This window comes from Leptosomus discolor, chromosome 21 (assembly GCF_034619465.1).
Source record: "Leptosomus discolor isolate bLepDis1 chromosome 21, bLepDis1.hap2, whole genome shotgun sequence".
In the NCBI taxonomy this organism is placed as follows: Eukaryota; Metazoa; Chordata; class Aves; order Leptosomiformes; family Leptosomidae; genus Leptosomus; species Leptosomus discolor.
Window position 1 is genome coordinate 2,648,341 of NC_141411.1, and position 67,347 is coordinate 2,715,687.

A 67,347-nucleotide genomic window follows, 5' to 3' on the forward strand; every position below is an offset into this window, starting at 1 on the left:
TGGCAGAGAGCACAAAAGAGGCTGAACCAGAGCAAAAGCCCACAGGAGCCTTCATACACGAATTCCGCAGAGCGACAGTGCCACTGGAGGAAGGGACAAAGCCCTGGTAGCAAGAAGAGCTTTTCTGGATTATATCATCTGTAAAAGCCAGTCCCTCTTGTATCTGCTCTCTGCTTCCTCATCCACTTAAGCTTCTGTGTTATTCAGTGGTCTTTACTTCGTCTGTTTTTCTCTCTGCCTTGTGTGCCCCATCACAGCAGTCGTGCTGCTGGAAGAAGACCCGGAGAAAGATGCGCTAAAGTGTCATACATCAAAGAAGAAAAGCTTGGATCCTGTCCTGGTGGCTGCTGTACCGCACCGTGCTGGAGAGGAGGAGAACTAGAGTGAATTTGCTGTAGTTCCCAGTTCCTGCAGTGTTCCCTGATAGCTCAGTGGTTGGTGTCCTCCATTCCTGGACTTTGCTTGATGGGGATCTTTGCTGCAGGAGCAGGCTCTGCACTCAAAGGCAGGAGAGCAGGGGTAGGAGAGATTGCCTCTAGATGCCGGGAAGGCCATTTGTGTAAGTTCCTGGCAGAAGATCTCTTCTGGAACAGCTGCTGGCTGTAGGCCCACCAAGCCAAGGGTCAGGATAGCCTTTCTCCATCATGTCTTCCAAGCCAGAGCAGAAGGAGACCCACCAGGCCAATGGGGCTGTGCTGCCCATTGTGCCCGTGGACTGTCTCACCAGTCCGGACCGGGGGCAGCTGGTGGAGCCCTCAGATTTCCTGGGACCTGACGGCGATGGGGTAGAAGTGGTGGTGTTGGAGTCCCGTGCCAATGCTAAAGGGGTGCGAGAAGAAGATGCCCTGCTGGAAAACGGCAGCCAGAGCAACGAAAGCGATGACACTAGCACCGATCGAGGTCCTGAGCCAGCCTCGCCCCTCAAGGAGACCTCCTTTTCCATCGGGCTGCAAGTCCTCTTTCCGTTCCTCCTGGCAGGCTTTGGGACAGTTGCTGCTGGAATGGTGCTGGACATTGTGCAGGTAGGACTGATACTTCCCTGGCATGGTGCTGGGCTCTGAATCCCGTTTCTGTAGACTGTGGCTTGATTCCAAGCCAGAAGGGACTCGGATGCCAAGGCTAGTTCAGCAGATAGCAACGCTGTGGGGAGGAGACCTGTTACCTGGCATGCTGGTTGGGGTAGGGGGAGACAGGGGGAGGCCTCGGTGATGTCTGGAGTAGGGGGAGGAGAGTCTGTGGGCACCCCTGCACTGCAGCTCCCAGCTCTGGCTCAGAGGAGGAGGTTGTAGCTGGCACATGTGCAGCCAAAGCACCTGCCTGGGAGCTGAGACCCTGCTGCACCTCACGGCTTGAAATGAAGCGCTTGACGGTGGCTGTAGACATCCCAGTCACTAATTCCACAGGTCCTGCGTCCCTTTTCCATCTTCAGCATTTGCTGGGCTGTTCCAGCACGCCAGGCTCGTGCCAGCCAGGTTAATGATCTACCTGCCGTGGTGTGTGCGGGGCACTTGCGTGGTGGCTTGCTCCGAAGGTCGAAGGCTGGCTGAGCGGCCCCTGCGCTGCCTTCTTGTGCTCTTGAAGTGGCCAGGGGCGACGGGGCTGACAGGGTGGTTCCTCCTGAGACGTATGGAGGAGATCCTTAGGAAAGGCCAGCTAGAGAGCTTGGATGAAAAGCCAGCCATGAGTTTGGATTGCCTCTGGATGAAAACTGAGGTGTCACCAGACACAATCTCTCCTTAGGGCTCTCGTGGCAGGTGACACTGTGGGCACCTGGCAGCCATGAAGCTTGTTTAGGTTTTTATGTGGGAAATGTGACTTTGCAAACAGTGGCTCCTGCACCAGTCTGTCTCTAGTGTGTGTTTTCCAAGCATGTGTGTCTCTGGCAATGGATTAGCTGCTTCACCTCTTCTCCTTTGCTCTGAAAGGCGGGCTGTGTAGCGTTGATGCCCAGCCCAAAATGGTGACTGAGGCACAAAACTCGATCATCCGAACCCTGTAGGTTTATGAAACTATTTGGGTGGAGGAGGCAGCCATTTCGGAGCTGTGGTCAACCAAAAATGCTCTGCTTGAAGCTCCTCTGTTCACTTAAGTGGGGTAAACAAACCCTCACAGTGTTGGCATAGAAGGAACTCAGATGGCAGTCCCTTGTCTGTATTGCTGGCAGTACGATCTTCTCCACCCGAGCGGCTTTTTTTTGTATTTGTGGGTGGTCAAGCAGACACTTCTCTTGCTTTCTTGCCCCTAATGGCTATTTCCCTGCATGCCTTTGCACGCTGGTCATCCTTACGGTTTCTCGTGATGCAACCTGTTGAGAGAGCTGTGAAGTGACTCAAAACAGGAAAGGCTGGCTGCGCTAAATTAATCCGGGAGAGATTTCCCAGAAAAAATTTCTTAAAAAGACAGACATTTCAGTCATGTTTCCTTTTGCGAAGTCCCTGGTCAACTCGTGCGTGGCTTTTCTGGCAATTTCCCAGCGCCAGTAATTTGAACCCAACCTACAGCCTTTCCTGGAGAAGGAACAGCCCTTTTGGCCGGGGAGGAGCAGGGCAGCGGTGGGGTACCGCGGCACAGCGCTGTGTTCTCTCGCCGTATTTCTTTATGGCCATCAGAAATAAAGCTTCATAATTCCTCTGTCCCACCACAGCCCAGCCTGTGGCTGTGCAGCTTGTCCTGCCAACTTCTCGAATTCCCTTTAGCCTTGGGATTAAATGAGGCATCCATAGGGTGGAAAAGGGGGGATGGGAAGCGTGTGGTCTCGGCGTGCTTGCCTGCAGAGTCTGGGGAGCTGAGCTTGATAATTGGCTTCCCAGAGACTCAAAAGCCTTGGATGAAAGGAGGGAAGCGTGTGGAGTGGGTAGCTGGCGCACTGGGGTGGACTGGAGTCCCGTTGCTTTGGATGCAGCCCCGGTCCGGGATGGATGGAGGGCTCCATACGCTCAATTTCCTCCATTTTGGATAAACGGACTAATCAGCCAGCTGTAATTGGCCTCTCCACTGTGAAAACAAGCAACCCTGGCCTCTGGCTGTGCTGTCCCATTCATGTGTCCCTATGAATTTGCCTCTCAGAAGGAGAATTTGCCTCTGCTCCCTTTGGGACTGGAGAGACCTTTGGGCCAGGTGACATGGGAGCATACCAGCTGCTTTGCTGTGTACAGTCGAGGACTATTGGCACAGTCCCCTCTCCCAGCAGAGTCCTGATGGTTGTTTTCCAGACTTGTCTGCTCCCTGGAGATGGACAGTATTTGGTGGGGAGGAGGGAGTTTGCTCGCTTCCCCTGCTGGACCACCTCTGGTGTTAGCATCCCCCTGGGGTGGGTCTTAGCTGGGGCCAGTGGGGGGCACCAGCCCTGGAGCTGTAGCTCTCCTGTTAAGGCCACTTGTTCCTTGGCATTTGGGGGGGAGAGCGCTGGGAGAAGGGCGGTGTGCGAAGCAGCCGCACCGAGGCAGCCCTAGCTCCAACCTGCAGCACGTCCCTCCCCTCTGAGCTGTCAACGAATCCCCCTCCCGCTATAATCTGAGCGAAACCACGCTGTTACTCGTGACTCCTGCGAACCTTAACTTCACGTGCAGTGACTGAAGATGACAGCACCAGGGAGGCAGCTGTTACCCTGGAAATGTCTGTTGTCTGCAGGTGCAAAGCTTCTGAAAGGCAGCGAGCCTGGAGGAAACTGCGAAACACCACCTGGGGGTTGATGTTTCTTCTGGAGCCTCTGGCAGGCCAGGGTCCGATCTCACCCCTCCAGTGCTGTACGGGAGAGACCAGGCTCTGGTATCTGGATAGATTTGTCTTCAAAGGGACCACAGGCTTAGTAGAAAAGAAAGCTGAAATCAGTTAAACCTAGATTGTTTATAGTCTCTCTGCTCCTCCTCCCCAGAGGGCAGGGAGGAGGTGCTGAGGATGAAGTGCCTCTCCCTGTAGTGCTCTTCCACAGCTCTGCTGAAAGCCAGCCGGGACCCCCCTCCATCCCCACTGCAGTGTGTTCGCCTTTGCGTGGAGCAGACTGGACAATCTGGGAGGACCTTGTGTGGTGTGTGAGCTTCCCCCCCTCGCCTCTGAAATAGCTTATTTCTGTGCTGCTTGGAGGGGCTGTTACACAGGGCAAGGGATTTTGACAGCTCGATGTCCTGAACTTAAATTCATATTTCCTCTTCTTTTTCCCTTTTTCTGTCTTCTCCAAACAGCCTGGCTCTGGTTCTCCCCTTGGAGCCACATCGTGGGCACGTGTCTCCTCAGGGAGCTTTCTCCTCTGCAGAAGCTAGGGAGACCTTTGAGACGTACCAGACGCCCATAGACCAGTGTTCTATAATGTCTTATATTAAGAGAGTTGGCAGGAACCCACGGGTCCTGCTCTTTGCAGTGAGCAAGCTGCTGATGTCTGCAGAAATCTCCTTGTTTTCCCTTCCCCAAGATGGCTTTTATTCCTTTCTCCAGGAACATCCCTGTCTTGCTCAGGGAGCTGCTTTAGCAGGCTCCAGTTACAGCAGCTTCTGGCATCAGCTTGCAGCGCAGCCTCCTTTAAAGGTGAATTTACAAAGCCAGGGTTGGGACAAGGTGAGGGAGGGCTGCGAGCTCGTGCTAAGCTGTTGCCTGATCCTGCCTCTTATGATCTCTGGAGGCAGAAAGAGCCAGGAAACTTTTGCACAGCACTTCCAGCCTGCGGTCTGACTAATGACAATGTTCCTTTCATTAAGTGATTCTGGTGACACCCAGCTCGTCCTGCTGGGAAGTGGCAGCGTGTTGCTTGCTGATTGCATTCTAGATACTGCTGAGGGAAGTCCTAGCAAAGGATTCACCGGTAGAAGCAGCAAAATAATCACCGTGCCTGCCTAAAAATAGACTGGGGAGAGCCAAGCTCGCCTGTTCCTAGATGTGACCTTAAAGGAAGCACAGCCTGATGTGCTGCTGTGTCAGATGAGGTATTTCGGCCTGATTCTCCCTCCCGCCCCTCCTGCCCTGCTCAGCAGGGAGCACTGAACTCCAATGTCCCCCTGCTCAGAGGGTCGTGTGGGGCCGTACCCTTTCGGAGTGCCTCTGGCTGGTGGAAAGGTCTCCCCTAGCAGCTCGGGTTAGCTGGGCGCGGGGCAGTCGGAGCAGGGGCTGCAGGGACCACGGTGGTTTCCTTAGGTGCTGCCCACCACGGCGGCTGGGAGAGGACAGCTGGTTGCATCAGGAGAGCCTGGAGACTGGGGTGTCCTCAGGAGCCTTGTCCTCGAGCAGAGGGAGGGTTGTGGCTGTGCCTGAAATAGCTGAGCAGCTTTCCTCTGTGCACCTGGGAGCTGCGAGCGTGGTTAGCTTGTCTTACCAGGCTGTCAGAAACATGAAGGGGATTTTTGTTGACTGGAAAGCAGTTCTTCCCCTTTGAGGCAAAATGGTCCCAGTTCATCCATCTCGAGCACTTAACCCGCCTCCTGTGATCACCGTTTTCTCTCAAATGGTTTTTCAAGGGAGCGCAGCTTGAACGTGGTGTGGCAAAGGACCCGGCAGTAACCTGGGATTTGCTGCCTCGGTGGTGAAGGCGAGCGGCACAAAGGATGGAAAAACAAACAAAAATCGCTGAGGTCCTTCCCCGCAGGAAGGTGTTAGTCATGCAGGTAGAGCGACTGGTATTTGCGGTAAGGTGTGGGCCGACAGAGTTCCTTGTCCTCGAAAGAAATCTGTGTCCTGTTGGCCCATTAGCCTGACGCTGCCCAGGTGAGCGCTGCCAGAGGTGGAGCCCGTTGCAGGTGACGTTGGCAGCGGGAGCTGGGCCCGTGACCGCGTCCAGCGCCGCAGCCGGCTGGTGAGCGCGGTTCCAGCCGTGCTCAGCGTCCTTCGAGCGTGGCAGGCAGGCAGTGGGGGAAGCGGGAGTTATTTTGGACGCAGGGCCTTCTTGCAAAACATTCTTGAAAATTAAGAATTGGGCAATGAGGTTTGTGTAGCTCGCAGGGTTTTTTTAAATGTGGTTGTGAGGGGTTTTTTTCAGGGTGGTTTTGTGTTTTTTTGGAAGCTAGCTGCTCGCCTGTGAGACTGCTTACCCTGCAATTACTCTTCTTTTTCTCTTAAATAACCGTGGCTGCCTCTTCTGCCTCATGCCCAAGGGGGCTGTCTTGACCGTAGAGCCGCAGTAGTTGGTAAATACCTGGGTAATAGGTGCCAGGTGAGGGAGGGCATGCTTCTCCTCGGTGAGGTGGGGGAAACAGAGGCCATGGTGGGCTGCTTTCTGAAGCTGGCAGGATTAGGGAGCAGCAGTGCCTTGCTCCAAAATGTGTTTGTAAGGCTTACATGTAGGGAATGGCTCTCAGCTGAGACTGACCAACCTTCGGTACTCGGTTCTGCCAAGAACTGGAAGGACTGGGCAAAGTCTCTTCATCTTTCCCTATTTTGGCCTCTGTATACGTAAACATTTTGTCAGTGGTTAATCTTGGGGGAAACTGAAAGTTGCCAGCTAAGATCCGGTTTTTAAGCTCAGCAGGAACATGTGGTCGCTACTACACGAATGTCAAAAACAGTAAAATCAGTGCAAAATTCAAAGTGTGGCACTAGAAGGGGAACTGGGTTGTCTGCTCAGAGCCACACATGGCAGTGCCAGGTTGCAAAGGCATCCGAACTGAGTGACGCTCTGAAGCAACAGCCATGGTTATTTTTTAACAATCTTGCTTTATTTTAATCTTGCAGCACTGGGATGTCTTCAAATACGTGACTGAGGTATTTATCTTAGTCCCTGCGTTACTGGGCCTGAAGGGGAACCTGGAGATGACTCTGGCATCTCGCCTGTCCACAGCTGTGAGTATCCAGGGAGTTGAGGGAGGGAGCGGGATAGCTGGTTTGGGGAGCGCTGGGAAGGCATATGTGCGTGTGGTGGCTGGGCCGGCGAAAGTCCCTCAAGTCAGTGACCACAGAAACCAGAGCCTGCAGTTTGGCACGCTGGGAAGGTGTCTTCATCTCACTGGACTGATCAGATTTGAAGGCTTAATAGTCCTTAAGCTTTGCTGACAGCTCGCTTCCTTGCCGTGGCTGCTCGTGAGCCTGGAGGCGCGGTGTGTGAGCTGGCTTTGGCAGTTTGATGTCTGGAGTGTTTGGATCTGGTTTGCTTCGTGGGGAAGCTGGGTGCAGGAGGGCTAGGAGATGAGAGAGAGAATGGTATGGCAACAGCTAAAACGGAGGGGACCTTGCAGTGAGAGCTAGCAGGTGGATTGACAGCCTCTTGAAGTTGATGGAGAGGCATGGCTGGGCATTTCTCTTGCTAGAATTCAGTCGATTCCCGTGAAACAGTGGGCTCCCTGTGAGAGACGGAGGCAGGCTCTGTTAGCTCCTCAGAATACTGTGGTAGTCCAGCTCTAAATGAATTGCTTTGTGTCTAAACGTTTCTATAACACAGCAGTCTGTGGCTGAGCAGCGCTGGAGAGAGACTGACATCCTCTCCTGCCAGGGACAATAATACTCCTCCCTTCTGCAGAGCATCTTCTGCTTGAGCGTGACAGCAAGTGACTGCCTGACGTTTCTGTGCTTCCCGTGACGGGAGCACGTATAACCTTGACTCTTACATCTGCAAGGTGTGAGCTGCCTGCTGCCAAGGTTTTAGCTCTGCTGTCTCTGCTGTGGATTGCTGGAAGAGGGAGCCCTCGCAGCAAGCAGCCTGGTCTTGGCCTGGAGAGTGCGAAGGAGCTGATGTACCTCGGCCCGAGAGAGCTACCGGGGAGGCGCTCGCTGAGGTGGGGGCATGGAGAACTGTCTGCCTGGGTGGCAGCAGCAAGCAGAGCTAGCAGAGAGCTGCTTCTTAGCGTGCTCCCTTCCTCCCAGCCTTCTTACTGGTTGCTGCAGGAGAAAGCACAGGAGAACGTTGAAAAGGTCTCTACATCTGCTGTCTCGGGTCCTCTCTTGTTCTTCCATCTTGAGCAATGGGGTGATGCCGGCTGTGACTCTTTGCTCCTCGGTAGTTTCTTGTTGGCCCGAGGTTCCTGGTTGGTTCCTGGATGGCAGCAGAGCCAACGTTTTCAGCTCCTCATCCAGCCTTTGTCCCCAGCAGCCCCTCTTGTCCCTCATGCAGGAGCTCCCCGTACGTACCCTAAGGGGTGCTGCTCTCATCTGCTGAAGCAGCGGCACAGGAGCCATCGTATTCTGCAGAGTCTGAGGTTGTCCCTGCAGCCCCTGGGGAGCAGGAAGGCAAACGGCATTTCCCTGGACTAGCCCTTGGCTTGGCCTCTGCACCCCAGCCCCCGCCTCCCAATTCCTGCCGACTGTGGGGACCTCCTCCTTGGATTCAGCTCCTTGGGGCGCTGCGGTGCCCGGGGGGTGGCAGTGCCACCGTTACCTGGCAGAAGCTGGGCTGTGGCTGCTTCCCCCTGGTTGCTGCTCTCCCTCTCCCCAGGCACTGCTGGGGAGGACAAAGCTGCTGGGAGGCTTCGTGCTGCCCCTGGCCCAGCTGCGCTCTGGTGCCAGGGCTTGCAGGGACAGAGGCTGTGGCGCAAGCTGAGCTTTGTTTGCCCCTTCGTTCTGGGAAACAAATCCCTTTGTTTTATTTTTGCTTCCTATTGTTCAGATCCTGTCAGGATCCTTGCTGTCCCAGACACAGGCCATTCTCCCCCTTGGCCTTGGCCAGCTTGCACTTTCTGAGCCTGGGCTTGTCGGGGTGAGTGCTTGGCTCTCCTGGGACAAAGGCAGCACGGCACTTCTCCGTCCTCTTCCCTCATGGGCCTGGCACGGAGCGACGTTGGGGCAGGCCTGGCAGAGAAACAAGACCGCAGAAAGTTACAGGAACGTAGAACTTTCCCCTGGCTGCTCCGGTGGCTGCAGCAGGGTCACGAGGAAACTGGCACAGAGAGCGCCCTTCCAGCCCCCCTGCTCGTCTGTGCCAACTGCCCTTGCACCACCTTGCTCTCCTGGTGCCTCCTCCTGCCCCTGAGCTGACAACTGTGGGCTGACATTAGCCTCGTGGGCCAACACCCAGGCTTTGTCCCTCTGCTTTTCTTTGCCCTGGCAGGAGAGAAGGCTGTGCTGCCTCTACGCGGATCCCCTAGCCTTGCGCTCTTACCTCCTTGTATCTCTGCATGGTGGGATAGGACAATCTCTTGGGCTTTCCTTTTTTTTCCCTTGCCCTGTTCTTCCCTCAGTGTGGGGGACCCACGTGCAGGCATGCAGAGGGGGCTCCCCTCCAACCGGGGCTTCACGGTGTGGGTCTCGTGCTTTCTCCGCAGGAAAGCAGTCCGGAGTGGTTTCTCAGGCTGAGGGTTTCTAATTAGTGCTGCATTAAGGCACCTCACAAATTCCTTGCACAATTAAGAAGCAAAACTCTCCCATTAGTTAAAGGATTAAAATCCTGTTGCCAGTGACTACAGCTAGGTTACGTTAATCCCAACCTAATTGCCATGTGGCTGGCATTTTAAGGTCAGGCTTCATGTGGGGCTCAAATTCCTGCGCTGGATGTGCTCAGTGCCACTCCAGTCAACTTTTTGTTGGCTTTCCCCCATTCCTTCCCCCTGACCACTCAACTGGCCAAAGTAACTCACTCCAGAGATGAGCACATTTCAGTGGTGGTTGAGAAGAGCTGGCAGTTCTCCCAAGCACGTGCAGGAAGGAGAGCAGAAGGATTAGTTGATCACTGACTCTTGGTCTTTTGCGGAGACCAGTAAGGAAACCAGAGAGGAAGAAATTGCTGCTGTATTGTGCAGAAGTTTGAGTTTGACGCCGTCAGGCAGTAACTCCAACGTGCATTTAGCGTGTCAGATTGTTTGAGCCTCTCCCTTCTTCGTCATGTTCATCAGCTTCTAATAATACAAGAGTGGATATAAGCTTATGCCCTCTGCTTATCCGTTCTTCCAACTTTTCATAAAGTCCTGGAAGGTGCCAGGGAAGAGCAGAACCCCTATGCTCCGCAATAACCAGCGACCTGCAGTGATTCTGCTGGATTATTTTGGGTCGTATGCCAGGGAATTAAAGCAACTTTCCGTCTCTTCTCGTTAGTCTGATTAGCATCTCCCGCAGTTGTAGCGGTGCCAGGTGACCCGTGTGCCATGGCTGCTTCCCGCTACTCAGTAGGTCTCCACGTGGCATTAGCCTTGTTTACTCAGCTTTTAACTGAAACGGTAGTTCTTGCTGCCAGCTTCCTCTGCCCGCGTGATGCTGCTCTGGCCTTGGTCCGTGTCGGGGCTGGGGCGCAGAGCGGACCTGGGAGTCAGTGCACCCCGCTTTCCCTCCTGGCTGGCTGACCTGAGGGGCAGCATGACCCAACTGGGCCTGAGCCAGGCTTGGCTTGATCACCAGTGCCATGAATTCCATCAGTAAATAAGCAGCGGTGCGTGATCCTGCACGGGGACAAAGTATATCTTGTTGCTTTCGCAAGCCTTCCATCAGGCGTCCCGTTGACGTCGATTCCCCTTTACGCTCCCTTCAAAACCCCCTCTGTGGCGGCTCTGGCTCCGCTCCTGCCACGTCGGAGAGCGTCAGCCCGTCCCTGCAGCTGGGAAGGAGAAGGTGCTGAAGCTGGAACTGGAAAGAGCTTTGGTGTTTGGAGCACAAGAGCAGAGTAACTGTTGGAAGAGGCGCTGTGGTGACCCAGGGTGTACAGCCCAAGGGACGTTCACAGACCGGGGTGTTCCTGCAGAGCTGTGCCCCAGCTGCGCCCGCACACGTGCACACGCAGACACACGCGCCTTTTCGACTGACTCGCTCTCCCGTGAGAGCTCAGGATTTGAGGTCGTTATTCCCCCCTGCTCCTGGCACAGACCTGCACAGCTGGAAGGCAGCAAGTGCAGATGCTGTCAGCCTTTAATGTTGTTACGATGTCCTCTTGCAGGCTAATATTGGCCAAATGGATACACCCAAAGAGCTCTGGAGGATGATAACGGGGAACATGGCTCTGATACAGGTAAGGAGAAGAAAGTGGAAATGTCAGTAGTTGGTGCAAGCCCAGCTGTGACACGTGTCAGAAGGTTTAAATGCCCGGGTTTTGGTATTGACTGGCGATACTGCGTGTCTGATGGGGAGGCAAAGGGCACCTTTTTTTCCGCCAGTCACCTTACCATGACAGTTTGCCCTGTAGGTTAGGCTTGGTGTTTCCCTGCTGGATTCTAAGCCACCTGAAATGGTACCCTGGGTGGTGGCTCCCTCTTCCCTCACCCCAGCACCGTTTTGCTCTCCGGCCCTCTTGGTGACTGTCTAGTTTTTATCTTCAGGTTCAGGCTACTGTGGTTGGTTTCCTGGCCTCGATCGCAGCGGTGGTATTCGGATGGATCCCAGATGGGCACTTCAGCCTTGACCATGCTGTCCTGCTTTGTGCCAGCAGTGTGGCTACTGCTTTCATTGCTTCCCTCGTTCTGGGTGAGAGTCAGACCCTGCGCACCCTCCCTGCACCTCTTCCCAAAACCCTGGGCTCCCCTTGGCCTCATCCTGTCTTCTTCCTCTTTGTGGCTGTAGGCATGATAATGATTGGGGTCATCATCGGATCCAGGAAGATGGGGATCAACCCTGATAACGTCGCTACACCCATTGCTGCCAGCCTGGGGGATCTCATCACCCTGGCTCTGCTTTCAGGAATCAGCTGGGGCTTGTACAAAGAGCTGGGTGAGGAGCAACAAAAGGCCTTTGTCTCTCCCTGGTCCTTCCTTCGTCTCCCTCTCGCTTCATCCTCTTCCTTTACCCTTTCTGTTCGTGGGGTGTGTAGGATGCCTGGCCTGGAAGCTACCTCAGTCACTGAGACCTAGTCAGGACTGACAAGGGGAGGAAACAGACGCTGCCTCGTAGCTGCAGGCAGTCTTGGCAGCGATCTGCGTACTTCCTTCTCACGAGGTGAAGCGGTAAGGGAGAGGTTGTCCCCTTCCAAGTGCCAGGGGCTGGACTGTGGCTGCAGCGGTGGGAGAAGGCAGCTTTGGATTTCATCTTCTGTACTGTCAGCACCAGCTGGGGATCCTCAGGGCCGAGCTGCAGCTGTAGACTCTAGACTTCCTCCTCCCTCCCCTCCACCTTCCTTCCCTGGCGGCCGGGATGCAGGGGATGTGACTCAGCCAGGTTCAGCCAAAGGTGAAGCAGCACTGGGAGGTCTTGCCCAGGAGTGGGAATGAGCAGTTGCAATTGGTAAGAGATCTCTTGGATCTATTGATAAAGCCTGTGTGAGTACACCAGGAGAAGGAAATGCCATGTTGTCCTGGTTTCAGCTAGAATAAAGTTGATATTCTTCCCAGTGGCTGGTACAGTGCTGTGTTTTGGATTTTGGATGAGAATAATGTTGAGAACACGATGATGTTTTGGTTGTTGCTAAGCCAAGAACTTCTCAGCTTCTCATACTGCCCTGCCGGTGGAGGCTGGGAGTGCCCAAGGAGCTGGGAGGGGATACAGCCGGGAGGGCCAACGCAAACTGGCCAAGGGGTATTCCATAGCATATGACATCATGCCCAGTATATAAACTGGGGGGAGTTGGCTGGGGAACACTGTGGCTCGAGGTTTGCCTGGGCATCAGTCAGTGGGTGGTGAGCAGCTGTATTGTGCATCCCTTGTTTTGTGTCTTCTCTTATTATTATTATTTTCCCTTCCTTTTCTGTCCTGTTAAACTGTCTTTATCTCAACCCATGAGTTTTCCTTTTTCTTTTTTTTTTTTTTTTTTTTCTTCCAATTCTCTCCCCCATCCCAGTGGGAGGGGAAGGCGTGAGTGAGCGGCCTTGTGGCGCCTAGTTGCCAGCTGGGGTTAAACACGACACTGTGTCCTGCAGAGTTGAGGCTGGCCTGGTCTAGTTTGCCTGCCCTCCCTGGAATTCCTGCCACCGGGGGTGACAGCAGTCTGTAGGCAGCCTGGAGGAGCTCAGCTGAGGTAGCCCCCCCGCCCCGCCTCACGGCCGCAGGGTGCGCCCTTGATCTGTTGCCTCTGCTTATTTCCCCCTCAGAGAGCAAAGCCTACGTGAATCCTTTGGTGTGCGCCTTCTTCATAGCGCTGCTGCCCATCTGGATCATCGTGGCCAAGAGGAACGCAGCCACTCGGGAGGTGCTGTACTCTGGCTGGGAGCCGGTCATTATCGCCATGGCTATTAGCAGGTAGGAAGGCGTGGAAGGGTCCCTCTGCCCCAAACACAGGCAGTGCACCCTTTCCCCCGGCCCTTTCAACCCCTTGGTGGGCTCTGGAACAAGAGGGAACCAAACCTCTTCCGCTGCCACCCTCCAGACTGCCGGGAAACTGGGGGTGGTTTTGTGTTTTCTAGACAAAGCCACGGGGTTCCAGGTCCTGAGGCACAGGAGTGATTAAGTACCCGGCTGCTGGAATCAGGCCCTCAGCCACATCCCAGCTGCTGCAGAGGAAACGCAGTCCCCTTTAGCAGCCCCCCTGCACCAGAGCCCCCTCTGAAGGGCAGGATGGCTTTTGGTGGTTGCGTTGCAGTAAACTGTCCATTAGGGGATTCGGTCTTTGATGGCAGCAATGAGAAAACATCCTGCTAAAACTGTCTCCTGTTGTCAAATATCAAGGCTTAAAATCATGTGCAACAACCACAACCGCGGGTGGTGCGTGTGGGTGGGTGTCTGTATCACCCTTGGGCGCACACAGTGCAGCGGAGAGACCCCTCCGTGCTTTGTGTGAGTATTCCCTAAGGAGCTTTCAGCACTGACCTCTTCAATCTTCCCTCTGCAGCGTTGGGGGTTTAATTTTGGACAGGACGGTCTCAGATCCAAACTTTGCTGGGATGGCTGTCTTCACCCCAGTTATTAATGGTGAGTTCCTTTCCACTCTGGTGTGGTGGCTCTCGGAGGCTCTTGTCTCGTGACAAAATTGTCCTGCGTGCCTTATCTCAGGCAGATTAAGGAGAATAACTCCCTTTCGATGGCCAGTGAGACGCGGTGGTTTCACGCAACGTTTACAGCACTGTGGCTCCCCCTGGTGCCAGCTTGTCACTGGAAGGTGACTGCCCTGGTATTGCCTAAAAACCCCGTTTTCCAGCAGCCTAACAAAAACTGCCTTCATTTCCTGATTCCTCCTGCCTGGTGGATGACTCCTGTCTTCCAAGATATGGGGCGAGACAAGATAAAGAGTTGTCTCTTTAGAGTCAGGAGATCTTATTGCTTCTAGTATAAAGCTTTGACCTCCTTTCTGCCTAATGAACCGGGGAAACTTATTTTTTTTAATTACTTTTTGCAATAAACAGAGTTAATTCTGAGCCAGTACACCTTGTGCTAGCGGCTTCCACAGTTTCATTTTGCCTCATGCAAAAAAAGAATAGTTTTAAACTTCCTGTGTCTGTTTTGGTGGCTGAATCATCCTTTTTTTTTTTTTTTTTTTTTGCTTGTTTCACGTATTTCTTCCAATCTGAGCTGCAGTAACAGAACTGCATCTGTTTTACTGAAGGGGAAACCATAGAACAGTGTGCTTTGTCTCAGCTCTTTACATCCTGCAAAAGTGGCATTCGGGTCAAAAATAGACTGTCCTACATTATTCCCGCACCTGGCAATTCCAGATCTGCTGGCTGTTGGAAATAGCTCTTTTAACATGTTTGAGACACCATCTGACTGCTCTCTCCCTGTCTGCAGGTGTGGGTGGCAACCTGGTGGCAGTGCAGGCGAGTCGCATCTCCACTTACCTGCACATGAGTGGGATGCCTGGAGAGAGCCCCGAAACAGCCCCTCGCAAATGCCCCAGCCCTTGCAGCACCTTCTTCAGCTCAGGTACGCGAGTCGGGTGCTGGCACACGGTGGGTTCTGCCGGCGTTGGCTGGCTGAGCTTGTCCCTGACAGCCGCTGGAGCCCCCGTCACGGAAACGGGAGCTGAAGTCGGCTCCGAGGCAGCCCTCGGCTTGGGGATGGTCCCCTGGCCTGCCCTGCCCTCTAGAGACGGTCAGACCTTCGGCAAAGCCGCTGTGCGAGGGGACGGAGCTCTGCTGGATGAGCAAAACGCGCTGCGGAAGTCCCGTGCCCTGACTGTCTCATACTCTGAATCCTCCACCCTCTAACTCCTTTCCAGACGTGTCCGGGATACTGAAACCGGCCGTGAGGCTGCTCGAGTGCCGCAGCTCTGCTGGGCTGAGAGAGCTGCAGTTCCAGAAAGCTTCTCGCTGGCCAAGGCTCCCCAGCAGCTCTGTTGTTTGTGGCAGTTGTGTGGCAGAGCACAGCCCAAACTCGCGTTCCAGCACAGGGTGTGGGCAGAGACGGTGACTCTCCAGACTTCCTAGAGAGGTTTGATAGCCTGCAGCCTGAGTCCTGGCCTTCTGGGCCACGGCTGTCCCCGAAGAGCAAGGAGGGGCGAGGGGTCTCCGATGTGGTGGTGATCTGTGATAAAACTGACCGTCAGGCAAGGTACGGGCAGAGCTCTGAGGAAATTCAGCGTTCGCAGTGGATTCTTGACAGCTCTGTAGTGAGCGCTGTCGGAGGTAGGACATGAGTCCTTCTGGCAGCTGAGGTCTGAGAACAGCTTTTGCTCTGGGGACAGAATTCACCTCTGCTGCTGAGCTTGGTGTAAAGAGTCCTTGGGCGTCCTGACAGTTGGGTCATCGTTCAGGGCGCTGCCTTCCAGCCTAAACCTGCAGCAACGGGGATGAGGGTCCAGTGTGCTGGTCCCTGCTTCTGAATTGACCCCAGTTGTGCTGCCGTGTCCCCTGGAGCCCAGGGAAGCTGCAGGGTTGCCGTGTGTTCAAGCCTGTCTTAAGCCTGAACTCGTCTTTGTTCCCTTGCAGATGTGAACTCCCGCTCTGCTCGTGTGCTCTTTCTTCTGGTGGTGCCTGGACACTTGGTTTTTCTTTACACCATCAGCTCCATGCAAGGTGGACACACTACGCTCACCCTGATTTTCATAGTCTTCTACATGACGGCTGCGCTTCTCCAGGTAAGCTGGATCCCCTCCAGGGGCTGTAACGCCTCAGGCTGGAATAAGGGCGGGGGGGGGGCTGCCATGTCACCTGCAGCGGGGACCCTTGAGCCAGCTGAGGTGCTGAAGGTGCAGCAATACACCCTGTCCCTAGGTAAGAGATTTGTGTGCTGGGGAGAGGTGTGCCAAGTGGATTGTATTTGTCAAGTGAGCTGGTATCAAACTGGATAAACCCTCCCTTGTTGATACCTGTGCACACAAGTTTTCCTTCCTACCGTTCTTGGCAAGTTCTGAATCTGTCTTTTGTCTCTTTTAAGTCCTTCTGATAGCAGCAGTGTTCACCTTTTGGGTGTTAATCTGTCCTATAAGGTGTTTTAGCAATTTTACAACTGCTGGTGAAGAAAACAGGATGTGGAATGTGCAGGGACCCCGTGTGTGGCTCGTCCTGCCCTTCCCCTGCCTCCCCTGCAGGGCAGGGACCTGCCAGCTCTGCCGCAGTCTCCTCGCGGGAGCTGCGGGAGCCCAGAAATCCAGCGCCCGCTTGCAGGAGTCTGGCTCCTGCCTTGGAGGGCAGGGAGAGACGCTGTGGTTAGCGAGCTGCCTGCGGAGCCCGGCGATGCTCCCCCTCTGCTCGTGGAAGCCGTGGCTGCTTTCAGAGTCCCCTAAAATCAACAGCCGAAGCCAGCGTGAGGAAATGAGTCAGAGCGTCCATCAGAGGCAAGAGCAGAGTGCTGTCATCCAGGAGGCTAAATTTAGGTTGTGAACTCCTGCTGAGCGCTTGGGCCCTTCGAGGGGGCTTCCGCTCGCTGCCGCTCTGCAAAGCCGCTGCCGAGAGCAGCCCCCCAGCTCCAGAGCGGGAGCCGGCAGCAGAGGGACCCCCGTGTGCGGGCTGCTGCGCTCCTGAGCGAGACCCTCCCAGCCCCTGGAGACACCAGAGGCGTTAGCAACCGGCCTGTGGCCCCTTCAAATCCTTGTCCCACACCCACGGCTTGAGAAGGATCCAGTGCAGATTTCTTCTGTCTTTCGATGCTGACACGAGCCTCTCGCTGGTTGGAGCAGGCGGGGGAGCGCGTCACACCCTGGTGGTTTCGGCTGCTGGGCAGTTGCTCTTTTATTTCTGGCAGCCAGGCGTGGCCGTCCCTGCCCGAGCATCCTGTGGGCTTCCCAGTTCCCCTTTTTGCCCCAGATCTCTTCCAGCTTATTCTGGTTAGAACTGAAAGCCAAGACGCAAGACTTTTTGGGCGCCAGCGTTCGCCCTTCTAAGCCCAAATTTGGTGGTGACATGCGGAGCTGAAGAAGGACAGGGCAGAGGCTGTGAAGGCCACAGGGGGTTTGGATGCCCAGGGGCCCCCTGAAACTCGCCAGGTTCCTCTTTGTGCTGTGCTTGTGGCTTTGGGGGTGGCCTTGAATGCAAGGGCAGCGCTCAGCGAGGTGGCTCTGACCTCCCGCCAGCTCCGCTCCCCGGGGTGAGGTGGGGCGTCTCCAGCTGATGCTGTGCCAGGGCTGGCGTGGCAGAGGTCGGCGTTTGGGGCTGATGCGGCTCTTTTCTTCCTGCCTCCCAGGTTCTCATTCTGCTGTACATTGCTGACTGGATGGTGCACTGGATGTGGGGCAGGGACCTCGATCCTGACAACTTCTCCATCCCCTACTTGACAGCGCTGGGGGACCTGATTGGAACAGGTCTCCTCGCTCTCAGCTTTCACATCCTCTGGCTCATCGGTGACCGGGACTCCGATGTGGGAGACTAGCTCTCCCAGCTGCCCCCCCCCCTCCTCACAGCTCTCCTCCTCCTCCCTTCATTTGGTTGTTGTTTCTTTTCCTCCAGCCTCGCTCTTCTTTGCTTCCTCCCCCCACTGTGTCTCTTCTTGAGACTTCATCTTTGATACTGGATTCTCATTATTTTCAATGGGAATTTTATGTGGTTTATATTTCAAGCCAAGTTTGTACAGAAAATAAATCTAGTTTTAGGAAGGATGAGAAAAGTGTAACGAGACAATCACCAAGTGCAATTTCATAGTAGTTATGTGTGAACCAAGGTTACAGTGAAGATACTGATCAGTCGGATCGTGCAGGGAGCCCACCCTGTCCCAGCCACTAGAGGTGAAGGGCTGCTTTTTTCGCTTCATAAGCGTTTTAAATACTGGAGGGAAGGTTCAGGTTTATTTTACTGAACAGGCACCTTCTGTAGCAAAGTACAACCTCATGGGTGAGGGCATGGGGTATCTCCTGCCCTGTCTTCTCTGCCCTGTCGCCTTCCTCCCTTGCATCCGCTCTCCGCATCCCCCTCCTGTGCCTGGGATCCAAAGCACGCCAGTCTCTGTTAGAGGCATCAGCAAAGATGATGAGGAAAGGGTCCTCTGTGCCCCAACACCCGTTCCTGTGCGCCCCCAAGGAAATGAGAGGTCTGGAGATTGAGGACTGCAGAGCCCCGAAATCTGGCTGTGAGCAGGCTGGTCTCTGCTGACAGATGGAGGCTCCCTCTTGCCAACCATCCGGCAGCATCTCGTGCTCTTCCGCCTCTCCTCGGGAAGCGAGTCCAGCTGCGGCTCTGCGCAGCGGGGTGCGCCCTGCGCTGTGTCTGGAGAGGCCGGGAGCTCTCCCCACCCGCCCTCCTCCCCTCCCGCCTGCCAGCGCTCAGAGCCGTCGGGGATGCTGCCCGCGAGCCTCTGCTTCGTGCTGGTGTGGGCTGTTCTCATGGCAGCCTGCTCGGTTCGGTTGGCTTCTCTTTCCCGGAGGGGCAGATGGAAAAATAAATCCCATTTTGTGCGTTAAGATTCTCTTTCAGTTGCTGAGTGGTGCTGACGGGCCCATTGCAGCTGGGCAGAAGCCACCCAAAACCTCTCCCAGCTGAGCCTGAGGCGTTTCAGACTCGGGAGCGTTGGGCTCTTGGTGTCTCTTAGAAAAGGGCACCCGTGTCCAGCCGCTGGATTTCCCTGTGTCGGCGCCAGCTGGAAAACAGGTCAGCGGGCACAGTCGGATTCCTGACGCCTGGTTCTTAGCGCAGCCCTGGGTGGGAGCGGAGCGGAGGAGCCCGCGCGCAGGCGTGAAGCCTGGATCAGGGTTACAGCCGGGTTTGCAGGCGCTGAGCGAGCCCCGCGGGTGCAGGGTTCCCTCCTCTGCTGCTTTCCCTTCTGCTTTCTGGCTGAGGTGCCGTCTCTGCTGCTGCTCGTGGGCGGTGGAAGGACTCTCCGCGGTCTGCAGAGGCGTGATGAGAGCAAACCTGTCCTGGGGTGTGACTGAGGCGCTTGTGAGTGACCTTCCTGAGCGCCGCCGGCGCTCAGCGCCTTTCAGTTTTCCCATTTGGATCTCGATCAGCTCCGTAAGCCGAGGGCCGTTGGATACGAGCGGGTCTTATCGACTTGGCAGCTTCGCCCAGTTACACCTATTCTAGCCGACGTGCCGAAGCAGGCAGTGCTGTCAGACCGGCTCGAAGGCATGAACAGCCATCGAACGCGTGAGTGGGCTCGGGGGAAAGCCCCTAACGCCTGTGAGGGTGGGGGAACTACAGAGTGTGCCACGGAGCCTGATTTCAGTGCTGCAAAAGCCGGGGGAGCTGCCAGCACCTTCCCGAACACGGGGGAACGCCTGCGGTGTTCAGCGCAGCAGCACCCGCGTCCTGACGCTGAGCTGGCAGCGAGGCTCTCGTGTGAGTTACCTGCACAGGCCCGGGGCGCTGCAGTTCTGCTCCTCGTCTGGACGCTGCCTGTCCTGCTTGCCTGCAGCTCCAGAACATGAAAAAGCTGCTGGATTTGGGGTTTGCTCTTCTTCTTGCTTTGAGTGTGTTCCTGCAGCAGAACATGGCCATCCTTGATTGGCCTAATTTCCTCCTTTAGGTTAACTTCTCTGTTTCTCCTACAAACCAACGTTTGTCTTCTCCTTTTGGCTTTCTGTCCCAGCAACACTGAGCTGGAAAGTGGTGCAATGTGGGGCTGGGAATGCTGGTCCTCATCTGCCACAAGGCCAGGTTGGGAGGTCTGTGTGTTACTCTGGACAATGCCGGCACTAGCTGAGCTCTGCGAAGCCCTGCCTGAGCGCAGACGGTTTTGCTTTCCAGGTCAGGAGCGATTCGTTAGGAACAGTTCCTGCCTCCCCCCAGAGCTATTGCACCCCTTGGGGACCACGTCAAGACCAAAGTTAGTCTGGGATCGGGCAGAGATCTGGTTGCAGAGCTGGTCCTTGCTCAGGAGACGAGCGTGTTGGAAAAGGGAGGTCAGGATTAGTGAGTGGGAAACCAGTTCTGGAAAGCCCCGGGAGCCGCTGTGTCCTCCCCAGGCGGCAGTCGGGCTCTCGCCTGCTCGAGGACCTCTCCGAAGCTGTGGAAGGATCCTTCCCCGCCGCGTCCCCCTGTCCTGCTGCGGCCCGAGCTGGGCCTGGCGGTCCGGAGGCAGAGAGGGGATCCTCGTCCTGTCAGGCCTCGCTCTCAGAGGAGCAGCTGCTGCTCTTGGAGGTTGCTCTCCCCTTTCTGCCTCGCCGGTGGAACGTCGGGCTTGCTTTCTCCTGCCCCGCCTCTGCCACGCGTCCTTTGCGGCCATAGCTCCGAGCTCGTGCTCTCCACCCTGGTGACGTGGCTTCTCCCAGCTCCCACTTGGCCAAAGCTCTGTTCGAAAAAGAAAAGAAACAACCCCAAACTGCAACCTTCACGCCCTGCTGTGCTGAAGTCTCAGCCCAGGGACTTCTGGAGTATTCTCTGCTGCTCCCCTGACTTCTCTACCTAATCTTGAGGAATAGATAGGAGATTTCCTTCCATTAACACTTCAGCTTTTATATGTACCTGCGAGAAATTCTCCTGGTCCTTTAGGTGTCACAGCACTACTCCGTTCCCCCAGAAACGGTTCCCCAGGGGCAGAATCTACCGCTCGTGGTCTCCTGTGAAATGAAGAGACCCAGAGGTGGTTGAGAGCTGTCGCGCTGCTGGGCTGGGGGTGTCCGAACATTTCTGTAAGGTCAAAGGCGCGTGTGGGGAATAGGTCAGGGAAGAATCTGATTTAAAACTGAAGAATATTGCTGGTCAGAAACTCTTCCCACCAGTTGCACTCAAATGCATGCCTACTATACAGCTGACTGAGAATGAAAAATACTGGTTTACTCTTTTTGTTAAAGGAGAAAGACTGTCTTAATTATTTATAGTTCCTATAACTGAATTGACAGATGTCAACTTAACTGATAAATTATATTTGGTTAAATAAAGTGACATTTATTTATGTGGACTGTGGTGCCTTTCCTTCATACGCCTCTCTGCTTGGTTAAAGGTCTCTCTTTCACATTTTGCAGCTTATTTTAGCTTCTGCTGAAACTCTTTTGATAGACAGTGGAATGAGAGTTAAGAAAATCGAGCAAATTGCTGTGCACAAAGCAAACTGTGATTAGGGTAAAGGCCAGAGCGCCGGGCTGGCTCCGGCCGTGCCGGCGGTTGGACCCAGGGAGCTGCGCGGGGGCTCCCGGCAGGAGCCGCAGGTGTTTGTTCTCGGCCGAAGCCCTGCCCCGGCTGCCGGGGCCTCCCGGCCTGGGACTGCTGGTGGAGGTACGTGGGACAAAAGGGTTCTGCAGGCTTTTGGGGGCACACTAAGCCCCTGAATTTGCAGGAATTAGCAGTCATCAAAGGGCTCCCATCCTGCCCAGCTGCGGGATTTGCTTTTGCGAAGTGTTTTCCTGCAGGGCTGAGCCTCCTGGCTGCTCGCCCAAACCAGGAGCTTGTTGGAGAGTCCTGAAACAAAGCCCCGGCCACGCCAGGGACTGGGGAGCAGCCACCAAGGCCTTGCTGGCTCTAACTTCTTCGGCCCCGGGCCGTGCTGCCCGAGTCGTTTCCCACACCCAGTGAATATCCCACACCCAGTGAATATCCCACACCCACTGAGTATCGGGGTGCTGGGGCCCAGGGTGGTTCACTTGGTATCTTGGTCTGCTGGGGATGGGGGGCAGGTCATGTTTTCTGGCTGGGGGAAGGAGCGATGGGGGAAGCTGCTGAACGTGTCTTACAGAGAAACGTTTTGGCACGAAGACCTTGAAGGAATCCCAGCCACGGTGCAGCGTTGCTTCAAAATACGAGTATCACCAGTGTGTGTGTGGTGGAGTCTTTCTGTTTGTCTGCTGGTTGCAAAGGGGCTGGGCCTGGGGGTGCGTGGGGCAGGGGCTGGGGGTGTGGGGGTGCAGAAGGCAGGGGCTGGGGGTGCAGGGGTGCATGGGGCTGGGGCTGGGGTGGCAAAGGGCAGGGCCTGGGGATGCAGGGAGCTGGGTCCGGCGGTGCAGGGGTGCATGGGGCTGGGTCCGGGAGTGCAAAAGGCGGGGTCAGGGGGTGCAGGGGTGCATGGGGCTGGATCCGGGGGTGCATGAGGCTGCGCCCGGGGGTGCAGGGGTGCATGGGGCTGGGTCCAGGAGTGCAAAAGGCGAGGTCCGGGGGTGCAAAGGGCTGGGTCCGGCGGTGCAGGGGTGCATGGGGCTGCGCCCGGGGGTGCAGAGGGAAAAGCCCACGGTTGCAGGGGTGCGTGGGGCTGGGCCCGGGGGTGCAGGGGGCAGGGCGGGGCAGGCAGGGGCCGTGGCGGCGGGGCGGACTACAGGTCCCGGCAGCCCCGCTGGAGGCGGCGGTTCCGCCGCTGCCGCCACCTGACCCTCACATGACCGCGGCGGGGCCGGGGCCGGGGCCGGGAATCGGGATGGGGCAGCGCGATCGCATGTTCAAGGTGCTGGTGGTGGGGGACGCCACGGTGGGGAAGACGTCGCTGGTGCAGCGCTACGCCAACGACAGCTTCAACCGGCACTACAAGTCCACGGTGGGAGGTGAGCGGCGGCGGCGGCGGCGGCTCCGGGGTCCCGCCCGCGGGGGCCGCTCCGAAGGGCCGGCGCTGGGGACTGTCGCCTGCTCTGCCCACCGGGACAGGCCGGGCTGCGGTGTACCGGCTCTTCCGAAGCACAGCGGGGTGCTCGGTGGGCTGAAACCGCCGGTGGAACCGCGGCGTTAGTGAGCGCCCCCCGCCCGTAGGCGCTGGGGGGAAACTCGCTCCTCTCCTGCCCGGCGGGCGCGGGGGCGAGAATTGGTAGAAGGAGCGACCGCCCGGCGGTATAACGGGGGGTTTGCAGCTCCTGGTGCTGCTCCTGGTGCTGCTCGGGCCGTGTTCAGCGAGGTGACAAACCGGGGTGCCCCGTCCCTGCTGCCCTGGGAACAGTCGCCCCCGGGAGGGTGCAGCCCCGGCTCTTCCCAGCGCAACCAGCAGCGTTGTGGTAGCGGTTGTTTAACAGCGTGAACCCACCGCTGAAGGGGTCGGTGATGCTCTGGGAAGGTGATGGGGGAAGCGAGAGCTTTGTCAGGAGGAGGCCGGGCACGAGATTAAACGGGCTCGGTCGTTCTTTGTTTGACAGCGGTGTAAATGAATAACCCGCAGGGAGCAGGAGGTGCCAAGGCTTTACCCAGCAAATCTCCTTGAGGACCCAAATAGTGGGGGCCCGAGCAGGGCTGTTCAAATCTCCCTATTCCTGAATCGAGAGGGGATGGATTAGGAGTTGAAAACACTGGAAAGCCACATCCCACCAGGGCAGAGCGCTTGGGCTGTGCCGCACTGTCACTCCCAGCAGTAAGAGCTGCAGATGTTCTTTTTATTATTATTATTTATTATCTTTTTCAAATGAGTCCCTGGTTTCAGTAAGTTCCAGCCCTGTTGAGCACGGCTGGCAGCGTAGCAGGACGGTTTTCCCCCTGCAGTGAAAACCTGATGCGTCATAACGTGAGACGAACGCAGCGTTTCCCCTCTCGCCTCGGCACTGGGTGCCGCTGAGGGGTAGGTGGTGAGTGGTGGGCGTGAAGGAGACCCAGAGCTCCACGCTCCCACCTGCAAAGAGCACAGCAGCACAGATGACGAATCCTATCGAGCCTTTCTTTTCAATTTCAAAGCCAGAGCATCGGCAAAGAACACAGCAGCCGAACAGTTTAGGCAGCGCCGAGCAAAGACAGGCAACAGCAGCAAATCCAGCGTTGCGCTGGCGTTTGGAGTCGGGCGAGGGCAGCTTTCCTTAAAGCTCTCCGAGCAATAGGGTTTCCAGCGTCCTTTTGTTTGCCTGTGGTTGTTCAGGGTTATGTGCTGGAGCAGTTCTGACTCCCGAGCGTTTTAATTTCTGCTTCCTGAGCTCTTCGTTAGAGCCTCTAGCGCCCGTGTTACAGCTCCAGGGATCGGGACCGGGTGTCTGAGCTCCCTGCCGCAAACGGGCAGTTGTGCCATGGGATGGTTACAGACCCCGGTGCTCCAGGATTCTGAAAAGCCCCGTGATTTGGGGCAGTGGAGTCCACCCAGCGCTGCGTTTGCTGGAAAAATTCCACCTTGCCCTCCTCCTTCCCAAAGAACCGCAGAGCAGCATCTCTGCTGCCGTTGGCGAGGGCGGCGAGAGCTGGGCCCTGCGGGACGGGGAGGAACGCCGCGCCGTTCGCCGGGTCGCCAAACTCTGATCTGAAGTGCAGCGAAGGGACAGGCCCAGCGTGGCATCCCGGGGAGGACGAGATGCTGACAAGGCGCTTGGCTGAAGGCGTTTTGGGCAGCCTCTCGGCAGGGCGAGGAGCAGACAGTGCAGGGGGGGCCCTGGATTTCACACTTACTCTGCAGCTTTCTGCGACGGAGGAGGGGGCTCAGCACGGGCAGAGCCTCCAGCGCTGCGTCTGGTCTGTGCTGGTGCGGGCGACGGTCCCGCAGAAACCGCCGTGGCTCTGAAAGCCGGGTTGGCCTGTGCTGGGGAGCGGTGAGAGGCTGCAGAGGAGCGAGCCCTGCGGTGCAGAATGACCCTAATGAGGTTTCTTTTCTTTTGGGGGGATTCTCTAGTGGATTTTGCTCTGAAGGTGGTCCAGTGGTCGGAGTCGGAGACAGTACGGCTTCAGCTGTGGGACATTGCAGGTATGTTCACATCAGCCACGAAGCTGCTCAGGAGCAGAATTTAAATCTCTCAATGGCTTGGCTTTTTAATTTATCTTTTTTCTTTTTCTTTCTTCTTTTTTCTTTTTCTTTTTCTTTTCCTTTTCCTTTTGCTTTTCCTTTTTTCCTTTTTTTTTTTCTTTTTCTTTTTCTTTTCCTTTTCCTTTTCCTTTTTTCTTTTTCTTTCTCTTTTTCGTTTTCTTTTTCTTCTTTCTTTTCCTTTTCCTTTTTTCTTTTTTTTAATCCTTTTTCAATAGGAATCTGCTACAAAAATGAATCCTAAAAGCCTGTTGATTTTAGGGGCAGGACTGCTCTGGTGTGCAGCGCTGTCTCTAGTTTGCAGTAGTAATTTAAATATTTAATCAAAAGCCCATCTGCAAAGAACACAGCAGCACAGATGATAAATCCTATCGAGCCTTTCTCTTCAATTTCAAAGCCAGAGCAGAGCGAATGGGGAAACAGGCTCATTTCTAGCTGGGTCTGTAACTTCTCAGCTCCGAGTCTTCGGTTAAAATGCTGATTTCTGGCGTGACAGCCAGCAACGCCTGGTCCTGGCGTGGAGCAGCCCCACGGACCTCGCGCTGCCGGGGTCAGGATGGCGATCTGGCTGCTCGGTGACCTGGGCCAGCCGAGCCAGCGGATCCCTCGGGAGCAGCCGTGGCAGGAGGGGACCGTTGGGTGTCCCCGAGGTGGTGGGGCTGGGGCGGGAGCGGGGCACGCGCCGGGGGACAGAGCTGTGTGCCATGACGTGGAGCGAGGGGCACCTGCACCCCTCCGGGGAACGCGGTTCCCAAATCCCCCCGGCACCGAGGACCGGCCGGTGCGGTTGTGTCTCTAAAACGGCACCTCTGGATCCAGAGGCGTGAGGAAAACAGGGCTGTGGTTTCCTCCGGTTTCGCCGCTCAGGCGCGAGCGTCTGGAATCCTTAAAAAGAAAACAGGAAGGAGAAGTTTGCAGCAAGGGGATTGCAGCAAGAAGCTGCTTTCAATTTCAGCCCCGAAAAGGCGTTTAAGGGTTGGGAAGCAGAGGGGCCACGCTGGTCCCAGGGCTCTTGTCGCGCCCCGATAGTCCCTGCCGCATTGCCCCCCACCTCCCGGGTGTCAGGTGGCTTGAGGGGACTCGGATCTCGATGGCTTCGGAGCGAAAAGCCTGTCGACCAGCTGCACAGTGAAATCTCCCCCCTGTCAGAAACGCTGGTTTCACCGTGCCCCTGACGCGGGGCTGCGATGGGAAGGCTCTGTGGTGGGTCCCCCTCCACGAAGTACAACCAGCCCCCGCGGCAGCGCGGCGCCCTCACTCTCTCTGGATGCAGTTTTGGCAGTACAGGCGGGCCATGAGGTGTACACCCCAACAACAGCGTCCGTGAGCCGCGATGCTCTGTGCTCCGTGTGGAATTTTCCTCTCCGGAGAGCCTGCGCTGCAACGCCGTGCCCGCAGCAGCACACGGCCCCGCTGGCGGCACGGTCCTGCCGGCGCCGGGACGGCTGGTGGTGGGATTCCCCTCGGGAGGAGGTGACTGTGTGGTCGGGGACCCTAAAATTCAGTTGTTACGCTGGGAGTACCGCGAGTATTCCTGGGAGATCCGAGAGTCTGGGTCAGGATTAAGAGCTGCCCAGTTTGTTCCAGTTCTGCCATTGCATTGCTGAGGTGCCCCAGGCAGGACGCATCTCGGTGCCCCTATTTCCTCCGTATTTAAGTGGATGTTGTTAGTGTCAACTTAGAAAATGCGGCACGGTGATATACAGGTTATTTGCATGAACAAATCTAAAAATGGTAACTCTGGGAGGGGGAAATTTGTTTCCTTTTGATCCCGCAGGGCAGGAGCGCTTCACCTCCATGACGCGGCTGTACTACAGGGACGCGTCCGCCTGCGTTATCATGTTTGATGTCACCAACGTCAGCACGTTCAGCAACAGCCAGAAGTGGAAGCAGGATTTGGACAGCAAGCTGATGCTGCCCGACGGGAACCCCGTGCCGTGCCTGCTGCTGGCGAACAAAGTGAGCAGCTCCGGACGCGCTCGGGGTGCCTGGGTGCGGGGGTGCAGAGTGGAAGGAGCCCCCCTTGGCACTGAGCCTTGCCCAGAGCTGTCCCACAGCCTGTGGGCTTTTAATCTTTTCCTTCACCCTCCTTGAATTTTCTCTCTCTAGCAAGGACTCCCCTCCTTAACTAGGACACTGGTGGGACTTAACGCGTGGATGGCCCTAAGGAGGTGCTGACAGCTGCTCTGTCCTGGATGCAGTGCCCGTGCTGGGCTGTCAGAGCCTGAGCTCTGTGATTCCTGGGTTATAAAGCTTTTTTGTTGTTGTTTTTTGGTCTTTAACTTGCAGTAGCCTGGGAAGGTCGAGTGTGACGCCGCAGGTGAAGTTTCTGTTCAGAGCTGCCCGGGGATGTTTTCCTGTGGCTGCAGCGTCAAGTTTCACCGTGTAGATTGTTTGCTGTCTTTTCATGATCTATTTTCCTTTGATTTAAAAACTACCTTTATGTTCTTCATGTGCCAGCGTTGGCTCAGCAGCCCTTTCCAGATTCAGTTTGAGACTTGCCTGGTTTAGAGAGCCTAAAACCGGAGATGACTCAAAAACGTGATGGGTGGGCAGGAGAGTGGCTTTTCTTCTCCACTTCTCGCAGGTGATGCTTTCCCCCGGTAGCTGCTTTAAGGTCACGGTTTCTGCCGGCGTTAGGGAATCTGCACACTCTGCAGCCACAAGCTGTTACGGGGCAGGTTGTCTCGCTGCCTCCTCGTTCATCCCGTTGGCATCAGCCTCGGCGGCACCCCACGGGGGACACGGTTCCCTGCTGCCGAGAGACGGGCAAATTTTGGAGGAGTGACGGTGCTTTCTTGTCCTGAGCTGGATGAACCTCCATTCCGTGCGTGCTTGACTGAGGCGTGTCGGTATCTCAGATGAGATAAATCTATTGCTGCTTGCAACATCCCATTAAGAACCTTGCCCTAAGAGCTCGCTATCAGCTCGCGATCTGGGAGATGCGGAGGGCTGAGCCTGCCTGCCGCCTGCCTGCACACAGGCAGGGAATGGCTGAGGGGGAGAGTTCCCCTCCCAGCTTAAAAATTACAAGGCTAAACTTGAAATGACTCTTCTCGTTCTACAGTGCGACCTTTCCCCGTGGGCAGTGACAAGAGAAGAAGTGGATCGGTTCAGCAAAGAAAATGGCTTTTCTGGTTGGGTGGAGACGTCTGTCAAGGAAAACAAGAATATCAATGAGTCCATGAGGTAGGCACAGTGATGGTGATACATCCAAGAGTTCATTCCCTTTTCCAGACATGGCCAGCTTTGAGGTGAGGGGAGATGCTCTCAGTAAGGAACAAATAGCAGCGATAATTCCCGAAGGGAAGCTGAAAGGTCAGAAGTTTTTCTCTCCTTGGTTAAGCTCTCACATGCTTTTGGAAACAGAAATTCTTTGAACGATACCAGGGATGTTTTTTTCGTGTGCTGGCCTCTGACCAAGAGGATGGGACTTCTTGGGCAAAGATAGTAGAAATTTGTTGTGATGCACCAATCCTTTGATGGAGAATTTGGCCTTTTCTGAACGGTACTAGACTGGGCACGTGATCTTGGGTGGTTGGTACCTAGCAAGCCTGTTGCTGTGTCCCAGTCCTAAACTGGACCCTAGGTGGGGTGGATGCAGTAGGTGGTGTGAGTTATCCGTCACTGCCGAGGGGCAGTAATGCTGTTGTCAGTGCTGTGGGTTCCTTCCCCTGATTGTTCAGTCATTAAAGTTGTGGAGTTTTGTGTCCTTCTAGAAGGAATTGCTGTTGCTTTTTTGTACTGCTGAAAACCTGTGTGCCCCGACCCTGCTTGTGTCAAAAAAAAAACCCCAACGAAACAAACTCACATATGTTTGTCTTCTAGAGTCCTGATTGAAAAGATGATGTCCTCCTCCACTGGGGATGGGAGTTCCTCTGCTGCCAGGAGTGGGGATTATATTCACATAAAAGAGACAACCCCGCCAGGCTGGGCTTGCTGTTAGAAGCACTGACTACACCGCCTGCCTTGGGTCTAGCAGCAATGCCCTTTTATTATCATCATCATCATTTTTCCCTAAAGTGGCTGTCACTGTTTTTTGGTTTGTTTGGGTTTTTTTTTCTTTTCCCCATGATCATGAACTGTCTTTTGTTTAGTGCCTGTTTGTTCTCGGTCGAGCATTGCTGCAACGACTTGGAGTGAGCAGTGGGAAGAAGAGAGGAGTGAGAAGATTCCTCTTTCCTCTAGTGTAGCAGCACCTGGAGCTCTGCTGCCGGGAAGGTAGCACAGTCCGTGCTCCAGCACATGGCTTGGATTCTTTTTTTTTTTTTTTTTTAAATTTTGAGCACTTCATCTTCTGACGTCGGACGGCCTGCCTCAGGCAGGGCGAAGGATGTCGAAGGTCTATTTTTAATATCGTTGCACCTTTTATTCCCCACCGCCTGCACCCGCCATCCCAGAGGCACCAGTCCGAAGCGTTCCGGTGACCTTCACCTGTGGATTCCCAGTGTGGGACTGCAGCAAACTCTTTACTTCACGCCTTGGAACTACGTACCTCTGCGTACGTGTCCTGGAGAGACCACCACATCTCATCGTTGCCACTAACTGCCCTTAGGATGTGAAGCCAGATGCGATTGGCCTGGGGTCCCACCTAACCAGACCTGAAAAATTACCGGTGTGAATTTGAGAACTGGTGTAGCACAGCCCTTACTCACGTGTACACTGACCGCGGGGCTTAACAGCAGAGACCTCAAATTTTTGGTCAAGAATTGCTGCCCAGTTGCCTTCTGTTGGGTTCCTTCTCACTCACCCTCTGTCTAGCACAATCCTGCGTATTCCGTCCTGCTGCCACTTTATTAGGGCACCGAGAGCTGAATGAGGAATAGGCTGTAAACTCCTTTGTGCGACAGAACAACAGTCCTTTTCGCTTTTCGCACACCCTGTATCCCATCTCACAGAGCTTTGCAGTTGCTGATGAATTGCCTTCCCACCGTTAGTCCGCAGGGATGCGTGCATGGGGTCGCAGGGACGGTGCTGAAAGCCCACCCGCGGGTTTTAGCGGCGCGAGGGGGAAGCAGAGGAGAAGACTTTGCAGCACAAAAGGAAACGAAGAGAACCTCTCGGTGCCTGCTTTCCCCAGCCCGGCCCCAGGTGCTCGTTGTTGAGAGCGGTTGTTGCCAACAACCACAAAAAACTGGTGAAAGCGCACGGGATGGTTGTCTCAGGGGAGCTGTTAGGAGGCACGGTCCGTAGGGCTGGAGCTACGCAGCGTTGGGTGCGTTTTACAGGCTCTGCTGTCGCATGGGCTTGCCCGTGTTTTAGGTTAGGATTTGAGCAAGTGGTCTTCAATAATGTTTTTCCCTTCTTGAGCGGTTTCATTTGAAAACGGGACTATAAATCGGTTTGTCCTGTTAAATCAGGGCTGCTTTTCTGTGGCGAAGTGTTCCTTCCACCTGCCTTTTCTTGCTTTAACTCATCGGTGGAGGGAGCAGGTGGTAAGAACGGGAGCTGGTTGCCTTCACTATGCACAAAAAATTCAGAGTTTTCGTTCTCTGGAGTTGAAAAAAGAAGTAAACAGTAAGGGCTAAGAGATTTAAACTGGTGTTGTGTTCCATTGTTTTAATTAAAAGCTAGAATGTCTGGGTTAGGATTCTGTTGTGCAAATATTGCCAGATTTGGGTTTATAGGCACTTAAACGTACCCTTTTCTGTGCTGTTGGAGTCACTGTAGAAATGTGAAACGCGTAGAACTGGTTAGCCACAAAATTGAACTGTCTTGTGAATTTTACTTCCTAAACATTGTCTTAAAAAATTTTTTTTAATCCTGTAAGTATTTCTAGTTCTCTATGGAACATGGGGAGAAGGGTCTAATTTTTTAAAGACTCTGTCACGAAATCATTAAGATTCTGTGTTATTTATGGATTTCTATATATGCACCTCAGAGCGTTTCAGCCAAGAGGTCAAGCGTCAGAGCTGTCCTTGGAGACGGAGAAACCGAGGCACACGGGGGAACCTCTGCCCAGGACCAACCAGCTCCTCCGGTCAGCAAGAGCTCGGCGCTGACGGGAGAATCCCCAGTGGCCGGCGGTGGCCTCGCGGCTCGGGCACGCGTCTTGCAGGAGGGCACCTTCCGTGTGTCCGTCTGGTGCGTGCCCGTGCCCCCGGTGTCTGGGCCTCTTGGTCTGGGCCTCTTTTTCAGAAGTGCCTCTCAGAAACAAGCAGAAGCCAAAGGAAGAGCTTTGAAGGTTTTCTTTTATTATACATCATTTCTGTTCTGCCCAGAGGTTTCCGGTACCGGTGTATGCCTTGGGGTTTTTTTTTTTTCCCCCCACTGGTTGTTAACATGTTAATAGACGCGGTAGACAACTGTCAAAAAAACAGCCTGCACAACAGAAACAGTCGTTGCTCGCCATCGGTATAAACCCAGCCAGACAGGAAAACGATTTTACTGTGCAGATGTGTGTGTTTTTTTTCAGAGCTTGCTCTGTGGCACATAAGGTGCTTTAAAAAAAGCAAAACAAACCAAAAAAAACCCACCGAACCCAACCCTTGATTTAGTGCTGTGAAACAAACTGGTTCAAAAGCCCCGCCAGAACACGCGCTTTGCTGGGACAGGCAGTGTGGAAAGGACGGTTGCCTGTGGAGGTGATGGTGCCCAGCTTGTGCCAGCTGAAAACATTCCCGATTTTAAAAGACCTGAAAGGGAAAAGCCAACTTGAGCGAAGCGGTTTCTAAGAAATATTTTAATCAAAGTTAAGTCTCGTTCCTGCAGACCGATGAAAACTTGACTCTTTCAGACGTGAATCAGAAAAGCCTCGTCTTTATTCTGATGAACTGTGCTTCGGCGGTGTCTTCGTCAGAAACGATCTGCTGTGGAAATGGAGGCGTTTGATTTTCCCTTCTGCGGCGCCTGCTCTGACTGTGTACGCTTTGTGTGACTCTGGGCCGACTGCACCTATTTCCCTCTCTTCCACGTGGTGTTTCTCATTCCTGTAACTTTAATTTGTGGTCATGGGACTCAAAACCACACGAGGTTTAACGGTGTCCTTTATAGGTTGATGACAGCACACTATGGGTCCACATAGCTGGAAGTTTTTACTGCAGTAGAATTTGAAAGCATGAGGGCAGACTGTGGTTCAGAAGTAAGTCAACAATATCAAAACTTAGCTTTTTTTTTGGTTTTTTTTTAAACCACTTGCAGTTACACAGAAGTATTTTAGAGACAGGGTTCTGATTGCTGTAAAGCTGCAGCATTATCACGTCTATACAAAGAGAAGAAACTGCTGGGAGGTTTTCTCCATTTCCCATCAGTAACTAATGCAGCGTTGCAAAAGTATGAAATAAAAGTTTGACGGTGCTTGTGTGGTGGTAGTTGTTGTTGTTTTCCTGCCTCAACAGTCCCAACAAATGGGTTCACAAGTTCAAACTAGAAACAGTCAATAACAGGGTAGGTATAAAGCACAGCGCAAGCTGCCAGCAAAACAAATGAGACGCTTTGCACGGAAACCTCTTGCCGTCTCAGTCGGTGTAGTCTCGCTGACCCACAAGCAGGACGTAAGCGTGCACAACTTTCACAGCTGTGAGTCAGTCCTAGTGGCTTTTAATCCAATAGATGCAGCAAAGGGGAGAACAAAAAGAATTCCTTGATGTGGGTTTTTTTTTTGTTAATACACCTTCCTCCTTATGGGTCGTTAATTCACGCGGTGTATTTGGGGCTGGCAGGCAGCAGTTGCTCTGAGTGCCCCTTTCTTTTCCTGGTTTTCAGGAGTATTGACTGCCCAAAGGGCAGGGCACACCTGAATTGATCAGAAAAATGGTAATAATTCCAAAAGAGACAAGTTAAGCTCAAGCAGGGCATTAAATGAACTCAGGTTACTCCTATAATTAGGTAAAAAGCTGACTATATTTGTATTGTCAAACCAGTCTTCTGAGATAACCCAACATGTTAAAAAAAAAAAAGGGTTTAAGTCCTGTTTTTAATAAAATGGAGGAATGAGCCTCACTAAAGATTCAAGGGCGAAGCAAAAGTGACTTGCCATTGCAGAAGCTGACATTTTAACCGACCATAGAATACGTTGTATTTTTTCCATGGCAAAAGCAGCTCCTTTTCTAAACAAAATGAGTAATTTTTGGTTTCTAGGGAATTGTCTAAAGAACCCAAAACCTTCTCTGAACTCTGCATAAATTGGTGAGACACTGGAGCAGGTTGCCTAAGGAAGCTGTGGATGCTCCATCCCTGGCAGTGCTCAAGGCCAGGCTGGATGGAGCCTTGAACAACCTGGTCTAGCGGGAGGTGTCCCTGCCATGGCAGGGGGGTTGGAACTGGATGATCTTGGAGGTCCCTTCCCACCCAAACCATTCTCTGATTCTAGACTGTGCATGTTCTTTGTATCTGCTGGCTAGTGCAGGGAAAAGTGGTGGGTAATGAAAGCTGTATTGATAATAAAAACTACACCTGCTGAAATTAATTTTCTGCATTTCTTCATAAGAAAAATATTTCACACCCCACCTAGGGCTGTCAGTGCAACAACAAAATGATGTGCTACAAAAATATGAAAGTATATAGATTTATTATGAATCCCATAACCTGGGGGTGGGACACATAACCTGGCCTGGCGTGGGGGCTCCCTTCAGAGCATAGAGGTGCTGTTTGAGTGCGAATGCAGCAGAATTTCACCATGTCCCTGTGCCAGGAGCCGGGCACAAACCGCTCCGGGTGTCTGCGTTGGTGGCAGGTCTGTGAGAGACGCTGTGCTGGCCGGTCCCCGGTGCTTTACCCGTTTGTGTATTGCTCCCCAGCAGACAGACCCCTCTGAAGTCTGGCCCTGAATGGCGGCACGCTTACATGACAAAGGGCCTGCGACGAGAGGAAAGGCGCTGGGATCGCCCTCTCGGGCCCTAACCTCCCTTCCTAAGCCGTGAGAAGCATGGCGCACCTCGAGGGCACGGCAGGCCCAGGGCCGGACCCCAGCCCCACGGGGCGATGGCGCCCTGGGGCACGGCCTGGAGAAGGGGAACGCAGCCAGGTAGGGCCGGGACACCGCTGCCCCCCCCCCCCGCTTTAGCGTACCCCGAAAACGGGCCCGCCGCGGCGGGTGACCGCAGGGGAGCCCCCACCCGCTGCCCGGGGCTCCGCGGGCAGGGTGGGCCGCGGCGGGGCGCCCTGAGGGAAACCGGCGGGCTGCAGGGCCCGGTAGGCCCTAAGCGCGGGGCCGCGCCGGTCGGGCAGCCGCGGGAAGGCACCGCCAGGGGAGCGGCGCTGCCGGGCGGGCCCGGGGGCGGCGCTGCGGGGCCCTCGACGGCCCCGGGGCCGCTGCGAGGCGGGGCGCCGCTTCCCCGCGTTTTCCCTCCAAAACCACGCCAGGCCCCGCGCGGCGAATCTGCGGGTCGGGCCCCGGGACTCCGCCGACCCCCGTGCCCTCCGGGGAAAATTGGAGCCGGGCAGCGGCGGTGGTGGCGTGGGGCCGGTGAGGCGGGACGGCGCGGGGTGGCGGCGCCGGGAGCCGGTGGCGAATCTGCCGGCGGCGCCGCGTCCCGCTCTGTCGCTCACAGCAGCTTGAGCGTGTGGAGCGTCCTCGCCCCCCTCCCCTCCCCGCGCGGAGAGTGGGCGGGGTCTGTCCACCGTGATGGTTCGAACTAGCGAATGGAATACGGCGAGCCGCCCTCCGCCACCAATGAGCGGGGGAGGAGGTGGTGCCAGCGGGGTAGGCTGCACCGCCCCCCGCTCGCATCCTCTCGGCGGTGCGAACGCGACCATTTTGCAGGGGGGATCGGCGAGCGGTGGCGACCGCGGCGGCGGCGGAGCGGTGACCGGGGGCGGGGGGGGGGCCGCGTCGGCCCACGCAGAGGAGCGGGCGTCTCCCGCGGCGGGGCGCGGGCCGGCGGCGGTAGCAGCAGCAGCAGCAGCAGCAGCGCCTGAGGGGGAAGAGGCGGCTCCGGAGGCGCGGCCTGAGGCGCTGGGCCCAGGGCTCCCGCTCGCTCCGGGGAGGGGACGGGCGACGCCGAGCCCGCACCAGGCGGCCGTTTTTTTTTCTCCTTCCCCTCAGCGCTGGGCGACATCCCCCGGGCCGGGCCCGAACCGCCGGGGAAAATGTCCAGGCCTGTCAGGTGAGTCCTTGGCGGAGCGCGGAGGCCCCGCTCCCGCCTCTCCTCCCACCCGCGGCGCCAGCGCTCCCTCCCTCCTCCCGGGCCCGGCCCCCGGCGGCGGGCAGGCGGTGTAGGCCCTCCCGCCCGCCCCGGCAGCAGGCCTCGCTGCAGGCCGTGCCCAGGGAAAGGGCAGCCCGAGGCGGGCCGGGCCGAGCGGCGGAGGGGCGGGGAGGACGGTGCAGGCTCGCTGGAGGGCAGGCGTGCGGCGGGGCTCCCGCAGGGCGAGGGGCGGCTGCGTGGCCGTGGGGAGGAGAGCGGGCGCGGCGGAGGGGGCAGGGAGGCTGCGCGGATGCAGCGTGGGGCGATTTTTTTCCCCTGTATTTCCCCTCCTTTATTTTTATTTTTCATTGCAACTTTTGATATTTTATTATTGTTCTTTGCAACGCGCCTCGTTGCTGGCCTGGCGCAGGGGGATGTGCATGGCCTGGGGCTTGCGGGGGGGGGGGGGGGGGGGCGGCAGCGCGTTTGGCGGCGCCGTGACGGGGGTGCAAAGAGGAGGCCTTGCGGGAGGCTGCGTGCGGCGTCCCACATTTTGTAACGGGGAAAGTGAACCTTGGCGATCCGGCGTGACCCACTTCGCGCGGAACGGGCGGGCGAGAGGCGGTGTTCGCCCGCACAGGCCTCTGTCGCAGCCCCCCGCACCCCCTTCTAGGACGCGGGGAGGGGAGGGGGGGGAGGCAGAGCAGACCACGCTGGCTGGGGGAGGGGACACGCATGCAGTACGCTGTGACCAGCGAGGGTCTGGAGGAGAGGGGCTGTGCATCCAAGTTAAACCACGTTTAGGGGAGGAGTTCGGAGGAGCCGCCCCCTCTGGTGGGAACGGCGTTGAACACACGCCCTTTTTCTCTCGCTTGGTAGCTAACTGCTCTCCCCCGGGCTGGTTTCCTACTGGTGTTTCCCCCTTTCACCCCCCCCGAGGGGGCTGATTTTAGGTCGTGGGGAGGAGGAAACCGTGGGCCGTTTAGCTAAATGGGCTGTGTTCTCTATGACAGTAAAGGAGGTTGGTGGTAGTGTTTGTGTCTGCAGTTAAACAGCGTTGGACCTGGAGCGTGGAGTTGCAGGGGGATCTTAGCTACGTTGTTGAGTCGTGATAACTTTGAAAATCTACGGCATAGAGAACTTGCCATGTGTATGAAAGTTTCGGGGGGAGGGGAGGAGTGTGTTCTTTTTTATTTTCTCTAGGAAGTACTCAGACAGTGAACTTGTCATTTAAATTGTCTTTATAGAAAAGGTAAGAGGCTTCATAAGGTATCTTCAAATGTTCTGAAGTGTTCTCATTCTCAAGATACTTTAAGTAACTGGTTGTACTTTTATTCCCAGTAAGCCTGGTGTGGGGTGTGGATCTTAGGTATTTTGGATCCTTTGGAATAATAAACATGAAATTAATTGCGGCTATAAAACTTGCATATGTACATTTGTAGGGGATAGCCCTTGGATTTAAGTAATATCTCTTATACGTGAGAGTTTAAAAAATAAATGGAAACTACCACTACTTTGTGAGATAGGGAGGTCTGGCACAGTGGTTAGTGAAACAGTTGGTTTTCATAGCTTTTTTTTTTGTAGAGCATGTTCCTGCATCCAAAGGTATGGGTAAATAAAGCTGAAAGTTCCAGTCTTAGGGAATTGCCTCTGGTCCAAAAGGTGGATCAATAGCACTGGGTATACCCTGCTCTGAAGCATCAGGCTTTGGCCTTTTGCAAGGCAGGCTGGGGGACTAGTGGCCTCATCTTGAATGACAGTGTCCGTGTCCTGAAATACAGTAGGGATGTGACTTTGCTGCGCAGGGTGATGCTTCAGTGTACGTTCTTGCCAGCACTGGAGTCTTGCTACAGGCGAGGACAGTGTTGTATCTTTAAAGGTATAGTTTCTGGTATTAAGTGGCTTTATAAGCAACCATTTCTGAAAAACAAAAAAATAAACAAACCAGTACAATCCTGCAGTGTTGTGAAAGATCTGACTTGTCTTACCCTCGGTTGACAGGCACTGGTCTGCAGGAAAATGAAGTGCCAAAGTCCAGCAAGCTGTTAGCAGCAGAAAACCTTCTGGCACGTGTCAGGAATAGATCTAGCAATCTGCTCTCTAGCTGTATTGAATAGCCCTTTCAAGGGGAAAATGTAAATATTCAGTGGCTGGTACATTATATTGCTCTACTAGGTAGTAGCTGGACAACTCTCCTGACAGACTTAAGTACAAAACTTTTAATTTTATTTTTTTTTCTGGATATCTTGGCTTGTTGTAGGTATTGTGGAAGTCTGGTGAAAGGTTCCGCATTGGAATAAGATTTAGTGGTTTTTTTGAAAAGTTTTCCTTTTTTCAGTGGTCTTTGAATGAATTTATTATGTCTGCTAGTTTGCAGTGAATCCATACACAGCTAAAACAATGGAGTTAATAAAATCCAGCGTACATCCCCAGTTTGTGCTCTGCTTGTCAGTAAAGACTGCCTTAAGAGTGAGTCTGGTTGTTGAAGTCAGTTTCTTCAGATTGTTCAAAAGCAGTAAGAAAGTCCTGGTATTTACAGGCTTCGTGTGCCTGGCACTTAGAGCCGAGTACACAATTCAGCTTCTCCTGGGTGGATAACGATGATGTCTGCACTATTGTTAGAAACCAGCAAGAAGTAGGAAGTGAAGGAACCTACAGTGACTGAACCTCTGCATCTTGCGGCTCACTCTTCTGAAGTACTGCAAAGAGCGTTTGGAGCTGGTGGCTACGTTATTGTATCCCTGTCCGTGCTTGACTACAAACGAAATAAAGCGTCTTGGACCACTATTTTTATATGCGGCATCCCGTAATGTGTTTTAAGTAAGAATATTGACTTTGATGAAGCTTGCTTCTACTTTTCCTCACCAGTCGCTTTCACTGGCTGGTCCTCCTCTCCCGCAGGCTTTGCAGAATGAAACAGTGTGGGCAAGGGTGGAAATCACAGGGGCTTTTTGTTTGTTCATTTTAAGCATAAAGCCAGTTATGAATTGATCTGTCTCTAGTGCTTCAAGGCTTTACGTACTTAATTTTTCTTTATTAGTAACTCTTGAATCCCAGTCTTGCGTTGGCATTACAGTGGAAGGGTGATCCTTTGAGATTTTACTTGCAGGGAAAAATGTATTTATCTATTAAATGTAACTTTCTAGTTGCTAGTGTTGTACCTGGACAATGTAAAGTGTAAATATTGTGGTTCTGGAAAACTGCCTTCCTAGGGGACTGGCATTTGACTTGTGTGGCAGGGTCCAGAGATAAGCTGTAGACACCTTCGAGATAAGTGAAAAGGTACGATCGTTGCTCTGAGAACTTTCAGTCTAGAGAGCAGCAGAGAGCAGGATAGAGGTGCAATAAAACTCAAAATACCAGGAGCAGCACAGGTTGCAGAATTGATTGTGTGTGTGTGTGGTTTGGGGGGGGGGGGGTGTGTCCCTGCTCTGCATCAGAACGTTTCTCTATTGCATTTTAAAATCTTATCAATTGTAGTTAGGCTCCAGTGGAGGATGGGCACAAGACTGCTTAAACTGTTGCTGCATAAACCATTTGTTTTATGGAGTTTCAAGTCATGTGTATCCCTAAAAATTCTGCAGATACCATGAGCAGTGCCTAGTCTTACAGACGTTTGGAGTTACACCAATCCAGACCCAAACAATGACCTCTGTAGCTGGGAACCTCTAGTCGGTGAGTCTTGTCTGAGTACAGTTGTGCCAATTTTTAAAGAGACTAACCCCACAGTGACATGTGTAGGTACGTAACTGTCACTAGGCTTCGGTGTTGTAACTCCTGATGCGTAATGTAAGTGAATGTTCATTGAAGGCCTAAATCTAGCGCTGTGCGTTTGTTGTGCACAACTTTGAAAATACCTATAAGAAGCATTTCTTCTTATCTATCCTTTTTCTTACCTATGTATAGAAAAGGCACCAAAGCAGTGCTTCTAACAGCAATAGTTATTGATAACATGGTGACCTCGAAGTGGGACACCTTTTTACCAGCTGGGGTGAGAACCAGGCAGTGAAACTTGACGGCTCTGTGCCAGCCCTGCGCCAAGCCTGAGTGGGGAAAACAGCCGGAACCCTTCTCCCAGATGCTTAGTTTGATGGCTATATGGGTTAAATCCTGTTTAAGAAAAAATGTAAAAAAAAATCTCAGTAACCGTTTAATCTGTCATTCGTTTCGCTTGCCCTGTTGTGTAAGAGGATAGGTTGTTACTTCTGCTGATAATCGTTTGACCTAAACATTCCTCTTCAGTGCACGGTGAGATCAGCGACCAGCTTTTTGAAGACTCCTCTTAGCATTGCTTTTCAGGAGTATATGTATTTTTTTTTTAAACTTGGACTTTAGATGTGGATTTCAATGTCCGTGGAAATACCCGGGACCTAAGCATTTCCTTGTGAAAACCAAAAGCATTCTGAGGGATTGATGTTAGGTTGTATTCCGCCATGTTGCCCTACAGAGACTGAGGGTTTAGGACCCCACTAGCTGAAGTATAAATTACTTGAGAGCTGCTTTGCTAAGTGCTTCTGATGTAACGTGTTGCTGACTTACTAGGTGAGTTACTCTTTATTCCAGAATGTTGGACTGATGGTTGTCACTAAAGACTTAGGCTGTTGGGACCTTTCCTCCCCTGTTGCTCCTCATTGCACACCCGTTAAGCTGAATTGGCAAGTAAGTTAGCTCTAAATCTCAGTGCGTATTTTAAACCAGATTGAACAGTATCCATCCCAGGTGTCTACTAGACTGTCTTTTTATGCTCGATCTAACCAAATTTAACAAATAATTTATTTTTGTGTCTGGTAGCTTGCCTTAATGTCTCCCAGTTTTGCTAGTGGCAAAGAGATAGTCTTCATTGACAAACTAACAGTGTTTTTTTTCTGGCTCTTAACTCCAGTGAGCTTATCTACTCTGCTTTTATCACCTTGGTGTAATAGAAGATGCAGTCTCTCTTTGCTAGCTCGTAGTTATTAAGCACTGCGCATCGGTGCTGTTGACAGTTCTAAAGAAAAACATGACTTGATCTAAATGGGGCGAATGATGAGCGAAGTGGTAGGAGAATGGCAGATGCAAGAGCAGTTGGTTTGATGTTTCTGACCCCTTGAGTTGCTCTGGTTCTGTTGGGAAGACTTGCAAATTTCTGTCTTCAGTAGTATCGGTGTGGATATTCCTTCTTTCCTCCACCCTTCTCCTTGCCCTGTAAAATTAGGTAAAGCAAGCCAGGCAGCCTTCTCTCTTGTTCTCTTCTGCCGCAGTGCTTTTTTTTATTATTTTTTTTTTTTTTTTTGATACAGATGCCGCTGCTCCACCAGGTAACAAGAGCCTGGCAGGTTTTACTTTCTAGCTGAAAACGCAAGGTATAGCGCTTAGAAAGAGGAAGGATGTTTTCCATAGGGACAGCAGGTTTTGTTAATGTTTTATCTGACTGTGTTACATTCTCAGTGCCTGAGTTACTGTGGGTCTCTGATTGAAATAAGCAAGAGGAAGCTGTGTGTGACCAACTTATACGAGGTGGCAATATTGCAATTTCCATCTTGCTTGTTAGATAAGTGATGTCAGAAACCATTGTTTTACAAAACTGCTAGAACAGAATATGTGGGAATTCTACTTCCCTCCCCTTTATGCTTTTGGAGGAAACAAACCTAATACCTGATACTTACACCAAATCAAACATTTTATTTAGTAACTTTACTGTTCTTCAGATGCTTACTAGAGTAAAATTAATGTTTTCTTCTGTGAGGTGGGTCAGGAGGCAATCTTCGGGAAGACTACCTGTTGGAACAGGAATTTGAGTCCCTGGGTGTACTGTAACAAGCCTTGGCAGTAGTTGTGCAGTTGTAAATTGGTATTTGACCGTATTCGGACTGTGAGTGAGCAAGCAGTGCTCTGTAGCACGTTGCTGTTGTACTTTGTTCCACTCACGCGTACTCTGAAGCTTGGATGGGGTTCAGCCTGTAGAAGTCCAATGACTGGTCTTGTCTTCCTTCTGTTTGCTTGTTGGTTTTGGTGGTGGTGGTGGTGAGGGGTTGGGGAATGGTTGAGGTTTGGTTTTTTTGAGTTTTGTAAGAGGCTTGGTGTAGGGTTGGAATAGAATAATTGTGCTTCCTCATCTTTTGAAGGCTGCTCTTGTAAGCCATGAATAGTGGTACTTGTACAGGAGAGCGACTTAGAATTGACTCCAAATGGATCAACAGCAGAACACAACATGACTTTTGGGGTATCTTACAACTCAACAGCCTTGTCAGCGATGCACGGTGTTAATCACAGAGCGCAGTTCAGTTACGGGAGCCGAATGTGAAATGCAGCAGCCGTGCTCTGCAGGCAGGAGAGGGGAAGGGCATCGGTTCGTGGGCTGGATGGAGCTTGTGTTGGTGTCTCTTTGCAGCCGCCCTCCACTCTGTGGTGCTGGGTAGGTCGCTTAATCTATCGCTTGCCTGACTGTTCTAGCCATAACAGTGAGCTCACGTGATGATCACTGCAAAATCAAGTTCATCGTTGGCTTTGGGTCAAAGGGATTGTGAAAAGCGCGTGTGGAGGGGTGTCTGGATCTCTGGTGCCTTTTCCAGCTGTGCCACTGCCTCCCGTTGCGTGTCACTCATGACAGGTGGATGTTTGGAGTCGGAGTTTGAGGCGTTATCAGAAAGAACTCGAATGTAATTCCATTCCGTTGCTGTCTTGGTTCCCTTGGGTAGCTGTGTTACAGGGCAGTCACGTCTTGTCAATAAAGGAGTTGGGACAGATGCTGAGAAAGTAGCCAGCAATGACTTGTGGTTCGGTTGTTAGGTTTCTGTAAATTAGAGAAACAGATCTAATTGTGTTGGCACGTGAGACATTTGTTCCAACTGCTGTGTAGTTACCTGATTTTGTTCAGAATTGGCCATTGTATTTGCACTGCTAATGGTACCTTGTTGCCTGCGCTACTTGGTTAGAGAGCAGAGAAAGTGCCAATGAGGTACAGAAAGTGTGGGTTCGTGCTCCTTCGCCTTCTGAAAACACAGGTTGGGCGACCTGTGCATCTTCTTTCATCCCTGTGCCTAGTGATACAGTGGAGCGTTGTAACAGCCCGCTCACATCTTGTTAGAGCATCAACTAACTAGCGGGAAAGCACCTGAAAGCCCCTGGTGAAAACTTCACATGCTTTAGAAATGGGGATCACATGGGAAAAGGAAAATCTCGAGGAGAAGGTGTGAGAGCAAGCAAGATGATATTGAGCTGTGAGTTCAGAAAAGAGCAGTTAAGACATGTTCATCTAATTCATAATGTTTGTGTACTTGTTTTATACCTGGGATCCTAGTCTTAAATATCACAGCTTTGAAATAGGGGGAGCTCCGGCTTAAAAGTTCAGGCTGATGCATTCCTTAAATGTGTCCTTAATGTTGGGGTGCAGACACTGCTTTAAAATAGTGCTTTCACTGTTACAGCGATAGCTAATGATAGATATATAGCTTTAATCATGAAAGAACCCTGTAGCATAGGTTAAGATGCCTCTTGCTCACTGCAGTCATGAGCCATAAGAGAGGGCAAAAAAAGCACTTTCAAATTCTGAGAATGTAATCCAGTCTCTTACAGCTCCTGAGGAAAATGCCAGAATATGCTCTGTGTTCATTTCTGACTTCAAAAGTATAGGTGGCTTATTTATGAGAGTGTTCTTGGAATGTTTTTGGGCTACAAACACTGCACTGGAAGCAAGGATGTGGCACTTTCTTGTTACTTGAAGAAAGCAAGCTTTTGTATCTCTGATTGTGAATTGCTAATTTTATTTATCCCCCCCCCCCCCCCCCGCTTTTTAACAGGAACAGGAAGGTGGTCGATTACTCCCAGTTTCAGGAATCAGATGATGCTGGTAAATTACTTTTTTTCTTAAAGTAATATTCTTGGGCTAGAGCAGTTCATTTGTTGCCTTGCATATTAATTGTTCTGCTTCTAGTCACATCTTTAACTTAAATTCTAGAGGAGTTTCTGCTCTTCACAGTCTCTGAACTGTTAATAAGTATTTGAAAATATAATGATTCTCATATGTTTTGTATTAAACAAACAATGGTGATAGAAATCTTATTATTTAATGCTTGTATTGTAGTGCCTTGAGGCTGTTGGCAGCAACTGTCGTCTTCCTTGGTCTATGTTATGGTCTGTGGCAGAATCTCCCCGATGCCACTTTTTTCTACAATAAAATATGTTTTCAATTTATTTTTGTGGACTCTAGTTAATCCCATAATGTCAGTCAGTTTTGTGAATTGCATCTAAAAAAACATCTTTATGTTCTGTATGAATTAATGAAATATTTCTGGAAGCCATATGGAATATGTTTTGTGTTCTTAGAAAATAGACATACTGCTACTGTTTGCTAAGTGAGGTTGCACTGATAATTAATGGAAACAAATATGCGTAGGTCTTAATTACAGTCCTGTTACTCATATTGTGTAAGGTATTGTGTAACAGTTGTAGAAAGTTACGCTGTAAACTACTATATAATGACATACTTTTTCCCATCATAAGACAGTAAATAAAGTGTTGGCTGTTCAAAGCGTGTAGCAATACGTGTGGATGTTAACTTTTAATAGGTTTACAGAACGGCTCTGTTTCTTGTAAAATGAGATACTGTGTCCTCTTGTGAGGCTTTTTGTGTGTTTCCTAATACTCCTGTGTCAGACTTGGTTGTATGGGGCATTTTTATTGTGCTGTTGGCAGAAGAAAAGGTAAATCACTAGTTTAAGACAGGACTTTGCTTCTATAAAGTTTTGGTTGAAGCTTTGTGATTTTTTTTTTTTTTTGAAGGGCTTCTTTTTGATGTGCATGAAATGGTCAGTTTAAGTTATAGCTGAGGAAGTCAGTTTGCTGGGAACTAGGAGTTTGATTCAAAACCATTTTGTACTATCCCGTCCAGATGAAGATTATGGAAGAGATTCAGGTCCCCCATCCAAGAAAATCCGTTCGTCTCCCCGGGAGGCTAAAAATAAGAGGCGATCTGGGAAGAATTCTCAGGAGGACAGGTAAAAGAAGCACTTCCATCTGTTATAAACATGTCTGTCTCCAAACCTTGTCCTGTATGTGGGGAGCAGTATTTTCTGAGAGGAAAGATTGTAAGTGGGATCCAAGGCCTGCAGTGTAAGGTACAGCGCTCTGGATCCCAAAGCTTGGGTAACCAGCTTAGACACTGAGGTGGTTCTCTCTTATCTGCGTAGACAGAGAAACCATGTGTGAAGTACTTGTCACTAGTACTTCGTCATTAAAGTGGCTTTCCTGAGCTAGACAGTTGGAATGGGAAGGAATATGATCCAAGTAACAAAAATTGGCAACTAGTACAGTTATCCAGGTAAGTTAGTGGCAACGTGCATTTCATTTTCCGTGGTTTTTCGGTGTGCTGAGAGCATTCCTGTGGTTAAGGATTTAACGGGACAATACAGTGGCAGTTAGGAGTGGGGGCCACTTGTTAGTTTTGTGGTTCTTTGTTTCTCATTTCTAGTTTTGTCTAATTCATGAACAAAGTAACTTGTTTTGATAACTGAGTTGCTCCAGCAGTGTGAAAGGACTCGGTTCTAAGTGATGCCCTGGTGAATAGCGAAAGTCTTCCCGCAGAGTGAAGGTATCTTCCGTGTTACAACAACTGTGGTCAGCAAATGATTGCCCTGAGAGCTGTTAACTCAATTGACTGCTCTTGTGACAGACCTCAGCATCAGGGATGGAGGTTCTGCCAGCTGATGCTTACTCTGCAAGCCCACGGTGCCTCTTTATTCTGTTGCCCTGTTTGCTGGCACGTAGGTAACTTCTCAGCTGGTGTGCTTAAGAGGCTTCCCCATCATGCCCTTCTTCTAAAGTTGAAAGCTGAACGCAGGCGCGGGGATATTTGCGTGGTCCACCTGCTGTTGCGAACTGAGAGGGAGAGACCACTTTCACCCTGGAAATGCCTGTAATGCCTGGAATCAAAGATTTAATGAGTATGACATAAAGAAATCGGGCTGGCAGCTCCCAAAGCAACTAAATAGTTGACCTTGGTGTCCTATTAGCTTTGGGGATTTTTAAGTGTGTAAGACCACTTCTGTGTGTATCACGACATTGCAGAGGGCTTGCATGTAAAACAAACTCGTGTATTTAAGTGAAATCCCCAGTTGTCTGTGTAAGACTGGAAACATACGGGCCTAAGGGGCTGTAATGTGACAAGTTATCTAAACTATTAGAGTTCCTGAGAAATGCTGTGTGTCACCTCCAAGTGCCAAATTTGAAAGTAGCGAAGGTTTGAGCTGCTCCATTTCTTGACCTTGGCAAACTGCAGTTCAGCCGTTCCTGAAGCACGTGTTGTACATCAGTGGCCCTCAGCACAGTATTCGCTGTTCCTGTTTTAAACACTTGTTTACTCTGTGTCTGGAGTGTGTGTTGTCACACGCTGGAAGGAAAACCCTCTCTGGACAGTGGTGATGCCTGATGATGGGGGTTTGGATAAGAGCAGAACATTAGTACCTGCTTGATAGGGATACCTTCTGATGAGGAGTGAAACCACTAGAAGGGAGCGGTGAAACTCCATCAGAGATCAGATCGTTTGAGAGTTTGTAGACCAAATACGTGCTAGTTAAGTGCTGTACAGCAGTGTGCACAGAATGAGGGAGTCCAAAGAAAATGATGGTGTAAAGACAAGTGATGACTATAAATCTATTCAGAATAAAACTTCGTTGCATTTATAGATTCAGCCATGCATTAGCATATAAAACTTCAGAAGTCTAACTGTAAAATGGAAGACCTGTGGATTATTGGCTCAACCTTATTATTTCCTGATTGATTCACTTGATTCCATGTAAGTTTGTAGGTGATTCAGAGTTTGAACATTGCCTTTCCAACCATGCCAACAACACATACAGCTGAGTAAGCCTGAAGTATAACGTAGTAATGTCCAGGAAAAGTGCGTATTCCCAGCCTAAAGATCAGTTTGCTCTCTGAAAATATGTATTCGTATGCAACAGTGACTGTAATAGAAGTTAAAACAGCAGTCAAACGCTGTCTTTCTCTCATTTTCAGTGAGGATTCAGAAGAAAAAGATGTGAAGACTAAGAAAGATGATTCACACTCGGCAGGTAACTAATGTATCTTCAAAATAAAGACCAGTTCCTAAGAGTTACAGGAGTGGGATTTGACACAGGGGAGAAATTGTTCTGCCTAGAGAAGCGCACACTTTTCTAATATGCTTCTCCGAAGCTGGATGCTGCCTGTCCTGCCGCTCCTTCCAGCCGTGGTTTGGGATAACATTTTTTGTGTAATGTGCTGCTGCCATGAAGTTTGTCTTCACGGGTAGATAGGTATATGCTAACCTCTTCTGTGTAGTTGTTATCCATATTTCAGAATGATACAATAAACTTCATATTCGTACCTTTTCCTTCCAGATGAAGATTTTGGCAGTGAAGATGATGACTTAGGAGCAGATGATGGCAAAGCTGACAGTGACTATGAGAGCTCTCAAAAAAGCAAAAAAGGAAAAAAGGCTAAACCAGAAAAGAATAAGAGAGCAGCCTCCAAATCCAGGAAAAGGCCTGCAGGTGAAAAAAAAAAAAAGGTTGCTAGTCTTTGCAGTGCAAGATACTGCACAGGGTCGTTGTTGGGTGACTGCAGAAACATGTTTTTTAGGTTGAATGTGACCACGTTCTCACAGCTCAGTTATTTAGAGAGCACCTTGATTAACTTTCTCGTGAATGACTTGACCTTTGTCTTGCCTGGTGCTGCCTCGGGACAGTTAGGTGGTCTGTATTCTGTGTTGTCTGCGTTATAACTCGGTGACTTTTGCTGCAGAGGACAGTGAGGATGAGAAAGAAGACCACAAAAATGTGCGTCAGCAACGACAGGCAGCATCCAAAGCAGCTTCTAAACAACGAGAGATGCTTATGGACGATGTGGGTAGTGAGGAGGAAGAACAAGAGGATGATGAGGCACAGTTCCAGGAGAGTGAGTAAATGGGATTGTAAAAAGTTAAAATCCATGTAATGTGAGTACAGTACCAGACACGAGTTTGTGGGTCTGGCCAGCAAAAGGAACAAGTTTGCTGTTGTTCACATCTAGAATTTATGTTTGAAGTTTGCAGTAAAGATGTACCTGTGTCTTTATAAGCAGCGCTAAAGGGTTGGTGTAAAGTTCTTAGTGCTCTTTGCTGTTTCTCGCTATCCCATTGGTTTTGAGACATTGATGCTACTTCCAGGTGGTGTAAAAGTACTTTATCCTTGATTAATCAAAGTAGGATGGTTTGTTTCATAAGAAGAGATGGGTTCAGCTGGTAATGAACCGCAGTAAGTTCCTGAAATAGCGAGTGCAAACATGATTTCCGAATGGAGTAAAGAGTGCCATTGAAAAGATTGCTTCTCTCTGTCAAGAGATTCTCTTTATTTTGAGATGGGTTACTCGTTAAGGAGGTAGAGCACATTTTGAGAGCTTCAAAACACTTTGTCAAACTAGTGCTTTATCCCTACCAGTGTGAAATCTTCTGCTATGTCAGATTTCTTTAGCACAGCAGATAGGTGAAGCTCGTAGGGTCTTAGTTTCCTGTCTCCGCAGCTTAACTGGCAGATCTCTCAACTGTATCTGCTGCTCCCTTTCCTTTTTTCCCCAAAAACTTAAATTTCTGTGTGCTTTCAGCAGATTCAGGAAGCGATGAAGACTTCCTCATGGAAGATGATGATGATAGTGACTATGGCAGTTCAAAAAAGAAAAATAAAAAGGTCTCCAAGAAATCCAAGCCCGAGAGGAAAGAAAAGAAAATGCCGAAGCCCAGGCTAAAGGCTACAGGTGAGTCTGTGCAGCTTGCTTTAGAGGGTAGTATTTTCTTCTGCTGCTATAGAAGACTCAGAAATCTTGGGGTTGGTAGGTGTTCATGTACAGTGTTGAAGGGCTAATTCATGTCATGTGCCGTGATTTAAAGCAGCACTGTGAAATAATAAGGTGGCTTCAGTTCTTACTGGAGAGATTGAGTTAATATCTATGTCTCATTGGCAAAAGCTGCGTCGGTGGCAAAGCCTTCCCTCTTGAGATGCTGCAGTCTGACTTTCTATGTATCATAGCCAAAGAGTTTAATTTGTGGCTTTGGGACTTGTGGACTCTCTGATGTTTTCAAGGTGGAGGAAGATGGAGAAATCTGAACCAAAGGAAAATTTGACGCATTTCTGCAGGGAGTCTAAGATCGTAATAGGGACGTATGTACTAGTTCGATAAGCAGCTGGCTATGTTAGTTTATCGTGTCGTATCCAGTAATTAGTCAGGACTTGCAATTAAATAGTTTTTAAAAAAAAAATCTTGTTAACTAACTCTTTAGTTCAGCTTTACTAATATGGAGTGCGAAACCACCGTGTGCATGGTGTGGTCAAAGCAAAATGAAACCTGCTGCTGAAGTGTCTGGTAAATCCTGTTCTTATAAAGCCATATGACCTTTTTGTCGTTGTTGCTGATCATAACTTTTATAAGCTTTTTCTTTTTTTCAGTGACCCCCAGCCCAGTGAAAGGCAAAGGGAAGGCAGGCCGCCCCACAGCTTCCAAGGCAACAAAAGAAAAGACCCCATCCCCCAAAGAAGAGGATGAAGAGCCTGAAAGTCCCCCAGAAAAGAAAAAATCAGCCAGCCCTCCACCAGAGAAGTCAGGGGATGAGGGATCCGAAGATGAAGCACCCTCTGGTGAAGATTAAATGGCAGTTGAGGAGATCTTTGTTTAAAAAAAAAAAAGGAAAAAAAAAAGAAAAAAAAAAAAAGAAAAAGGAAAAGAAAACATACTTAGGGGTAGAACACGGTTTTGGCTGTGGCTTGACTCATGGGCTTTGAATGCTGTCTTTACTTTCAGCTGTTTAATACAGTGTACCCTTTTTTTAATAAGAGGAAACCCTTATACAGTAATATTTTGAAGTCAATGTTCTCTGTTGGCCATTCCGTTCTCCCTCCCCCGCCAAATCTGAAAGCCATTTGAGACAAATTAACAGACCATTTAAATATATATTTTTTTCAAGGGATACTGCAGTTGTGAAGCAATAAGGTTTGAGACTGATAACGTGGAAACCATACTTACAAATCGTTAAGTAGAATAGATTTCCCAGTGCTGGTAAGAGTTCTTTAAAACTATTATTCTGTATTTGAATATGTGGAAAAAATGAACCTATGCTTTAACAGACTTTTGTGGATACAAGTTCACTCAGAAAAAATGTAGTTGATACGAATTCCAATCGAGGAAGAGGAAGCATGGGGAGGAAACCTGTGTTTCTTGGATTCAGGCACATTTTTTTATGGAAAGCAATCAAGAGACTTGTAGATGGTCCACTAGAAAAGACCCTCCAATTAGGATGCAGGCTCTTTTGTCTGCTGGATAGAATACTATTCTGCTTTAGGCAAATTTCAGTTCATTCTATACAAATTCAGATGTACGACCTACAAGCTTCTCGCATCCATTAACTCTATTTTATTTCTTCCAAGGTTGGCTGTAGATGGGCAGAATAGGGAAGAGAAATTGAAAACAATTTTTAAAACTCTGGTTTCCATTTGGTATTGTGGAAAATGTCTTTGAAGTTTTTTCCAAGGAAAAAAATTAATGGGCAGTGTAAACGTAAATTCTTCAGCTTTTCGGGCGAGGGATGTCCTTTTATAAATGTGAAGCAAAGGATTCCTGTAATGCTCTGGTCAGTCTCGGATCCCATGAGTCACGCTTAAGTGTTTCTCTTCTCTCCTTCCATCTGTCCTCAGAAAGGCTATGTAGTCGTACCTCTCAGCCTCTCCAGCTACAGTGTTGGACAGCAGACTTCCATTGATAGCCAACATCACCACGGTACCACTTCCATCTCTTCATCCTTCCATCCTGCAGGGTGGGAGGCTTTGCTCCCACATGGACGTGTCTGCTTCTAACTGGGGGTCATCGTTCTGCTCCCCGAGCCTAAGAAGTGCCGAGTAGGGAACAGTGTTAAAGGATGGAGCTGGGAGGAAGTGGAGGTTGGAAGCAGTGTAGCAGGGCTGTCGTTTTGTAACAAAAGCAGGATGTCCCTCTAAATGCAAGACACTTGAGATGTGTGTGGTGGCATTTTAATGTGTTTTTATCAAAGCAGCCATATCCTTTTTTTAAACTTCAATTAAAGTACACAAGCCTTGGTTTTCAAACCCTAACGCAGGGGTTGCTGCCATGTTTGTTGGTGGAAGTAATGAAACTGGACCTGCCATTTTTCTTTCTTTCTTTTTTTTTTTTCTTAAACCCTTTGTGCTTTCTGTATGTTGCTCACAGTTATCTTATAGCTGACAAGCTTTGCATCTTTTTTTTTTTGTTGTTGTCACAGAACTACACACTTTGTAACCAGCCTCTTGAAGGTAACATAAGGCAGCTAATTAGTTGGATTTCTGGTGCACATGCTACCAGGTTTTTAATCCTGTTTTGGATTTTAGAGAGCTTTTAGATGTGATACACTAATATGACCAGGAAGGACACTTGGCTGAATGGCATAGGGAGCCTGAAGATGCTGAGCACAGTGTGGAGCCTAAAATGTGGAACGGAATATTCATACAACAGCCGAGCGATTGTCTTGTGTGATTCATAGCCATGGATTTTATGGAGGCTGGTAAATTACTTTACCTTGGCTTATAAAAATTTAAGTTCTCTAACATTCTTTACTATAATGAAACTACTGTTGCCGTTACAATAAAGATGATCGGTGTTTCCATTGTAAATCTTTTTTTTAAGTGGTTTAATTTTGCAGAACAGCTTAAGGCTGGAGTGAAGTATCAGTCTTGAAGCAAATGTAATCCCCTCTCCTCTCCCACACCTCTTCCCACCTTCCAGATTTCTGGGAGAGCAGAGTCTCTTGCATTCCCTCCACTCCTAGTCCAGTGCTTCTTGGGTAATATGGGAAAATAAATGGCCAAGTTTTAAAAAACATTTGGATTAAATTAGGGGGTAGCATACACTTTTGTGAGTGTCTGGTCCACATAGTTGTTCCCCTTCAGTCCAGACTATGTTTCAAGCTATTGTCTGTTGGGTTCTTAGGGGGTTTTTTGGTATTCAGATGTACCAGGATTACTTAAACATAGGACACCTCTAGCTGATCTGGCCAAACAGCTGTTTCTTTATCTGCTAGACAAGATTTTTGCTGAAGAGTGTATTTTGTAAGTTCCACTTAAAATATGTTTTTGGGATTTTTTCCAACACAGTTAACTAAAGTTAAGGCTGTGAAAAATGTTTCTGTTGTTCTCAGTTCAGGTTTTGGACTGGATTATTTTACGCCTGGCAATTTTGGCCCTTTATCTTACAAAACTGTTCTGCTTTCTCAGTCGTTCATCTCTCATGGCTGTTACAGGCTGCATGATGCTTACCTTTGAGTTTGTCACAACCCAAACACTATGTGAATCCTGTGCTACTACTGGGATTTTGTAACTTTTTCTGTATCTTACTGTTTTGCTGATTTGTGCAAACACTAAACCCTGATGATCTCTTGGTTAGTCTGTTAGAAATACAGCGGTTTACATTTTTACAGATAGAGGAAAATTGTGAAGGTTAAATACAGTTTTATTTTATTTTTAGTACACAACATTTTTCAGTAGTGGCAGACTTAACATTTTTAAATGTCCTTTTTAATTAATTTATATTAAGCATTCTGATTTCTTGAAGGAAAGCTTCAAAAATGCCTTTCTTTAGGAGCATGAATAGTTCTTCACGCAGCAGGAAGTTTCAGTCACAGAAGAAGGCTTTGAAAAGATTGTCTTCTGTTTCACAGCTGTAGTTTCGGAGCCTTTGCAGAGAGGTAAATGGATTTATTCCACAGTTCAGTTAATCTAGTGCCCTGCCCTGCTCTTGCTCTTCAAATGGTTGTTCGTAACTAACTTCCATTAGATGTCCTTTCGTACGTTCTCTTTCTGAATCCACACCACCCCGCTCAGTTTCGCAGTTACCTGCACTGCGCTTAACTGTCCGCAAGGCTCGATCAGTAAAAATTTGCAATTTCAGTTGGAATTTCATACGAAAGATGATTTGCTTCAGTTTCTGTTTGATCAACATGAGAATGCCAAACCTGCCAAGCTAAACGGGTTTCAGAATGGATTGTGGGTCAGAGCAAGACTTGGAAATGGGGCAGCCAAGAAGCTTTTGATTTTGTTGTTTTCACTTCATCCAAGCAGAAGAGCGTGTGGGGAGAGAAGCAGCACACCTTGGGTGACTTCTGCCAGGGAGCCTCACCAGTGCCAGGTAACGGTTCTGAGTGGGCTCAGCCCCTGTGCCACCTCCCGGCTGCACCCGCAGGTGATGGACTACCAGGGCAGAGGCAGAAGATGTGCTTGAATTCCTTTTTTTCTTTTTTCTTTCTTTTTTTTTTCCCACCCCACCCTCCACTGGTGATGGTCACAAAGGTACAATAGACACTGAGGCACCCAGGTTAAGGAGGGAGGGAAGTAAACTGTAACATGCTGGAAGCTTTTGAGCTGTAGAAACTGGTGCTTTGCTTTATGTAATTTGTTTGTGAAGTGTTTATTTTTATAACAGATCATATTGTTGAACACATGGTTCTTAAAAACTACAAATTGATCCATGAGTTGAATATTTGAGAAGTGGACATTCATCTGTTGGGGGAGGCAGGATATGAAAACGTAAGCGGATGGATATTTAAAGGGACACTGTCACAAAACAGTTGCTGGCATATAGGATATACGTTAGTTTGGAGGAGGGTCACAGCTATATGTGGAAATTATATATTCTATATGTATTGATCAAATAGGAATTTTTCCCTGAACTTTGAATATTTTCCTACAGTTTGGGGAGGTTTAAATACAAGTTCTGCTAATGAAACTAAGAAGCAAAACTAACTATTCTGTTCTTACTGTGCAAGATGACTTTTTTTTTTAAAAAAAGAAGTACAAAGGAGTATCAGAGCTCTGAGAGGTGACAGTGCCCTTCCGAGACCTCCCCAAACCGAGTGTATCCTCATTTTAGACTTCCCACTTCAGTAGATGACTGGCGTTTGAATGTCTTTTCATGGAACTCTTTATATTAAAAACAAAACACAGATATTTCTAAGTCTAGTCCAGTTCTCGCCATGTGCTGACTGTATCGACCACTATTGGGAACGACTCTCTAGCCTGCCTGCCCCTTCAGCGGTGACGAGTGGGTCCATCCGTCTGAGCATGCTCAGTGTGACTGCAAACACCATTGTGCATATGCTTTGTATATTGGGGCGAGGGTTTTTTATATATATATTTTGGGAGGGGGAGTGGGTGGGATGGAGAAATACTCAATCAGCTTAAGCCAGAATAATGTGTGTAAAAGCCCCTGAAGTATTTTGTGTGTGAGTGCGCGGGTGTGAGTGCGCGCATGGGAGTGTCTGACATCTTATTCCCTTTGTGTTCTGAAGATTTGTGAGTTTTACTACTTTTTTTTTTTTTTTTTCCCTGCAGAAGCAATTGTTACAAAAAATTGTAAATAAGAGCTACATAATTTTTGTTTAACCATGAACATCATGTCACAGCAAACCCTGAATAATCACTTGGAAGGTAGAGGAGGAGACTCCAGGTAGGGCCTTGGGCCTTTGGCTATCAGCAAGGCACCGTTACGTGGTATGCAGCGAATATTTGTCTTGAGTATTTGCAGTCCCCTGTTGAGCTTTTCTAAAAACCGGGCTCTTTGCAGTTCCCCTCCCCATCCCTGTTGATTTTATTTTTTTTCTAACCTCGAGAGCAGACGGAAAAAGGGGCAGCTGCAAACTGTTCCAGTGGTGCCAGCCCGTGGTCGGGGCGCGGGTGCGGTCGTGGCTGTCACCACTGGGCCCGACGGGGTTGGTGACTCTTGCAATACCTTGACAATACCGAGATCTACCGCATGGTACTAGGAGTTGAGTCTGAATGTAACATTAATGCTTTATTTAAAATAAAAACAACATTTTTTTTTTTAAGGGGTTGAAGTGAACATGACTGTTGACCATGTTCGTGAATTTATAGATGCAACATTCATTGGTAGAATTGTGTGATGGTCTTTTGTGCTACTTAATTTGACATATTCCAGTCTCTGTATGTACCTGCAAAGAAAGAAAAAAAAAAAATAACAAAACCCTGCTTTGCTTTTATTGAAAGGGTTCCCAGGACTGCATACCTGCTCCTGAGCTCTGTTTTAAGTATGTGTATCCTTCGCTTGTATTTTGTATTAAAAAAAAAACACAAGGAAAAAGATCCCTTTATTGTTCAGCATGTTGGAATTGTGTCCCCTCTTTTATTTTTCTCCTTTTTGGAATATATTAAGCAACTCATTCTTCTGTATCTTTTATTTTCTTTTGTAAACTTTTGGTTTTGTTTAAAAATGGCTTTATAAAAGGGCTTTTATAACCCATAAACATGCCTTGTGTAATTTTTCTGCCGTTCAGAGGTATTATGCTTCTGCGGTTATTTGTTCTGTGGATGTTAGTGAGGCGTGAAAACGCGTTCATCTTCCGTGATGTCTGATAATTGGGGGATGGATCCCCTTGCAGATCTCGTCCCCTCAGGGGAGGGGAGTCAGGTTTGGGCCAGGACAGTTTGGCGAATGCGGCCTTCCCCCGTCTACGTGGGGGTCACAGGGAAGGTTGAAGGGCTTCAGTCCCGTTGGCTGTAAGGAGCAGGGTCCTTGGTGTCACAGGCTCTTCCCCCAGAGCGTTGTGCGTTGGGGTGTTCGGGTTCAAGACCCGTTCCAAAAAGCGATGAGGAGGGTCAAGGCCTTTCACTCCTCTGCCAGCTCTCCCTTGGCGACCGGTAGCCTTTCTATTTTGCCACGTAAGTCCTGGCCATGATGGTAAATAACTCAGCGTGTTCGTCCTGGGGGGCGGAGGGCTGTCCCCATCAGCTCCCCGGTAGCGGGTCGTCGCTCCAGTCCTGGCCCATCGACCCGGGTCCAGGGCGCTCTCTCCACGCCTTGCCCCGGAGGTCGCGGCGCACAGCGGCTTCGTGCTTTTAGGGAGCCCGTTCGAGCGCGTTTCCCTCTCGTTTCCCCGCCGTTCTCCGGCCGCACCGCGCTCACTGTGTCCGCTCGGTTCCTCGCTCCGCCCCGGTGGCTCCGCGCTGGCCAGCAGGGGGCGCCGCGCTCCCGCCGCCCGCCCGCCCGCCCCCTGGGCTGCCGCCGCGCGCGCCCCCTCCCTCAGGGCTGAGGCGGGAAAGGGCCGGCGCTGCGCCCGCCCGGCGGCTCCGCGGCACGGCAGGTCCCGGGTCTTGCGGTTCCCTCCGTGTTCTGCTCACGCGTGTCTGTTTGAAACCCGGAGTTGCGGTTCTGCAGGGCGAGCACCTGAGAGCGTTTGTCTCTGGTAGGTTTAGGGTGAAGCGGCTGCCGGGGTCCGAAGGGCCCCAATTTTTTTGAGGTATCGGTATGGCAAAACGCTTGTGGCCTCACTGAGCGAGTCGTTTGGGTACATCTCGTACCCCGGTTCAGCAGCACACGCAACCATAACGAAACGGTCTCCGAGATGTCTGGCGGTGGATACAACTGGGCAGGAGAGCGGGTGGCCATCGCCCCCACTTGCAGCGTGGGGTGGTTGAGGCGTTTGCGCTCAGAGGCGGTCTGGGGCACTCTGGGGAACGCCGTCTCTGTTGCCCGACACAAAATCCCCTACGCTTACCGACAGCCGTAAGCCGGGGCCTGGCTGCAGACTCTGCTCCTCTACTTGTCCGCTTTGTTTCATTCCGTAGCGGGGTAAAGCGAGATGGTGTAACGCAGGCGTGCTTGGTGTCGGGTGCTCCAGGCTTCTGGAACAGAGCAGTTGAATAATGCAGCTTATGGCATTCCTCTCTTCTTTTTAAACACACCGGCCAATTAACCTTGACAGGTATTCCTACCTCACTGCTGTGGCATCTGCAGTTGTATGCTGCAGTCTTGACACGGATTCTTTATCTGGAGCAGCTGGAGAGCTACCTTCACGTACTGCTCTGCTACTTCAGTTTTAGGAGTAATTAGCCGTCAGCAGGTGTGGCGCCTCTTTTGTCCCCAGAAGTAAACACTACTTGCTTTGAGAAATGGTGCAGCACTGGGATCTGTGAACTCCTTTTCAAGAGCTACTCCTCTTCCCCACTGCCACCAGTCTCTGCCCATCCTGTCGGTGTATGCAGCCTTTGGCTGGTTTTCTCCTCAGGATTGCTCTATGAACCCCATGTGCGTACCGACTGCTCAGTCCTGCAGGCGGATGCTCTGCCAGCACATGTTAAAAGTTCCAGTTGGCTTTGCAGTAGTATTTACAGGGAATTAATACCAGAAACGAATGATTCGCTTTCACATTTGATGGATGTCCGTCTCAGAAGCGGACACGCGTAGGGTTTTGTAACTACAGCGAGCGCCGCCAAAACAGGGGGATGAGGTTCCCTTGGCAAAGACGACTAGCCGTCAAGTTTTAATCTGAGAGAACTGTGCCTCAGGAATATCCTGTTTGTGTTTCTTTTGGTAGTATTTGGTTATAGGACAAAAATAAAGTCAAAAGGTGGAATTCAAGATTAGATCTGTTTTCTGCAGTACAGCTTGTTTTGGCCCTATAGGTGGCCTTGAAAGAGTAAGTAAATGGGATGAAGTTGATTTAAAGAGCTGCTGTTCTGTTCTTGCTTATCTTGCGTGATGAAGGAAACCTGGAAAAAAATGTCAAAATTGAGAGATTTCCCAGCAAATTCCCTGTACTTTAAAAGCGTATTTTCAGGTGTAGTTGTGACGCAGCAGCCCACAAAGTGAACGGGTTTGGGTTTTTTTTTTTTTACTTCTTTCACTGGTATTTGGGGTCTATGTACCACGCAATATGATAAATCAAGTCTAGAAAGATATCACTAATAACCTGAATTCCTGCGGAGCTGGTGCAAAGGCTGCCCTGAGGGCGCGGGGTAAGGCGAACATAGAACTCCAAAAGGTGTCTGTCCATTCGTTATGCATTGATTGAAAAGCACTAAACGTCTGTAACTTGTGATGTTGGACTTGAATTTGATCTGGGAGTGCTGCTGTTAGTTCACAACCACATCCTGGGCTAAAACCCGTCTCCAGCTTCAGAGTTTTATGTAGACCAGGAAATGGTTTTGTGTGTTTTGGGGTTTTTTTCCCTCTTTCCATCGATACTGATCAAGTGCCATTATCCCACTGTGGGCAAGCATCAGAGTGCCCTCTCCCACCCTGAATGAGAAAGACCAGTAAGGGATAGCTCGTTTTTAAAGTCAATGCTGAATTAAAGTCTTTAGGTCAAATCCAGCCCTTGGCCTTAAACCGTGGTGGCGGTTTGGTCTCCTGCATGTGGACAACAAATGAAAAGAATCTTGCACAAAGTCAAAGCCATTTCCTATTCTGCCTTTTTAATAATACTTGATTTACCCTTCAAAATGATAAGTTTTGTTTTTATATTCAAGAGCTTGCTTTATATTCGCTTGCAGATTCTGTAGCTTGAAGAGAGACTGGTATTTTATTTGAATAATCTCTTGTCTTTCAGGTTGAATAACATTTGTGTTTTCAGTAGATAAGATAACTGTTCCAGCAGCAATAAATTTCCTGTTGTCACACTATCTTTTTTCCTTAAGCATTTCTAACTAAGCAGTTGGCCTTGTTAGGAGGTTTTGGTTAGCATTATCAATTAGTGGCTTTCCTTAACAGTGGGGTCTGTTAGCTTTGTTCATTACAAACATTTTCAAACATTTTTGATTAATTGGAGTGGTTTATGTCTGAGAACATCTGTCCTCTTGTGAGATGGAGTTAGTACTGTTTTTTTAAAAAATTGTTGCTTTCTGCTTAGATTTTTTTTTTGAGCTAAATAGTCTTGTGTTTTATAAAGAAGTACTATTCTAGTCTCCCCTAAAGCATGTGCTGTGTTTCTGCTTCCCTTCCTGAGAAACAAATGAAGGGAAGGAATATTTTGAGTATAATCCTATTTATTATACGGAGCCATCATTTCTTTTTCTCTAAACTGGCTTTTTTTTTTTTTTAATTTTACTTCACTGCTGATTATGCATTTGAAACAGTTCTTTCTGTTCCCCGAAACAGTTCAGTACATTAGTTTTAAACTAATAGGTGACACATTTCTCAAAGGCAAACTAGGTCTCATGTTTGGAAGTGACTCGGGTCCTTTCAGCCTCATTCACATTAAACTGGTTTTGCACCTTTAAATGCGTAGTGCCACTTAAGTGACTTCTTAAACACTTTTTCCCATTTCCTTCTTTTGTTGAGCAAGGGTGCCAGAAGGAAAAAGAAAATATCCTTGGGTGTAAGTCCTTGTTCTCCCTCTTGCATCTCCTCATCCCCACAGCACCAAGGGCTTTTGAGTGTAAAGACCAAGTTGCGGAGTTTAACAACTTGTGTCACCTATTTCATTTTCCCAATGCAGTTAAATGCAAACATAAATAATGTGAACAGACCACTTTGAAAAAGAGAGTTGTTACGTGAGTGCTGAATATTGCTATCTTGGCTCAGATCTAAGGTGAGCTTGTTGGGTATTTGTTTCTTTCCAGAAACATGTCTTCGGTCTGCTTTTAAATTCATGGGCTCTGCCTTCCACCGGCCAGGTCTCTGCTGGCTGGCTGTGCTGAGTGTAGGTGACTACAGAAACTACCAAGTCTCCTTTCAGAGGGGCACAAGCCATGTTACAGCGTGGACCCTAAGACAATTTGGGGAGGAGAAACCAGCTGCCTTCACCCCTGGCAGATCTGGCTGCCTGAAGGACAGCTCTGTATTGCTTCCCCTGGGGACAGCTGCGAGTAGGTGCCCCTGAAGCTGGAATGAGAGCAACTGGGGCCGGTGTGCCCAACGAGGGCAGCGTGGGAAGCAGGCTGCAGGGAATTATTTTCTTTGCACATTCAGTCATTTTAGTTCAAACCCAACAAGGAAGAGACCAGTTCTCTGATCTGATGGCAGAACGCTGTATTAATTAAAATAAACACAAATTCCCAAGACTTTAAGTGCTTGAAGGCGTTGCTGACACCAAAACAAATAACCAAGCTTTAAACATAAACCTGGTCTATCTGGCAGCATTGGCAGAATAGCTGTTGGCAGAGCATGCTTCTAAAATTAAAAAGAAAAAATAAATAAAGCTGCCACCTTTTTTTCCTCACAGATACTGCAACATTTCTCAAAGCTACCTTTGATCTCCAGGCTTTTCTCTGAAGTACGTGGCCCTACAACAAGGCAGGGGTGGGAAATGCCACCTCTAGGCGCGTGTTGCGTCTGCTCTAGGGTGCTGTGCTTGCCTAGCAGGTTAAACGCTTGTCAGTGTGGACTAAGTTTGTCCTGGTGCGTAGTGAGCCTTGATGCTTGCCCCACAACCTGCTGGTAGTTACAGCACATTCCTCATTGGAATGCATCTGAAGTTACCCAGACCAAAAAAAAAAACAAACAAATTGCTTGTATCTAACTCGGGAGCATGCCGGATGTCAGACCGCTGCAGCCCTACCCTTTTGGTGAGCGAGAGAGAAGCTGCTCTCGTTCTTTGTAACTGGGGGTCATGTGATGGAAAAGTTGAGAAATGCTGTATAAAAGTCAGGAAAAGGAGAAGGAACCTCAAGGAGACTTGTCCTCGTGAGGCTGACTTTCATGCTGTGTGAATCATGTGCACCTCTCGGCATGTGCCTCGTCTCTGGACACAGATGGGGCACTTTAAGATGTTCCTTCTGAGTTTTACTAAGAAGTGGCCATGGCCTGTCAGCTGGTGGCTTTTGAGCTGCCCTGCTGTGGAGAAGGCATGGTGACGAGCAGTCCTGTGTTAATTCTGGTGGCAAGGCTGGCTAATCTCTTCTGGCTCTCAGGTTTAGGCTTCCGCAAGAGAGAAATTCCCTTCTAAAAATCAAGGCACGTGACAGCCAAGTCCGCTCCAGAAGAGGTTTCTTGGCTCCCTAAAAAAAAGGGAGTAAGGGGGATAATAGATCGTCCTCTGTAGCTGATCCCATTCTGACAGTGCTCATTACATCAAATTTGAGCGCTCACTCTACCATATGGAAAAAGGGGGGACTGTCTAGGACCACTGCTGGGGAAAGTCTCCAACGATGTTTGTGTGTCTTGACCCCAGGCAATTCTTCCATTCTTCCTTTGTTAAACAAGTGATTTGTTGAGTGCCAGTGACCCCTTAGTAAGTCTCCTGAGCTGCTGGGGCTGGGAGTGACACAGAATTGTCAGTAATAATATCTGCTAGGGTTCATCAGGGAGCAATTTTTAACACTGAGGTCAAAGTCATCCCTGGGATTTCAGATAGTGAGGCTGATTAGGAGGCGAGTTCATCACAAAGTTATCAATGCACGCTCACTAGTTGTATTTTTTATTTTGTTTGGGAGCAGCAGAAGCAAAGGAGCTGGTGCCTTGGCTGGTTCTAGAATACCTGCTCCTAACTCCTGGCGCTGCAAATAGCAGTAAAAATTCTGGAGGAGTGTGACACAGAAAGAAAAACAGCTTTTAGAGAGATTAAAGGGAGAGAAGGGCGAGACCTGCAAAGACACAGGAACCTGGGACGATGGATAAGCAAATGAGAGCACCGTGTTTGCCCTGTTCTGGCGTTGTGAGATCTGAATGGAAAACTCTCTTTCTCTTCTGCTCATCCCTTTTTTTTTTGTCTTTAATTAATAAAATGGAATCAAGGTTCTCCCAATCCTACAGGATCGTGTCCATGTTTCTTTGCAGACAGGTGTATGGCCTCGTTCTCCTCCATCTCTGGTATCTCAGTTCCTCCGAGGCAGGATTCATCATCCCGCAAAGATGCAGCTTATCTAACAGCTGCTTCCAAGCAGCGCTTTGGAGAGGAGCACAGCTTGGGTGTCTGCCTTCTGCAACCACTTCCTGTCTGTACAGGACAAGTATTTCAGAATAAACATGCTGGGAAATATTTGCAGTGTCCTATAAACAGGGTGCATAGTGTTTACCTGAAGCAAATATCTGCCCATCAATTGTATAATAAAATTGTCAAGAAAAGGGAAATTTTAATCTCGTAATGTTTCATAGATAATTATTCTTGATCAACTGGTTTGACAAGAAATTTCTTTTCCAGCAAATATGGCTGGCGTGGTTTCTGTAAATATTTTATAGTTATTTTCACTTTCAGGTTTCCTGCTTCATCCAATAGTGATGAATTGTGGCAGTTCTCTGCCTTCTTTATTACTGCCCTTAAGAGCTAAGCTGCTGGGGCAGATACCCCTGGCTATCTCATTCGGGCAGCATCCACATAGTTCTTCACCTCACGGGTGGAGTTTGGTCTCAGTTGAGACTGTGAAATGACTGTTTAGGCAGATGTAATTCCCTCCCGCTCTGTCAGGCTGGGAGCTCAGGCCTCGTTCAGTGTGGCAGGCTGAAAGCTCCTGAGTGGCCTTGTGGCTCCTGGGGTCTGTACCGGCGCGCGGTGCGGTGCGTGTGGGCACGTGGATGTGTCCGCTGGGCTGCTGTGGTTGCGGCCCCCAGCACCCCGTTCCCAGCCATGATTCCTGTCCACAGACCCCACTGCATCCCCTGCCACACAGGAGCCCAACTGTGTATTGGGACCACATGCAAGGTCATTAACTTGCCCTCTTCTTGCTTGTTTTACTTCCATCTGTCCTGTCTCCTCCTACACTCAGACGTCAAGATCTAGGCCTAGGACCACCTTTTTTTCTGTTAGGACTGCTGAAGGAGTGTGCGAGCCTGTGATGGAGCCAAAGAACCGACTCCAAGTTCTGCACAAAACTCTCTGGCAAAGCTGAGAGCTGTCACGCAAGCAGCAGCGCTTGCTGGTGCAGAAGCCAAGGACGTCGGCTGGAGGAGTTGTGGCTGTGTGAGAGAAGCAGGGATGGGACGAAAAAAAAATCTGAGCGGGGCAGAAAAGCCAAGGGCACCGTCAGAACGAGTCTTGGGACACCTCCAGCGTTAGCCGAGTGCTGTGGCATTAGGTGCTGCCTGGAGAAAGGGTTTGGATTTATAATCCAAGGTGGCACTTCTCATTGTTTAGACCCTGCTTTATTCAAAGAACTGGAACTTTTTCTGTCCCTTTGCAAATAAGTAGAATTTCATTAAAGAAATGAGATGACCCCCGACTGGAACAAACAGCAAAACCTCTTTTTCATCTCGTCGTCCTTGTTCAAGAGGGACTTGTGTTAGTAAGTGATTGTTCAGTCAAGGTCATCAGCCTCTTGCATACCAGGGCCCCTGGTTTCATCCGTTACCCACCTCATGTCCCAGGGTCCCATGGCCTGCGTTGGTTGCTGAAGCTGTCCTGGGAAATCGACTGGATGGCTCATGGGGTGCATCATTTTCAAGTGGCTGAGCAAATGCGTGGCAGGGAACGGGTTGGAGGCTGAATGGGAGCTGACAGTTTCCTTGGCACCCGAACCAGAAAGAAATCCATTGCTTTGTCTCTAGCTTAGCAGAACTAAAGGGCGGCAAGGCAGAGAGTAGCTTTAAGTTGCAGGTACCCAACATGCAGGGTGGGAACAAGCTCGATCCATAGGCAGCTTTCTCGAACCAGATCTGAATCAAAAGCGGCTGTCTCGCAAGGAAGACGCTCAAATCTTATCCCATGAGCTGGAAATCGTAAACTGACACCAGAGTTGTCTGCTTTGCCCCGTGGCAGCGTGACTCTGGGCTGCAGTGAAATAAAATTTACCCCCTTGGGGTAAGAGTGGGAAGGAAAAGGGCAGGAGGCGAGCAATTACCTCATACTCTGCTGAGGAAAGCTTGAGCTGCATCAGAGGACAGTGGGGTCCTTCCTAACCTGGCATCTACCAGGCTGTTCCTGAAGGCACTGGCCAGGAAATTCTTCCCTGCCTCATTTGTAGGACTGAGGTGGGTAAGGGGTGGTGTATCAGGGGAGGAGAGGCAGGGTGGTGTCAGAGGTGCACTGGATGTCGTAGAATAACGTAGGGCAAAGTGATCCTTACCTTTACAGTGGCCTTCCTAAGTGGTGCCTGGCTGTCCTCGGGGTGCAGGGGGTTAAAGAGCTCGCTGTGGCCAGAGGCCAGGTGTGGGGGACACTGCTGTGGGCCGTGCAGTGCTAAGGATTAAAGTTCATGGTAGTCAGAGGTTCAGAGAGCTGGAGCCTGCTCTGGAGGCTGTGGCTGCTGTCAGGCAGGGGACCAAAACAGAGCTGTGCTTCGTTTTTACACGGGAAATTTGGGCTTACCTGCACGCCGGAGGTGAGAGCAAAAACACAATGCAAAGCAACGGCGGGAGCAGAGGATTCAGCAGAGCCGTTGCTCAGTTCCTCTCTGACTTCCCCTTAGTGAAGCTGTTTGGATTTGGGGCTGCTGTTGTGGTTGGCTGTTTCTCCTTGTACGCTCGTAGCAAGGACATCCCTCCCTGCCAGGTTCTGCAGCGTCCTCCCGGTAGGGCAAGGGGCAACCACAGCGTCTTGGCGGGTGGCTCCGTTCAAAACTCTGGCTACCTCCTGAAAGGCAAGGGAAGGCAACGGAGCACGTGATGCCGTGTACGGGGAAAGGAGGGTGGCTGGAAGAGGCAGAGGTTAAGAATGCAGCCCAGGGAACAGCGGGGGGAATGCTAAAATGTTTGTCCTGCGCTCTGTAAATACAGCAGATATGCCCAGATTTCAAACCCAGTTTAGCAACCCTCGTACACACGCAGTTTCACGGACAGCTTCTTTCTCTCTGCATCGCCTGCAGGGACAGTAACGTTGACGCTGAGCGGCAAACAGTGGGAGCCATTCCAGTATCAATAAGGATTTTGACGAGGGAGCAAGTTTGTTTGCTTGGCTGCAAAGGCCTTGGAATCTAGTAAGTGGTACAGAGTGACCCCATCTCCCTACCAAACAAGAAAATCTCTCTAACCATATCCAGCCCTTCCAATACGAGACAGGCTTTGCAGAGTCTCAAAAAGCATGAGATTGTTTAAGTCTTGGACTCCAAATTTTAATAAATAAACAAACAAATAAAAAAATAATTGCTTTCTAGTACTGGTAGTTTATGGCAAAGCATGTTTCCAAGCTTTTCTCTACATCCAAAAGATGTGAAAATGGATCTAAAAAGGAAAAAAAAGGCCAATTAAAAAACCCCACCTCACTGAATCCATGACTCTTAAGTGCTTTGACACTAAATATTGTGAAATTTATGGCAAACTAGGGGAGCTAAAAACTGCAAAGCCAGTATAGTGCTGATACAGTGTCCTCCCTGCAGTCGTACAGAGAGAAAACCAGCTGCTTGCACCATCAGTTGGGGATGACGGCGCTAAGCGAGGAGGTAGTAAACCCGTGGGATGTTGCAGCTTCGGTTTGCTGTCGGAGAGGAAGCAGGAGCGTGTGCTGTTCTCTTCAGTCTTCAGGAGCGGGCACCTTCCAGCCTGGCACGACTCCAGCCAGAGGTAATGCCTCTACTGAGGAACACCTACTGCCGTGGAAAAATGCAATTTCTGTAGTTTCCCTGCCCCAGATTCCCCCCCAGTTATGCCAACCGTGGCAGGTTTTGCATGCCCAAGAGCTGATCTGGTAGCCCTGCTTAACATCCCTTGATTTTTCCGACGGCTGATGTGTTGGAGGACCCCTGGTGCATGTCTCGGGTCTCATGAGGGAGATGAAATGCTCATTTTTGGCACCCTACATGCTGAAAGCTTTAGCCTGGTGGCTTCTCCTGAAATGCTTGAGACAAAAAATACATTTCCTGTTTAGAAAGCGAGCGAAGATAAGCCCTAAAGTGCAGCCGCCTGCTCTGGCTACCTCAAGTATAAACAGCCTGCGCAGCCGGGCGCTGCTTTTCTTTGTTCTAGTGGCTTCTTCTCTTCAAAGGTGCATTAGACACAATTATACAGAGTCCATCTTCTGACAGCGTCACTCCTGACTGGCAAGAGAGGTCTGGGGCTGTCAGCTTGTCAGGAAAGAGCCTTCTAAAAGCCTGAGTGTCCAGCATGAATTCCCACCTTTGTTCTCGAGGCAACAGCACTAAGCACCACAAAAGTATGTTTCTATTTTGCATTTCTTTAACGCTTTTCCCCCCTTTGTACCTGAGTGCTCTGTAAACAGTGACTCCTGGCCTCCCTGGGTGGGGTGCTGAGGATGGGTTTATTTTCTCCGCTTACAGAGAGCGAAAGCTTTGCCCTGTGAGTCAGCAGTCAGTCTGCAATCAAGTTCAGCCTTTTCTGTAACTGAGCACAAAATGGCCTTAAAGCTACCTTTGGCCAAGCTGAGGCTGTTGTGGCTTCCAGTGGAAGTCAGAGCATCCATGCAATCCCTCTGCACAGCAGGATTAAGATCTGTAGAGGGGATCAGGATGGTCATTCTCTCGGTGCAGCTGCAGCAGAAGACTGAGCTGTCACAGCGTACAGCGCACCCTGTGCCCAGGGTAAAGCTGAGGTGGTCTCCTGCTCTCCAGCTCCTTATTTTATTTGCACATGGGATGGTGCCCTAACCCCTGTCGATGTTCTAGCACATACCACGAGCTCCACTTGGCCGGGTATGTGAGCTTTAGATAAGACCAGGGCAAATATGTGCTGCGATCTACATCAGACACGAGCAGCTGAGACGACAGTTGACTCTGTGTTTCCCCCTTTTGATAAATTAATCTGGTTTGCAAATTCCCATGACGGCTCAGTCCTACAACATTCTGAACTTTCTAGTCCTACTTCAGCAGTGCATGGCTGTATTTTATTTCTTGTGGTGACACGTGCCACCTTTCCCTCTGGTACTGCTCATGAAATGCCCCGCAGGCAGGCATCAGGATTTGGGAATCGGCACTCAAACGCTGCATAGGTGCATGAGCTGCTGAGAGGAGCGCAGGGGGAGAGCTGCCCTTGCAGCTGTTCCTGCTGCGTTGGGGACCATGAAACTCAAATTTGTGCTTGCTCACAGCTATGGAAGTGCTGTCCCTGCTGCGCTGCCACCTTAGTCTCTCTTATGTGTGTCTCTGGCTGTAACTTCCAGTGCTTATTCCTCTAGAGGGGAGTCATTTTTGTTCATTTTTTATCTTCTTTATCTGTGCGGGACAAGTACCTTGCTGTCAGCCTTGTCCCAAAGAATTTAACTGTCATGAGCAGGAGGCAGTAAATGAAAGCAGTGGCATTGTGCAAAGGAAGGGGCAAAAATTGTGCAAAGGAAAACCACGTAGAAGAGCTCAGGGTTCCCTCTGCGCTCCTGGTACTGGGAACTAGTGGAGGACATAGCGGTTCAGCACAGAGCTAGTCCTGTGCAGCAGAAGCCAGGTGAGATGAAGGTGTGCTTTAAGCTAAGTGTGAGAATGCCTTGGTGAAGAGGGAGGAACTAGAGCTGAGTTTACCTGCAGCTGGAACCCACGAATGCTTTCCATGGAGGAGCAAAGCATCTGGCCGGAATTTGAAGAGCTTATTGCAATAAAGATACGTCTTACCAACTGAAGCCTTTATCAACAAGTTGCCGGGTGCTTGTCAGAGTGTGTAAATGTTGTTATCGCAGCTTTATTAAAGGGAAAATGAGATGAGGCATGGGAAGGCTGAAATACTTGAGTAGCACCTAACTTTTATAGTGCCTCAACTGAAGGGCATTGGTCATATGTGCTAGGAATTGAAGTGAAGCATGAATGAACTAGTGTTTGATGTAGCAGAGTATCAGTTGTCCTAATCTGCTCTGTTAAACCCACTTTCTGTCTGGTAAATCTAGGAAATGTGATCTGTCTGTTAACAGTGCAAGTTCCCCTGCCTCTGGCCTGGACCACCGCTTCTGAACAAACCCTCTCCGTCTCCAGGAGGCACTGGTATTTTGTGCTGGTACAGAACTGTAAATGTTAAGCTATCTCATGACTTTAGAGAGTCACAAGCAAAACTTTCTGTGACCTGCCCTGTCTCCTGTTGTTAGCATAGATGGTACGTGGAGCTGCTGGTTTGCTCTCTGACTCGCAGAGCTTCACAGAACTCCCAGCCTGTTGAAACGCCGCCAGCGCGCTGTGGTGCTCAGTGAAACGAGCAGAGCCTCCTCTTCGTGACAGTCCGGCAGTATCCGCTACCACAGCCTGCAATTTCTTCTTTAAAACTGTCTGCTTGTGCCTGAACCAAGATCACACAGTGAGTCAGCGCCGGGAATAGAAGATAGGAAGCTCAAGTTCATGCTGCTGCTCTCACCCCCGAGCCCTGCAGTGCCGAGCTCCTGGAGCCCAGTGTAGGCACGGCGCTCAGGAATCCACCTAGCGAGAGCCCTGCGCTCCAGTGCAAAAGAGGAGAGGGAAAAACCAAGGCAGCACTAATAGCTATTTAATTGCTTGTGACCTTCCCTGACTAGAAAACAGGGGCAGTTCTCCCCACCCGAATTTGGAGTCTGGCACTTTACCAGCTTTAGTCATAGCCTAGCTCTTCAGCGTTTTTTGCTGGATTTTTGTGTGCTAGTGAGTTTCGAGCTGCTTCTGGAGTGCCAAAAAACTTTTTGCAGGAAACAGCAGTCTCATTTCTCCTTGTCAGCCACCCCAGTGAGTGAGTTCTCATCAGTTCAAGTGACAACAAATGCAGGTGCTTCTCTGCTTTTTCCATGGAGGGTGAGTCCTTTCAGCAAACTTTGGGAGGGAACAGCTGCTCACAGGGAAAACAAGACTATCCTGCTGATCCAAGCTGAAATGTGACATGGAAATGGGATTTTTGACCTTGAGAGGTACAAAGTTGCTCAAAGGAGGGACCCTGTGAAGATTAAAAATAACTAGGTCTTTATAATGCTTCTGCAACCAGTAGAGCTGGATGAATCCACTGCAAAACAGCGGCCCAAATCTTTAAATAGCACAAACTCGCACAAGCCTTTTGATGACCTATCAGCTGAAGAACTGGCCCG

The 67,347-nt window shown here is 50.5% G+C and overlaps 3 protein-coding genes across 6 annotated transcripts; all 3 read left to right on the forward strand.

Annotated features, from left to right (window-relative positions):
• Positions 1 to 644: 644 nt before the first annotated feature.
• On the forward strand, positions 645 to 17,499 carry SLC41A1 (solute carrier family 41 member 1). The gene is made up of 10 exons (XM_009957820.2): positions 645 to 1,022; positions 6,655 to 6,762; positions 10,772 to 10,843; positions 11,151 to 11,295; positions 11,392 to 11,538; positions 12,852 to 12,999; positions 13,589 to 13,668; positions 14,482 to 14,616; positions 15,621 to 15,769; positions 17,314 to 17,499. Exons 1-10 carry the CDS (start codon positions 645 to 647, stop codon positions 17,497 to 17,499), a joined length of 1,548 nt encoding a protein of 515 aa, XP_009956122.1.
• Positions 17,500 to 22,401: 4,902 nt separating this feature from the next.
• Positions 22,402 to 28,633, forward strand: RAB29 (RAB29, member RAS oncogene family). Of its 2 annotated transcripts, XM_086476469.1 has the most exons (5): positions 22,402 to 22,525; positions 24,550 to 24,621; positions 26,456 to 26,637; positions 27,746 to 27,867; positions 28,507 to 28,633. In XM_086476469.1, exons 1-5 carry the CDS (start codon positions 22,402 to 22,404, stop codon positions 28,622 to 28,624), a joined length of 618 nt encoding a protein of 205 aa, XP_086332595.1. In that variant the 3' UTR covers positions 28,625 to 28,633. The 2 variants fall into 2 exon arrangements, with proteins under 2 accessions (XP_086332595.1, XP_086332596.1); XM_086476470.1 differs by lacking the exon at positions 24,550 to 24,621.
• A 5,985-nt stretch (positions 28,634 to 34,618) lies between these two features.
• Positions 34,619 to 50,375, forward strand: NUCKS1 (nuclear casein kinase and cyclin dependent kinase substrate 1). 3 transcript variants are annotated; one of them, XM_086476549.1, is made up of 8 exons: positions 34,619 to 34,724; positions 42,521 to 42,570; positions 43,612 to 43,717; positions 45,735 to 45,790; positions 46,097 to 46,249; positions 46,500 to 46,652; positions 47,337 to 47,486; positions 48,176 to 50,375. In XM_086476549.1, exons 1-8 carry the CDS (start codon positions 34,708 to 34,710, stop codon positions 48,373 to 48,375), a joined length of 885 nt encoding a protein of 294 aa, XP_086332675.1. In that variant the 5' UTR covers positions 34,619 to 34,707; the 3' UTR covers positions 48,376 to 50,375. The 3 variants fall into 3 exon arrangements, with proteins under 3 accessions (XP_086332675.1, XP_086332676.1, XP_086332678.1); XM_086476550.1 differs by having other exon boundaries at positions 47,340 to 47,486; XM_086476552.1 differs by lacking the exon at positions 46,097 to 46,249.
• The last annotated feature ends 16,972 nt before the right edge of the window (positions 50,376 to 67,347 follow it).

What these genes read in the sequence shown, in the direction of transcription:
- SLC41A1 (XM_009957820.2), top strand. Translation starts at nt 645, where the DNA reads ATGTCTTCCAAGCCAGAGCAGAAGGAGACCCACCAGGCCAATGGGGCT. An exon ending in GGGCTTGTACAAAGAGCTGG is followed by an intron (nt 11,539 to 12,851) that starts GTGAGGAGCAAC and finishes TTTCCCCCTCAG; the next exon opens with AGAGCAAAGCCTACGTGAAT. An exon ending in CAGCACCTTCTTCAGCTCAG is followed by an intron (nt 14,617 to 15,620) that starts GTACGCGAGTCG and finishes GTTCCCTTGCAG; the next exon opens with ATGTGAACTCCCGCTCTGCT.
- RAB29 (XM_086476469.1), top strand. Translation starts at nt 22,402, where the DNA reads ATGGGGCAGCGCGATCGCATGTTCAAGGTGCTGGTGGTGGGGGACGCC. An exon ending in TCAGCTGTGGGACATTGCAG is followed by an intron (nt 24,622 to 26,455) that starts GTATGTTCACAT and finishes TTGATCCCGCAG; the next exon opens with GGCAGGAGCGCTTCACCTCC. An exon ending in GCCTGCTGCTGGCGAACAAA is followed by an intron (nt 26,638 to 27,745) that starts GTGAGCAGCTCC and finishes CTCGTTCTACAG; the next exon opens with TGCGACCTTTCCCCGTGGGC.
- NUCKS1 (XM_086476549.1), top strand. An exon ending in TCAGGAATCAGATGATGCTG is followed by an intron (nt 42,571 to 43,611) that starts GTAAATTACTTT and finishes TATCCCGTCCAG; the next exon opens with ATGAAGATTATGGAAGAGAT. An exon ending in TGAGGCACAGTTCCAGGAGA is followed by an intron (nt 46,653 to 47,336) that starts GTGAGTAAATGG and finishes GTGTGCTTTCAG; the next exon opens with CAGATTCAGGAAGCGATGAA.